This window comes from Dioscorea cayenensis, chromosome 2, assembly GCF_009730915.1.
Source record: "Dioscorea cayenensis subsp. rotundata cultivar TDr96_F1 chromosome 2, TDr96_F1_v2_PseudoChromosome.rev07_lg8_w22 25.fasta, whole genome shotgun sequence".
Classification (NCBI taxonomy): domain Eukaryota; kingdom Viridiplantae; phylum Streptophyta; class Magnoliopsida; order Dioscoreales; family Dioscoreaceae; genus Dioscorea; species Dioscorea cayenensis.
In genome coordinates, this window is record NC_052472.1 from 16,712,145 (window position 1) to 16,784,233 (window position 72,089).

At 34.6% G+C, this 72,089-nt stretch overlaps 3 protein-coding genes across 4 annotated transcripts; 1 reads left to right on the plus strand and 2 right to left on the minus strand.

Moving 5' to 3' along the window:
• Positions 1-4,487: 4,487 nt before the first annotated feature.
• On the minus strand, positions 4,488-9,394 carry LOC120276832. The gene is made up of 2 exons (XM_039283552.1): positions 9,215-9,394; positions 4,488-5,562 (listed from the first exon to the last, which is right to left on the minus strand). The coding sequence occupies exon 2, from the start codon at positions 5,480-5,482 to the stop codon at positions 4,700-4,702; it is 783 nt and encodes a 260-aa protein (XP_039139486.1). The 5' UTR covers positions 5,483-5,562; positions 9,215-9,394; the 3' UTR covers positions 4,488-4,699.
• A 22,366-nt stretch (positions 9,395-31,760) lies between these two features.
• On the minus strand, positions 31,761-51,292 carry LOC120273236. The gene is made up of 3 exons (XM_039279869.1): positions 51,149-51,292; positions 34,285-34,375; positions 31,761-32,833 (listed from the first exon to the last, which is right to left on the minus strand). Exons 1-3 carry the CDS (start codon positions 51,290-51,292, stop codon positions 31,980-31,982), a joined length of 1,089 nt encoding a protein of 362 aa, XP_039135803.1. The 3' UTR covers positions 31,761-31,979.
• LOC120280451 (ubiquitin carboxyl-terminal hydrolase 24-like) lies at positions 51,266-55,985 on the plus strand. 2 transcript variants are annotated; one of them, XM_039287309.1, is made up of 8 exons: positions 51,266-51,462; positions 52,752-53,426; positions 53,517-53,707; positions 54,337-54,584; positions 55,018-55,160; positions 55,260-55,436; positions 55,547-55,650; positions 55,726-55,985. In XM_039287309.1, exons 1-8 carry the CDS (start codon positions 51,448-51,450, stop codon positions 55,733-55,735), a joined length of 1,563 nt encoding a protein of 520 aa, XP_039143243.1. In that variant the 5' UTR covers positions 51,266-51,447; the 3' UTR covers positions 55,736-55,985. The 2 variants fall into 2 exon arrangements, with proteins under 2 accessions (XP_039143243.1, XP_039143233.1); XM_039287299.1 differs by having other exon boundaries at positions 55,547-55,985.
• Positions 55,986-72,089: the final 16,104 nt, after the last annotated feature.

Below are 72,089 nucleotides of genomic sequence, written 5' to 3' on the forward strand. Positions count from 1 at the left end.
CCCTACTCAAATTTTTACCCCATCAAAAACATAAGAGTGTTAGAACTTTGCTCAATGTTTATTCTTATATTCTTATATTTAATATTTGCTTCAGAAACATTAAGAGCAAACCAATGAATTTCCTGAAATTACTGCAGGTTAGTGGGGAAGTTTCATACAATGGCTTCAAATTAGAAGAGCTTGTTCCTGAGAAAACATGTGCTTATATCAGCCAGAATGACATGCACATTCCTGAAATGACAGTGAGGGAGATACTAGACTTTTCGGCTCAATTTCAAGGTGTTGGTAGCAGGGCAGGTAACTATATGTTTTCTATAACTATGTATATATGTATATTCACAAGTATGAATATTTGTAGTGATAATTCAGCTTCTTTGGAGTGTATATATAGAGAGGAACTGAGTAATTAGTATGTGAATTGCATGTTAAGTTTGTTATGTTGGTTGGTAACGTGCCATGTTTTACTAGAAAACAGGCGAAGGAACAGGGAGGATGCTTCCTTGCTGGTTACTTGTTCATCCATTTCGATTTACAAAAGAAGGCTGGTGGATGTTGTGGATTAGTACTGTTTCATCTTTCTTCCATATTCCAGGACATGCCTGTGAAGTTCTATTTTATAGGTAGGCTGCAGTTGATCATTAAAAGTTTGTTTGTTAGTTTGGGATATGTAATTCTTTTAATTGTTTCAGTTTGAGAGTACTGGATGGCCATCTTTTCAAGAAAAACTCAGTTTGAGAGTATTGTTTTATCATGTTTGTTGCAGGGAGAGTTCTACTGATCTGAGAGTAGTTATCAGGTCGATGTACGTAGCTTCACTATTCATTGGTGTCAACAATTGTTTCACAGTGCAGCTCATTGTTAAATTGATGAACTAATTCAGCATAGAATCTATTGAAACTATTCTTCAGTTGACTAACTAGTTATTGGGAAAATTGTTCTCTAACAATGTCGATAAACTTCGTTAGTTGTATTTATATATATATTTGTGTTTTTCATCAATAAATGAATTTTGTCAGGTTTTCATTATGTCCTATTCGGTGATATTTGATTGTTGTAGTCTTCATCATTAATATAAAAATTATTATCCTGAAAAATAATCCTTGCTCTCATTTTATCAAATTCATTTTTGACATTTTTACGTTGTAACATTGGCATGTTGTATTCTCTTAAGTGACATAATACTTAAATATCTATTTACATCATCTTATTGATCTAAGGTGAGCATTCCATTTTGGAAGTCTATGCATGAGAGTTGTTTTGGTCTCAAGAAATTTGCTATTCTTAATTCCTTGGATTTAAAATTATTTTGGCTGCACAAGGAAAAAGGAGGCTAGTTACTAGTTAAACCCTAAATTCTAGAGCAACATGCAAAGATACTTATTTCATGGGTAAATTACTTTATTTCCTTCATTTCCTGCTGTTTATTCCAATATTCCATCTGTAAGAACATGGCAAGCACTGAAAGCTTATGTATATGGATTTTCTCGTTGTTGATACAGAGATGTGTTAGCTTTTAGTATTTATGTACTTCCACCCAAAACTTGTCACATAACTCCTAGTTGTTTGATTTGAAGAGCTATAGCGTGTATATTTTCAAATTAAATTGTTTATTGAAGCTTACAACAATCATAAGATCACAAGATTAATATTTTGATAGGTCACTCAAGTTTGAACTTATTTCTTTTAGGTTACCAAGTTTTAATTTGTATCTATCTTTTCACTGGCAGGTCACCCGCAAGTAACCACATCCATAGATCTGACGTGGTTGCCGGAAAAGACACAATCAGTGCTCCTTGCCATGTCTTCAGTCTCAGGTGGAGCCTCCATGTCAGCATTAAATAAAACCCTAACTCAAAGTTGGGTATCTTTTTTGACACAAAATGAAAATTAGTGACCGAAATGAAATAACTCCAAAAGTGGGTGACCGACAAAAAAATTTAATCCCATATCAAATTGGAGATTTCTATAATGCAGCATTATGCTTGCAGGTTAATCAAATTTGCATGATTCCAATAAAACCTGTGTTGATCTGACTATAGATTTCACAATTTTAAACATTCTATAATGAAAGAACCCTAGCAACCATCTATCATCCATATGTTGGAATACATTATATATATATAACAATACAACTATATCAATTCATTCAAATAATTTCATTCAAGCAGGCACAATAGTTGAATGATTTACAAAATTTCATTCAAGTCTAACATTATATTTACACCAGTAACTGTTAAAACTACATACATATTCAATTGTAAATAATATAGTCATACAAAACAACACAATCACAAGCACACTGAAGATCACAACAAGCACATCCAAAATTACAAAAAATGATAACAAACCCCAAAACCATAAGCAATGCTAGGAGGCCCACAAGATGGTCTTCCTTGTGTGACACCACCAACTGTAGGAGCCCCAAATCCTGGGGGAAGCCACACCCTTCTTCTTTTGCCAGTTTCTTCCTCTTTTGTCTTCTCATCAATCTTTTTATCTTTTCCTCCAGGTTTCATCGCATGCTACCTTCCATCGGCAGATGTGCTTTTATCTGCTTCTTGTGAGGTGGTATTATTAGTCCCCTCCTAATGTCTAGCTTTTTCCTCCTCATCAAATTCCCACCTTCAAGAATAGTATTAGTAGAGATACTTTCTTTAAACGTGGAAATTACCTGCCATGTGTGAAAGAAAGTAAGAACAGGTGTAAGGGTATAAGTGAAAGTGAAATCTGCAGCATTAAGAGATACTAACTTGTGATACAGGTTCCTGGGCGAACTCTTCATGCCTGTGCCTTCCTCTAACTCTTTGCCTTGCCTTGCATAATGCACCTAGAGCACACCCAATAATAATAATCCAGTGAGTCGTAATAACTATCACAAAATCTAGATAACTATCATAGAATCTAGATGTGGCTTATCTTAACTACGGGTTTATAAGATTTGGTGTTTTTATAACATAGAGATAAGTTGGTAATTATTTTAAAAAATTATTTTTTTTTAAATCACTATAAATTGAAACAAAAAAATTCAATCCGCGTATGTGAGATTATCTTTTAAGCTTTCATATGATAACCCTAGGAAAGTGCAATATTCGAATATAACAACATTAAAATCATCGCACATGCCACTAAAGTGTTAAATCATTACTGTTTTATTATTACATAAGTTTATATTATGTTATAGTGAAATTGTAGAAAAATAATGATGAAAAATAATATGTTTAAATCATATATTGGTGTTTGTGGAATTTGTGCAACATATGTAAGTTACCTTAATATCATTTTCATTTTTAAATTTTTTTATATTATGTTATTTCCAACAATTAGATTAGAGGGAAGCTTGTAGGCTAAATTGCCTAACTTCTTTTTTAAAATATGTATGCAAATTCTTGCAACATGGAACGTTTATATAGGATTAGACTTTGCCTTTTTTTTTGTGGCAAAGATGATAAATACCATTAAAAAGGTAGATATTACGGAGGTGCAATACAACTAATAAAAGGGAGGAAACATTGTTCCTTCCACATGAAATCTGCACCAAAACCAATAAATATCACCGATGAACAATTCTAACTAAGTAAATAATATTAATAAATAGTATTAAGGAAGTAAGATTTTGACCTCTCCCCCTTGCACTTGATTTATTCTTCAGTACAAATGTTATATAACAAAACAAGTGTTTCTATAGAATAATAATTGCAACTTTGAACTCTAATGAGTGCCTCCAATATGAGTTCAGCCATAGTAATTGGAAAAATCAGTTATATTCAAACCTATGTTTGCTGCAACAGAATAAACCAATATATAAATACATATATTTATAAACGTAAGTATGTATTTTTCAGAGTATTTAAAGTTGCAATTTTCTTTATTTTCAAATTTTGATAATTTTTATTCTATTTAATATCATAGGATTTTCAACACGCCTCGTTTGCATGCCTTCCCAGATGACTGGCAAACGTGTTACACTATAATAAATATCAGGGGGCCTATGGCTAAAAGTTAGTTCATTTTTCCATATATATATATATATATAACTCCAAATTCTGGGATCCATTTCTATAGACTTTTGAGACAATAGCAACAACATAAACAGAAAGAATCCTAAGAAAATGAAATAGATTTTTTTTAAAAGGATCATTTTCAATCAATGATATGAATTCAAGAAATATTGTCAGTTTAATTTGTATTAGCCTCTTTCATAATCCTCTTCTTATATTTCAAATATCATCAATTACCCAAATTCCTCAGCAAGTCTAGTTAGCTGTAACAAAACACACATGCACTACTATTCATAGACTACTGTGAACCATGATCATCTACCAAATTCATAACATCATTATGTATTGCTCTATTTCTCTTTGATTACAAAGTCTTTACTATCACATTCAATTATAACAATCCTTAATCTATCCAATCAGATACACAAACATAGTTTTAATTATTTGCATGCACTCACCTTTGATTGCAAACATGTAATTCATCAGAAATAGTATAAACAATAGTCTATTTCATTACCACAAAGTTGTAAATTATCTTCGATTCTGCAAATACATAAATATCTCACAATAGGAACACACTAAAAATTAAACTTGATCAAATTAGCAAACATAAATATAAGCAAAAGTACAAGACAACCCTGCAAACATTGTCTCCTGGGCCTAATTGATGCTCAAGATAATATTTTGAGACAAAGGTCAATTCACAGAGATACTGATTTCTCACGCTGCAATGTAGCACCAGAGTCATTTGGTGCTTGATCTTTCCCTGGCACACAAGATTTAGGTCTCCACTGCAGAGTTGTCCGCCTTCCCGGATAAATTGTCTTCTCATTATGATCAAATCTGCTTTGCTTCCCTCTGAAATTTTTCTGACCACTGTTTAATAGGTAGTGATCAGTCTTGAACACCGAGGTCATCTTTCTCGAATCAAAGCAACCCCTGCCATACTTTCCACCTGCTTGATTGTTACTGTTTCCATGACACCCTGATGTTTCATGCAAACCAGTGTTCCAGGCATTATCTCGCTCATTCCCCTGCCAACTATTCTTCACGCATGCATCACCCCGAGCATTACTTGTTCTCCATCTACTGCCGTAAGCACCATTCCTGCCCCTACTTGCAGAATTCCAAGAATTGGAAGACTTACCTTTCACATCGTAGCCATAACTACTTTCTGCAACATTCAATCCCCTTGGTTTGATTGTATTACCTATATCAAGAACATCAGATTTTGCATATAGTTGTTGATTGGTAAGACCTCTTCTGGCTGCAGCTTGTTTTTGCTCACAATAATCCAAATCTGCCACCAACTCTGGATCAATAAATAGATCATAGTCAACATCATCAATGTACGTATCCGGATCTGGTAAAGGAATATCGCATTGGTAGTTGTTAATCTTTGCCCACTGGCAGAAATTTGCATTCTGAAAAGCCTCTAATCCAGCTGAATCATCCCATTCTTGAACTTTTTTGTATGACGACATAAATCGATTGTCATGAGTTAGTTGCCACCATGTAATGGGGCATTCATAATTGAAGAACTGCTTCTCCCAAGGATAAACATCTGCACCACAAAAGCATGAAAAACAAAGTAGCCATGGCATTAAGAAGTACACATGGCTATCTAACTGTGTGCTTGGCCTATAGAGTGAAGCATATTAAACAAGAAATAATGCAATGCATAGCATTGAACTTGAAAGGAAAAGGAAGGGAACTTTCTCAAAATTATTGTCATTATTTGAGCTAGAAAAAGAAAAAAAACCAACATGTTAATTATAACACAAGAAAACAACTTTCTTTATAGTTCTCATTTGTTTTCCTCTTGAACCCCGCAATGTGTGCACGACTTAGTATGGATGCATTTCAAATGGCAAAAAATAACACAACAGAGAACAAACAAAGAGTAGATCACCAAACAAGACAAGATAATTTAAGGCATACACTAAAAAACTCTTAATTTTGCCACTCTGAAATGACAAATACTTCAAACTAATAAAAACTACCATCTATCATCACAAGGCAATAGTAGCAACCTAGTATGAAACAACCTCAAATAAGATAACACCTAAAGAGACAAAAGTTAACCTAGTATGCCACAAACTTCAAATAATAATTATATCATCCTGTGGCATGACCCTTAACTCCATGCAAGAGGCCTCACAGAGGAAACCTACAAGTCAGTGCACAGAGGCATAAAGTTTTTCATCCATACTTTCACCATATCTAGATAGCCAACATCTCTGATATGAAAAAAGCACCGTTCAACAGTTAACAACCAAGTCCATAGCCAAGACTTGAGAACAAACTTATAGAGACAGTTTGACAAATGTTAGAAAGCATCCATATAGTAAAACATAGATAAGCAAATAGAACATGTCAAAGACAGAAAAAAATCGGATGATCATCGATCGCAGACAATTAAACATAGAATTCACAGATCTCACCACTCTGAAAAATCTAAAAAACCTTCATAGTTTAGCCAAATAGATCTTAATCCCAGTATGCTTTCACATGTTCACAGTGCGTAATTGATGCCAACTTTGACTCATGGAGTACATTATGCGTTGTCCATAACAACTAAGTAACTCATCAATAAATCATATACCAAAAATCACACCCACACCATATTATAGAGATTTCTCAAACACCACAAACATAATAAATCAATGTTTTACATCTGCAAACCAAGTTCTTCCACACCTCATCCTGGATCTTTCTAATGCATATATGCAAAACAATCCTGAAGTAAACCCACCAAAATCAAAACAACAATCATTCACACTCCATCATCAACTCCATCAAACAACAACATAATCAAAACCCCAAATTTAGAATCAATAAAAACCAAATCAATATAAAAGAGGCAACTTCAACCAATTGAAATGTTCAAAATGATGAATATCAAGACTCATACACTACCATCAACTCCATCAACTCCATCAATCACCTATATAATTCCTAGTGATCACACAACAGTAAATCCTAAAAAACCATCAATTTGCTATGTAGATCAAATCTTCCAATCAAGAGAACAAAAGAGGTGATATATTGAAAGGTTTACCAAGATAAGGCGGTTCACTAAAATACTTGGGTGGTCTGGAGGATCCACTGGAAAACCCCCTAGACAAACCTCCTCCCCACTGTGCCATGCAAAAATGCTAGAGATAGAAAGCTCTTCGATTTCAGTGACACTGGAAAATGGATGAATTTTGGGAAAGGATAACGGGTATTTCAAGAATAGGAAAGTTAATGCATTTTCAACCCTATCTATATACATCACCGAAAATGCAATAACTTTCCTATTCCTGAAATACCCCATCTTTCCGGAATAAGAAAGCTATTGCATTTTCGGTGATGTATATATCTAGGGTTTTTGACTTGCCACCGCCTTATTAGAAATACCCCTTGTTTTAATTTTATTTTACTTGTCGCTGCTTGAGTTAGTTCTCCCAATGCAAGGTTGAGAATAGTATTTTTTGAACAAAAGACAAAAATATCTCTAAAAAGTACCATCAATGCATATAACATCTCATGAAATGTAGCATTATAAAGTAGACACTCATAAAAATGAGTCAAAAGAAATTCATTATAAAGGAAAGAGTTCAAAAGAGAGGAAGAGTATCACAATGAAATGAATTTTATTTCTTATAGTTTTATTCTAAGGGTATTATATAAAAAAGGTGGTTAAAAAAAAAGTAATCTTAAGTATAATGTAACCAATGGTTATACAACAAACCTAGGTCGCAACATCAAAAGTAGCAAGTAAACTAAAATTAAAGGAGGGAACCACAGGGTATCACTAGAAGATAATGGGATCAAGCAATTTCTTTTGAGGGTGGTAAGTTAAAGAACTATATAAAAATTATTCAAGTTTCCTTTGTTTTTAATTTGGGAAACTTACTTCTAAATTAAACCCCACCTTCCATTTAAAATGGCATAAATTTGGATTTAATTGGGTGTAGACAGTTTTAGTAGGTCACCTTTGCTCTTTATTAATGTTAAATAGTTCCAAATATTGCTGAGAGGAAATATGTGCAGGTATAAAGGATATAGCAAGTTATATATTACGATAAGAGGGGTGTATGAATTAATGCACATTACCAAGAACCTTTTCATTTAGTTGTGACCCTTCGAGAGAAGGGTGAATATGAATCGATGCATATTTACATTTTTCATCACGACTCTTTTGTGAATAGTTACGATGAGTCAAAATTTCCATTTTCAAACAACCATCCACTATCTAAGATTACATAGGTGTAGAATGTCAAAAGTCATATTGCTTTTTTTACATTTGTTGTATCAATTATCGCAAGTATTTTCAGCTACACAAAAGGATCCTTGAGGTTGTTGCATGTAGATCTCATGGCTTTGTTGTATCATGGTAGTAGTTTGCTGTAAACCCTTAAGTAAATTGTTCATAGTGAGAACAATTAACACCTTAAAGGCAATTAATTGCAAATCACAAAGTTGGCACATTTTATTTATTCCCAAAGATCTCTTTTGTTACTTAAAAAATTAATGCATCCTAAAATGAACAAGGTTTAATTTGATAATAAGGATACCTAAATTACTGAAAAATGAAAACAATTTTGTCATTATTGATTTTTTTTTTAATCCTTATACCAATAATTTCTTTTCGAATGAATATAAGAGAATAGTTTAGAAACCAAAAAGTACATTTATGCCTGAAGTAAATATTTGGCCAAGACAAGAACTATGTATTCATATGAATTCTGTAATTTTCTAGTTTTCTAAATTTAATTGTAAAACTAGTGCATATCACTGAAGTCCTACGCTTTCTTCAACATGACATGTTTTCCAAGTTAAATCAATATTCAATTTTCAAAGAATCATTTTGTTGATAAGCATACAAAAGACTCTTTGATACTTAGCAAATTGCTCTAGAGTCACATGAACAGAATTTTTTTTTCCTCACATCAAAGCAGAATTGAAGATTCGCATGTTAATTCTCAATAATTTGTCAATTAATTCACAAATGGTTAAAAATCCTAAAAATTTACATATTCAAAGAAAAAAATATACACTAAATAGATATAAAATCCCCAAACACAATCACCATAAAAAACAAAACTTTTTTATAATTTAAATAACAAAAATTCATCAATATCTCCAAACCCCTCACCACCAACAAAAATTTCAGATTAAAGTAGAAAATACAATGCGATTAAACATAACTAGGGTTTCAAAACACTTGCCTTTAGATCAGTTATCTTTCACACAGCGCCAGACAAAACCGAGAGAATCCAAAGCGGCGGCGGGGGTGTAATCGGGGATTATAATGGAGTAAGAGTAGTGCTTTATAGAATCTCGGGCCAGCGAGCAAGAACAATAAAGAGAAGAAGAGGAGGTCATTGGAAGACATGGATGTGTGGGAAGCGGAGGTGCCGACAGAAAGAAGGTGCCAAGGCTTTTTTTATAGAAATCTTTTGCCGTCCATTCTTGCCTCGGGATCAGTTTCACAATATATATATATATATATATATATATATATATATATTTATATGTATTTAACGGTTTTTTTTAAAACACCCGCATTTTTGTAAATAATTACAGAAATACATATTTCAGTAATTAATTAAAAAATACAATATTTTTAAAAAAGCCGTATTTAGCATGGATAAGTTATGTCGGTGAACAATGTGTATGTGAGTAAATTAAATTGCTATATATAATTTTTCCCAAAATTTTTATGAATATATTTTTTTATTTCAATATTTTTTAATTGGACACGTCATGTTAAAAACGTACACAAATATAAATAAAATTTTCAACATATCTATGCCCTCATCTTGTGTAAAATGAGGTTTGAATCCATCTCCTCCACAAAAGACAAACATTCTACTGAGGGAATCTTGTGCTTTGGACCAATAAGTTGTTGGTATTTTTTTAAGTAGAATACCCTATTTTGGTCCCCTGTAATTTATTCAATCTCACCCATTTAGTCCCTCTATTATAATTTGGCCTGAAAAAATCCCTCTATTATTTAAATTGGCCCAATGTAGTCCCTCACCCCAATGCCTGTCTCATTTTCCATTCATCCTTGCTGACGTGGTGGCTGGTTTATCATTAAAATATTATTAAAAAAATGGTTTCTTTAATCTAATCATAAGTTTTTAAGAAGACGGGTTCGGTATGATCTTTGTAGGATCCAAACCCGGTAAGAGAACAAAGTCGGACCCAGACTCTCTCCAGACTGACATACCCCACCAGTGCCACCGTCTTCTCCGGTAAGCTACCTCACCAACCGCCGCCCGTCCATCACTGGCCACCGTCGGTTCTCTACTCCATCAACCACCGTCCACGTGTCGCTGGACAACATCTTAGTTTCGCCTCTACTCCACCTTTGCAACCATTAGAGTGTTGTTGCAGATCCTCCACCATGTCCATTCAAAGAACTGGAGTGCAAACTCGATCTAGCAACCTTTGGCCCCATAAGTAATTAATTAAGCTCAGTTTCATCTGATTCGAAGTCATCAACAAGATTTGTGAACATCCATTGTAGTTTGGTTTTTAATCCATGGATGTTTTGATTGAGCTCAAACATCTAATTGGTTTACAATATGTTATTAACATTTTGATCAGTAAAATTGAAAGTTTATGTAAAAAGAATTCAATTAGACATCAAAATTCAATTTCAATTATGACATATAATCTGCAGCATGATCTGCTACAAAATCACACTAAATTCTAGTAATTTTAAGCTGCCACAAAATCACACTATAATCTGCAACATGATCTTAATGAAGCAACAAAATCACAACAACAAAATCACACTAAATACAATCAATAAAATTGAAAGTTTATGTAAACAGAATTCAATTAGACATCAAAATTCAATTTTAATTATGACATATAATCTGCAGCAGGATATGTGCAGCATGATCTGCTACAAAATGACACTAAATTCAAATAATTTTAAGCTGCCACAAAAATCACACTAAATACAATTTTAAGATGGAACATATAATTGCACTCAATCAACATGGCAATGAGAGCAATATAACTCAGTCAAGAATTGGAAATATATAGTCCATTGAATTCTTCAAATTCAGTTAGGAACATTCAGCATTACATAACTGTTTGCATTCTGGTAGCATCTGCTACAATAGATATCAAAATTAGCAGCAATTCTGTTATGAATACTGCATAAACCCAAAAAACATGTAGCATCAGATACAACAGATATCAAAATTACATCAAGTTCACAATTATTTTAGTTAAGCTATCTCTTTTGTTGAAGCAGATGTCCTGCTCTGCTATGTTAACAATTATGGGATCTCCATTGATGTACTGGTTTGTTGGTTTCCTCCAACCTGATTTTACCCTACCCTAGACCTCCAATTCCTTCTATCCTGGCCATTACAAACACCAATTATATTAATAACCCTAGAAAAGATAAAATTAAAAAAATGACAATCTCAAAATGATTAACAAGATTACCATTAATTCAGATGCAGTAACAAATGAAGAGAAATTTGGGGGTTCCCTTCCAATAATCAGTCCACCATTGTATCTACTCTACATCATATGAAAAGTTTATTTTAGCCTTCTGAAACATCAGTTCATGATATGTAATCCAAAGATGATATTCATTCCTTACTCTTAAGATTGTTGTTGAAGCAAGACTTGCAGCATGTGTTTTTTTAGGCCTTTTGGTTGTGCCTCTTTTTTCCTGTAGTTTGTCCTGTTGTACCTGCCATGTCACTAGGTTTACCCTGTTTTAACATACAAGGTTAGAACATGGCCAGCAAATTAAATTGGAGTAAAGAAAAAATATTCCAGAACAGCTTACCAATGTGTTACATCTCTTTGGACATGTAGTCTTGTTATGGCCTTCAACATGGCAATAACCACATTTAAATACCCTGCCTTTCCTAGACACAATTGACTTGCCATTGCTTTTACCCTCAAGAGGCTCTCTTATCCTTTTCTTAGCTGGTCGACCAGGCATTCTTTTTACCAATGGAGGTTGGACTGGTCCTTCTTCACTTATAGGCCAATAATCTCTGCCCTTCAATGAATTAACAGCAAATCCATATGCCTTTAGGTAAGTCTCTTTTCTATACTAGTGAGACACATAATTAATGGGATCTGCCCCTTGGAAAGCAATAGTTGCTAGTGCATGTTGGCAGGGGATGCCTATTTTACCCCATTTACCACAAGAGCAAGTATTATCTGCTAACATGACAACATAAGCCTCCCTTTCATGCACCATCAGATTGTCCCAAAACACCTCATGTCTTTCATCCCCATTCCACTCCACCTGCCACTTAGCCACTTTTTTTCCTTTCATTTTCAATCTTAGCTACAATATTAGGCCCTAATTCTCTACCCCACTTGCTAGCATAGTCTCTTTTGACTACTATTCTTGTCATGACATATTGTCTTATATCTTCAAGCATAGAAATAATTGGTTTGCTCCTAGGATCCAATATTACTCCATTAAAGGTTTCAGACATGTTGTTGTCAATGACCTCACATTTAACTAAATCATTAAAGTAAGCCATGCACCAACCTTGAATAGGCCATTTCTCAAGTAATTTCTTCATAGCACTTTCTCCTCCTTTCATCTTACTCAATTGGTCTAAATTTTTCTTCACCTCAGCCTGGCTTGTAGACTGATTGCTTCCCCACAAGTGTACGGGATCGCCAAGTAATACCTTGTGTGAAGACACGAGGATCGTATTCCACGGGGCTAAAGATCTCCTATTACTCCTTTTGGAGCTATTATCTAGCCTAAAATCTCAAGTGAGGAAATTTACTCTACTAGGTGCAATTAAAACTAAAACAAGATTATCAACAAATTAGAGAGAACAAGCAATAAGCAAGCAAGAAACTCAATGTAATGCAAAGGCTTATGGATGAGGATCCCCTTGAGGGGTTATCATGAAACATGGATGATGAATAAAAGATGCAAGGATAAAATGGACCATGAGATTCTAAGATTAGAACAACCCCAATTTCTCGGTGATTGAACCCTAATCCCATACGACTATATATAGGAATTTCTTCCAAATCCACATTCCTACGATTGCATTAAATACGAGGAAATCTCACTTAGGAGTAAGCCTACTCTTCTTCATCTTAAACCTACATGGAGGGCTACCAAACACCCGATTTCTCGGCGTGATGATACAAGTATCCCCTTCTAATCCATTCATGATCTAATACATGCGAGCAAGTCACATCTACATGCATCACTCATAAAAGAGCTACGGATTTCTCCTTAGTGTAGCACTTAGCATGAAAACAATGGATTAAATCTCAAAATTACCCAATCATGGAATTAACAAGTAATCATCCAAAATACATGATAAAACCCCCAAGGTTCACTAACACCCGGTGGCCTTGGGGGTCTAGTGTGTCATCATCCCACAACAAGCAATATAATCAAGTGAAACACAAAAGAAAAGCATAAGTGACACTCCCTAGATGAAATGGTGGAGGAGGAGATAGAATATATGCTGAATGACACTTCCCCTGCCAAAGGAATGCCGAATGATGCTTCCTCTAGCCGTGGGTCTCCTTCCTTCAAATCGTGGTAGATCTCCCCTTGAATGGTGTTGCCTTTTTGCCTTGAGAGTCTTGGACCTTGTCCTTGAATGATCTCCTAGTTTCCTTGCCCTTCTTCTCCTTCCCAAGGTCGCCCAAAGCCTCTCAAGTGGTCTCCCAAAATAAGCCTAGCAAAAAGCCCCTTGTTCTGCCCTAAAAGTCAGTATTTATACCCCCTGACATACGGGTCGTATAGGGATTGTATGGGGGTCATATAACACTCAAAAACCCTAGATTCGCGTTTCATACGGGGTGCATACGGCCTCCATACGGCTCCGTATATTGGGTAGTGTGGAAATCTGGGCAGACAACTCCAAATCATTCCGCTGCTACGGTGCATACAACCCCCATACTGGGTAGTATGGGGGTGGTATGAAATTCCTGTTTTCTTGTCTTTTCGCCTAAATGATATCTTCTTGTTCTCCATGGCTTCCTTATGCCCTACAAAATAAATAGTAGATGATTAAATGCAAAACGGGCATCAAACCTCACAAAATACATGCAAAGTGAATATGATATATATATGAAAATACCTACATTTAGACACTTATCATAGACCTTGCAATATTCCAGAATTGAAGATGCAACTCCTTACCTTGAAATTTTTTTCCCCATCTTGCATAGATGTGTCTTGCACACATCCTATGCTCAATAAATGGAAGAAGATTATTCACTACATTTATTAGGCCCTGCAATGAAGAAATTAAACAAATTAAAATGTATCAGTCATCAAATAAATTAAGCTATGCTAGTGTGTGTTTTATACTTTCTGCATATCACTAATGATAGACCATCCCAAGCCTTCTCCCATACTTATATCTGACTTCAAGTTATTAATAAACCAGGACCAGGATTCACTTGTTTCCTTTTGTACAACTGCCCAAGCTATTGGGAATATTTGGTTGTTGCCATCCTTCCCCACAACCACTAGTAATTGACCCTTGAGTAAGCCTTTAAGGAAACATCCATCCAAACCAATAATCTGCCTACATCCACTTAAGAAACCTTCCCTGGCAGCCTTCAAACATATGCACATCTTTTGAAACACATGCAACTCATTTGTAACAACCCTTTCAACAACCACAACCACACTACTCCCGGGATTTGTAGACTTTAACTCAAGAGAATAATTATTTATCACCATGAAATCTTCTCTGAATTATGCCTCAATTTTTTTCAACACTATACTCTTGGCATTCCTGCAAACCTTGTAGGTGACAAAGACACCTAACTGTGCCCTCACCATTGCTCTAAGTTGCTTGGCCTTAACACAAAGCATAGAACTTATAACTTCCCCAAATTTTTTGGCAATTAACCTAGCTGTCACCCTTCTGTTTTTTGTAGTCTCAAGTAAGCATGTATGATTTGAGACATAATGCTTGATCACAAACATCTTCCTCCCGCTACTCCAAGAGCACAAGATTAACCATTTGCATTCTTTTGTTGCACACTTTGCCCTGACCCTCATTGAGTCATTTTTAATGAACTTAAATTCAAACCCTTTCGTTGTTGAGAATTCTATAAGCTCATTCTTGAATGATTTCAGATCTTCAAACCCAAGATCTAGGTTGAAATCAACTAAAGGGACTTCAGGGTTATACATGTGCTTATTTAACTTGTGGCGCCTTGTATCGTCTGCATCAGAACCATCACTGGTATCCTCATAACTGCAAGGATCATTTGACTCAAAGTAGTCACTATCATGTCCTCCAATGTTTGCATTTTCTGTCTGTCCCTCAACTATAAGTTCACCATCAGATCTGTTAGCATCATCTTCATCGGCACTATCAGCATCATCTTCACCAGAATTTCCTCCTATTTCATTCCTCTGTTGAAAATATTTCCAAATTTTATCCCTTGCATTTTCTGTTTCATCATTTGCATCTGAACAATAGTCAACAAATGGTACATCTACCAGCCTTTCTTCATAATCTACATCTGAGTTACTCTCATTGTCACTATCATTTCCATCCACATTGCCTTTGTCATTGTCTTGTTCCACATCTACTTCCACAATATTTTCCTGGCTCGCATCAAGCTTTGCAATGGAAACACGATCATCCAGCAACCCTGATGGCAATTTCTTCTCTTGCATAACACTCGATGACTCCACATATATATCTATTGTCCAAAATTTTCTTAATTGATTAGCCAAGCCGATCACCCCTCCATCATCGCAAATTAATTTTAATGATCCATCATTCTCCATGTAATACAAATCCCATGCCTTGTTGATGTCATATCCTAAATCCTTAAGATCACCTAATAAGTCCCAATGACACAATTTATCAGGGTCAACTGAGAACTCATTCATTTGTCCATTGAGGTACCTAACTTCCCCTGTTGTTATCAATGATCCTCCTTGGTGATATTTAATAGTGTATTATCCCACGATTGGCCATGCTAAGCTATGGCAAAGAAATCTAAATTAAGGTATACACACAAAAAAAATATCACTATAACTAATAACTGAATATATTTAACAATGTAATTAAGTATGGAAAACAATGACCATCACATAGGTATGAAAAATAATCTACTATACATAGAGTATTCAATTAGTGTAACATATGTGTGACTACTACCTTGAAATGATAAGAATATAATTACACATCAAGTACAGGTCATTGATTAATTTATATCTACCAGTTTAGAAGGAATCAGATTAATTTACACATCAAGTACAGGTCATCAAGTCCAGAACCTTAGATTTTTTTGTTAAAACAAAAGACCACTTCAACTATTGATTGAATATACTTACACATAGAAGGAATCAGAGGCTGCAGGAATTATTACACAAAAAATAGAGTTCTATGTAACAATTAAAAAAATATATGAAATGCAGAAATGATCTATCTACTATTTATGCAATTATTATAACAGAGGTGGTCCTTCATATCTATGTAAAGACCATTTCTTTTTCCCCTTAAAGTATATACCTAAATCTTATGGTGGTCCATTATGTCTATATAAAGTCCTTAGTGTTGTTGTGCTTATAAAGATAAACAACGTCCCTATACAATCAGTTGATTATATATTCAGCCAGAATATATCATGTACAGCACATGTGACTACTACCTTGAAATGAGAACTTCAAGTACAGGTCATTCATTAAATTTTTCATACCTACTTTTATCATGTCTATATTAATTTCTCCATCACATTACATAGGGGAATAAGACGAAATATATGAAAGGTATAACAATCGAATGTTCTAAATTAGTTGCTTCCACTAACAGAACACGAATAAAGTCAATTTCAAACTTAAACATCAAAAGTATAATGCTCAATACTGGGTTGAAAACAGAAATATTAGACCATGCTCAAAATCAAAATCAAATTTAAAAATCACATATGTAATGTTAAATAAATGGGTCAAGCAAGTGAAAATAGACATAATAATCTACTAATTGAAATCAAATTCAAATATAAAGGATAGAAAAATCGTCCAAAATAATTAAATTCAAACCTAGTGAAATGCCCTAATTACTAGGGGTGAGAGGAGAACTGGAAGTCTGCACTCTAATTGGCCTGAGCAGCGATGGATCATCAAATGGAGAGGGGTCGTGGTGCTGGTTCTTCAAACCTAATGGAGATGGGATGGCTGGGGCACAGAGCTGAGGTAGAAGTGACACTGGAGGAGGCACGATGTCTTGTTGGTTGGAGACAAGATCGACAGTAGAGTAGATGTAGATGCCGACGCAGATGGCCGGCGGTTGGTGGGTTAGGGTGCCGGAGAAAACGATGGATAGTGGGGTAGGTCAGGCTGGTGGGGTAGGTTAGTTTGGGCCCGACTTTGTTCTCTTATCGGGTTTGGATCCTACAAGGATCGGACCGGACCCGTCTTCTTAAAAACTTATGACTAGATTAAAGAAACTATTTTTTAATAATATTTTAATGATAAACCAGCCACATCAGCAGGGATGGATGGAAAATGAGACGGACGTTGGGTGAGGGACTACATTGGGCCAATTTAAATAATAGAGGGATCTTTTTAGGCCAAATTATAATAGAGGGACTAAAGGGTGAGATTGAATAAATTATAGGGACCAAATAGAGTATTCTACCTATTTTTTAATAGTTTTTGTTGTAGTCTGTTTAGGTTTATTGTTTTTAGTTCTTTGATAAAAATTTGTAAATTCAAAGTTGTTGAATGAATAATAATAAAAGCTAGGGGTATTGGGAACAATGATAAAAAGTTTTTAAAAATGTTTTAAAATCAGTAATATATGGTGATTTGTCCTTTTTTAAAAAAATTAATATTTTATAAATAAAGCTTTTAATTTGTCCTTTGGAGATATGATGAATAAATTGTTTGTATTAATAATCTATTTTAAGGTTGTTTAATTGGACAAATACTCAAAATTAGAACTTTAAAATTGAGATCAATACTTGTAATCTACTGCTGCAAGTTTATAGATAATTGATTAGAATTTTTTTTTCTTTTTTACTTTAGCTGTTATTTATAGTAATTTTTCTTATACATCAGTTGGTACAATACTATAAATGTGCCAATTGTATAATCATTGTGGACAGGACTCTTTTTGAATTTTGTTGAGCCTCTTTCATAATTCTATTTTTTTTTATTTTTATTTTTTAAAACGTAAATAAGGCACTACACACATACCTTATTTACACCTTAACCATACATTAGAAGGGGTTGAACCTTTCACCACCAACATAAAGTCAAATATTTTAACGGCTCGATCATTGAGACAGTGATAAAAAAATGTGGACAAACCATCACTAAGCACTTCCATCCATAGACTACTATAAACCATGATCATCTACTAAATTCATAAGATCATTATGTACTATTCTCTTCTTTTATCACTAAGCCTTGACTCTCATGCCCGAATTATAACCACCCTTAATCCATCCAATCAGATAATAAGATAGACTTTCAATTATCCACATGCATTCACCTTTGATTGCAAACATGCACTTCATTAGAAATAATATAAAACATCAGTCTATATCATGACCACAAAGTTGCAAATTATTTTTTATTATGCTATTAAATACATATCTCACCAGAGGAAAACACAAGAAATAAAAAACACATCACATAATGACCCAATCAAATAAGCATATAACCCTCCAAACATTTCCCTCCTGAGCCTAATTTAAGTTTAGGATATGTTTTTGGTAACAAAAGGTTAATTCACTGAGACATATTGCTCACAGTGCAATGTAACACCACACTCATTTGGTGCTAAGATATAGGTCTACACTGCAGACTTGTCCATCTTCCTGCATACATTGCCTTCTTATTTATGATTAATCCTACTTTTGCTTCCCTCTGAAATTTTCAGAGACAATATTTGACAAGTAGTGATCAAGTCTTGAATGCCAAGGTTGTGTTTCTAGAATCAAAGCAACCAAACTCCATCTTTATCCCTATCATAGTTTCCACCCACTTCATGAACATTGTCTCCATGGCATCATGATGTTTTGTCCAAACCAAGGTTCTAGGCATTATATATCTTCCTTACTCCACTACCAAACTATTCTTCACACATGCAATGACCCAACAATCATCTGTTCTCCATCTACTGTCGCAAGCATCATTCCTGCCCCAACTTGTAGAATTCCAAGAATTGGAAGACTTACCTTTCACATCCCAGCCATAATTATTTTCTGCGACATTCCATCCACTTGGTTTGATTGTGTTACTTATAACAAGAACATCAGATTTTGCAGATAGATGTTGACTAGTGAGACCACTTGTAGTAAATGGAACTTGTGTATCAAACCAATTCATTGGCTCTTATTGATTCATTTATGTAGGAGACAGAGCTGTTCATTGGGACAGCTTGTTCAGGCTCACAATAATGCAAATTTGCAAATAACTCTGGAACAATAAATGCATCATAGTCAACATCATCAATGTACATATTCAAATCCGACAAACAAATGTTGTTTGGCGGCTATTAATCTTTACACACTGGTAGATCTTTGCATCCCGAAAAACCTCTAACCTAGGTGAATCATCCCATTCTTGAACTTTTTTGTATGATGACATAAATTGGTTATCATGACTCAATTGTCTCCATATAATAGGGCATTCAAAGGGAAATAAATACTATTTCGGTGAACAAACAAAGAACAAACAAAGAGTAGATCATCAAACAAAACAAGTAAATTTAAGGCATATGAGACAACCACTAAAAAAACTCTTAATTTTATCGCTCATAAACGACAAGATGCTTCAAACTAATAAAAATTACCAACTGCCATCACAAGGCGACAGTAGATAACCAGTATGAAACAACCATCAATAAGAGAACAACCAAAGCGATGAAAGTTGACCTAGTATGGCACAAAAAAATTCAACAATAAAATAATTATATCATATTGTTGCATGACCATGAACTCCATGCAAGAGGCCTCACAGAGGAATCCTAAAGTTAGTGCACAAAGGCATGAAGTTTTTTTATCCATACTTTCACCATGTCTAGATAGTCAATATCTCTTATATGGCAAAAATAAAAAACATCATAACCATTAACAATCAACTCTAGAAACCAGGACTTGAGAACAAACTTCTAGAGGCAGATTGACAAATGTCATATTGATAAACTATAAAAGAGATAAGCAAATTAAACATGTCACAGACATAAATAATTGGATGATCATTGACTACAGATAATTAAATATAGAATTCACAGATCTCATCGATTTGAAAAATATAAAAACCATCACACTCCAATAAAATAGATCTTAGCCCCTTAATGCTTTCCACTAGATCATAGAGCATAATTGATGCCAACCTTGACTCATAGAGCACATTATGCTTCACCAATAACAAACCAAATAACACATCAATCCATCATAAACTAATAATCGCACCCACATCATATTATAAAGATTTCTCAAACACCATGAACATAATAAATATATGTTTTAGATCTGCAAACCACGTTCTTCAAAGGAACATCCTGATATCTTTCTAATGCATACATTCTAAACACTCTTGGAGTAAACCTACCAAAATCAAAACATCGATCACTCAAGTTCCATCATCAACTCTTATCAAACTGCAAACAGTATCAAAAACCTCAAATTTAGAATCAGTAAAAACCAAATTAGTTTTCAACTAATTGAAATGTTCAAAATGATAAATCTCAAGACTCATACACTACCATCAAGTCTATGAACAACAAAATGGATCAAAATCTGAAAAATCAGAATCCATAACAACTATTAAAAAAAGAAAAAGAGAAAAAAACGAAAGAATCCACTACCAGAAACTTCATCAACAACAAAAAGGACCAAAATGCCAACTTCAAATGCATAATAACTCAGAACATTAAAAAAAGAAAAGAAAGAAAAAGAGGGAAAAACACCTAAAAAATGCAATCAACTAAATAATTCCATGTGATCACACAACAATAAATCCTAAAAAGCCATCAAATCACTCTGACGATCAGATCTTCCAATCAAGAGAATAAAAGAGTTTATGTTTTGGAAGGGATCTACCGAAATAAGGCGGTGGACTAGAGCGTTTTTTTTTTGTGTGTACCATAGTAGGTCAATTTTCGTTGCTTTGTCTGTTCTCTTATTTAACGTTGTTTCATACTAGATTAGCTACTATTGCAAAAATGGCAACCGATAATTTTTATTAGTTTGAGGCATCTTATCATTTCTAAGTGACACAATTAAAAACCATTTAGCAGTCATGTCTTGTATACCTTAAATTATCTTATTTTGTTTGGTAATCTACTCTTTGTTTGTTCTTTGAAATGGTATTTCTTGCCATTTAAAATGCATCCATATTAGGTTATCCATACATTGAGGGGTCCAAGAGGAAAAGAAATGAGAACTATAACGAAAGTTGTTTCTTGTGTTACAATTAACATGTATATTTGTCTCTTTTTCTAGTTCAAATGATGACAATAATTTGAGAAAATTCCCCTTCCTTTTCCTTTCAAGTTCAACACTGTGTATTTCCTTGTTTCTTATTCTATATGCTTCACTCTGTGGGCTATGCACAGTGTCAGATTGTCATGTTTTCTTCTTAATACTATAAATACTTTGTTTGCCAGACTTTTGGGGTGCAAATGTTTATCCTTGGGAGAAGTAGTTCTTCAAGTATAAATGTCCCGCTACATGGGGCAACTAAGTCATAGCAACCGATTTGTCATACAAAAAAGTTCGAGAATGGGAATGATTCAACCAGATTAGAGGCTTTTTGGGATTCAAAGATCTACTAATGGACAAAGATTAATTATCAATACAACATTCCTTTGCCAAATCCGGATATGTATATCAATGATATTGACTATAATGCATTTATTAATCCAAAGTTATTAGCAGATTTACATTAGTGTGAGCTAGAACAAGATGCACCATTTGATAGCTCTGTCTCCTATATGAATGAATCAATGAGAACCACTGAATAGGTTGATACACAAGTTCTACTTCTCAACAAGTGGTCTCCTTGGTTGACAACTATCTGCAAAATCTGATGTTCTTGTTATCGGTAACACAATCAAACCAACTGGATGGAATGTTTGTAGAAAAATAGTTATGGTTAGGATGTGAAAGGTATATCATCCCATGCTTAGAATTTTGCAAGTTAGAGCAAGAATGGTGCTTACGGCGATAGATGGAGAACAAGTGATCGTTGGACCACTGCATGTGTGAAGAATAGTTGGCAAAGGAATGAGCGAATTAATGCCTGAAACACTGGTATGCACAAAAACATCAAGACCGTCATGGAAACACTAACAATGAAGCAGGTGAATAGTATGGTAGGGATAAAGATAGAATCGATTGCTTTGATTCTAGAAAGACAACCTTGGCGTTCAAGATTGATCATCGCCCAATATGCAAACCCAATGTAGCCCAATGTAGCCCAATGATCATGATGAGATTGTGTGTATACCTATTCAAAAATAAAAGCACCCAATAATTTGTGCAAAATTAGATTAAACAATAGAATTATCTCTATTTTTCTTTAATTGAGTGTTAACATCATAAAAGGTACCCATTTGTGTGACATTGAATGTTTTTCTTTAAAATTTTCTCAACATAATGTTTTTGAGATAACATTGTCTAATCCTATCATTCTATCATATTATTTTAACATCAATTTCATTATACTTGCTTCACCAATGTATTATATATATAATGTATGTTTATTGTATTATATCACAAATACTAACAAAGACATACATGAAGGTTAATGGAACAGGGCTTGCTATTTAGTACTACATATTGAGATATGATCCATGGCTTGTATTGTGGCATAAAGTTTGAACCGTTTGAGGAAATTGATGCCTTATCTCATGCTTAAAATAATTTAAGTTCAAAAAATAGAGTGAAGGAGAAAGAGAATATAGGGGAGACACAATTATAATGGTTGAGAGGAATATGGAAATATAAATTATATTCTAAAAACATACCAAAAGGGGCAGTAGAAAAAGATTAGAAAGGTCCTTGTCATGGGTTCTTTCTTTAAGATATACTCCCTCCGGTCCTTTTTATCTGATCACAAATCCGTGTTCCTTTTTATCTGTCATTTTCTAAAATCAAAAAGCATTTATTATTTGTTTTCCAAAATTACCCTTAACACTTTATATTCAATTCTTTTCTTGAAATTAAATATAAGAGATAAATATAAAGATATAAATTAAGGGGGTACTTTGAGAAAGATAACTAATTTTTTATAAAATTTTATGAAATAACCAAATTTCTTTGGTATGTGAGATTCGGTTAACCACTACAGATAAAAAGGAATGGAGGAAGTATGTAATAAAAACTCGTTTAATATCATAATGAGTATTTGTGTACGTAATTCATATTAATTCTTTTTCGTTTATGAAATAAATTATATAAACAAAGATCCATAATTAATTAAGGATTTTTCAAGCCATAAAGCTTGAGTTGTAGTAAACCAAATAGAATAAATTTCCAATATAAAGATATCTGTATTTGAGAGCTGTTGATAGCAGAAATAGCCATAATAAACATTGTTAGTTATAATATGTGTCACGCCCCGAACCTGGAGCATTGACAAACGGCCGCGTACCTACAAGATCGTGACCAAGTAGGCACGCAAGGCCTCAAAACCTGTCTCACACTAGATAAACAACCTCTAACAAAGACATTAATTTTCAAGACAACATAGAGGCACAATGCCCGAAATATGATAAAAACAAATAACAAGTGTCTCATATGACATTAAACGTAAGACAAAAGTTCTAAGTCCATAACAAAGGAAGATTATTAACTTGAAATATAACTAGGCAGCGACTTGCTCAACGACCCCGCTAAGCTGTCCACCACCCAACCCTACTCCTGATCTGAAAGAGAGAGATAACAACTTAATGAGCTTGAGAGCCTAGTAAGCAACCACTAAAAATATCGGGATCATAAAAAATGTTCAATAATTTCTAAAAGTATATATAACGTAACAAAGCGGAATAAACAACAAAGTGAAATTCAGAAATCGAAAATAAATCATAACAGATTTCCTTTTATCAAAAATAACAAAGCATATATGTCCCCCAACAACTAATGCCAAAAACAAAAATATCATAACTCATTTTATTTAAACTCAGTGACCCGAGTCGGATTTTGAAACTCATAGGTTTACCCTCGGTGACCCGAGACCGAATATCAGAAGCCGTTATTCTTCACCGACGGAACGGTGCGAAACTATAGTTTCTATGTCGGAAGTACGTGTTGACACGGTCAGTGTTTAACCCCCAGTGACAGGGTTATTGCATTGTTAATTGGGGACTACGAGTTTCTATAACAAAAATATGTCGGTATGTCCAAAATTATTGTCCACATAAAAATACTGAAATTCGATGATCCCGTTTCTAAGGAAAATAATTCCAATTATTTTAAAATAAGATAATGCTAATGTCTCACCTCAATATTTAGAAATTTAATCAATTATGCGACAACAATAATTAATACTTAACAAGTATATTAAAATAATCCATTAATTTCTATAATAGAAGAAAATATGGTAATTGGAGTTTCTGAGAAAAGATTTAAATAAATAAATAAATAAATAATCCTAAATGCTCACATAAATCAGATATGTGATTGTAAATCTTAAATAAAAACAAATAAATAAATAAATAACAGTAAACCTTTTCACACATGCTCACGAAAGTCAGAAGAATGAGCAGTCAAAACTTTAATATATATTGAATAAAATTTAATTGAATGAATAACAGTAATGATAATACACCATTACCAAAAATAAATAAGTGAACAAATCAAAATAACAATTTATCAAAAAAAAAAATGATGTACTGATATTTATATGTGGTATACTTACCTGAAAAAAATCCCCAAGCTATATAATCCACTTAGCACTAAAATCAGAACTCGAGCAAATTCCCTAAACATAAACATTACAGTTTGGCTTAGATTCCAAAGCTTAATTAAAAACAATAACCATTAACCAAATCAAGCTGGCTACTTAGATACTAAATCCGACACACACCATGCACTTAATCTTGGACAACTAAAGACAATAATGCCGATGGTTGAAAGACACAAATGCGAGACACAACAATATGATTAGACCACAAGATTATCATCAAGAAGATAAAAGGCCATCGATTCATCGACCCCTACAATCATCATTCATAACTAAAAATTAAATATTCACAAGAAAGTGTTTGGACGTTGATGGGATAGATGTCTCATCAATATACTAATATTGTGAAGATTAAGGTTGGAAAAGTCAGGTGGTGTATGGTTATGGAATTAGGATAGTGGTTTAAAGTCTGAATTAAAATCATCTTGTAGAACTACAATAATGGAACTAACCAAATTTTGACAAAACTTATACAAATCACAATAAAAGCATCAATACAAAAAAAAATTGCTTTCTGAACTAATGCATTTTTCATTAATATTAATATCATTATCTTTAGAATTTATTATTAAATTATTTATTAAATAATTAATTCTTGTACAAAAGGCTGGTAAGGTAACCCATGATATTAGGTTAGGATTTAGATTAATCGCACAGCTAAAACATAGATTATCAAAATAATAATAATAATAATAATTACACCATAATTGGCTAAAAGGCTAATTCATGCTTGGACTATAAATCTGATGGTTTTCATAAGAATCACAAAGAATAAATATATTCAATTAAAGAAAACTATGTACTGACATAGACAACTAAAAAAAAAACTCAATTTCTAAATAGACAACTCTTTAATCTAAACAATAAACAATATCAAATCAAGATCTAAAAGAGGATAGAGACGATTCTACACTCGGTAAAAGATCCAATGAAGGGAATGCTTACCTCACAATGATGACAACACAACCCTTGACGAAGAGGCCTATCTCCGTCCCTCCTCGCAGCACCACACACCAAAAAGAAAAAGAGAAGAGGAAAGAGGCAAGATCTCTCCCTCTTTCTTGGTCCAAACGAAAATCTAAATCGGGAGAAACAAGAGGTGGCGGCTAGGGTTTGAAAACCTAATAAAATATGAAGATTAAGAAAAATAAAATTTTAAAAAAAGGAAGGTTTCTATTCCTCTTCCGTAACAGCCATGCATGCAAAAATTAAATGAATTAAATTAAAAACATGTGGGGCCCACAATATGAGAAAACAACTTTCTTTACCGTTCTCATTTCTTTTCCTCTAGAGCCCCTCAATGTATGCATGATCAAATATGGTTGCATTTCAAATGGAAAGAAATAACATTTCAGAGGACAAACAAAGAGTAGATCACCAAACAAAACCAAATAATTTAAAGCATATGAGCCACGACCACTATATAGCTCTTAATTTTGTTACCTAGAAATGGCAAGACGCTCTAAACTAATAAAAATTACTAGCTGCCATCACAAGATGATAATAGCTAATACAATATGAAATAACCTTAAATAAGAGAACAGGAAAAGCAACAAAAGTTGACCTAGTAATAAAATAATTGTCACGCTCCGAACCCAGCCTTATGAACCCGGGACGCCGACAAATGGCCGTACACCTACAAGGCCGAAACCAAGTAGGCATACAAGGCCTCAAAACCTGATCCAAAACAGAACAAAAAATCAAACTCAGTGGATTGCAAAAAACAATATAAACTTATTCAAATAAAACATAGGCCCACAAAAAACGGGACTTATTACATGCTAATACTCGACGATTGCCTAACGATCCTCACTAAGCTATCCACCACTCAACTCTACTCTTGATCTGAAAAGATATTAAACAACAAATTATGAGCTTGACAGCCCAGTAAGCACCCGGTAAAAATATTGGGATCATTTATAAAAAATCATAATTTATCAAAATGAGAAAATCAGAAATCAGAATTATTTCAAGTAAACACAAATGTCAAAACTTAGCATATAGGTCCATCAAACAACTATTGTCAAAACAAAATCACAGAATTCATATATTTACCCTTGGTGACCCGAGACAATTTATCAGAAATCATGTTTTTACCCTCGGTGAGCCGGAGCCAAAATTATCAAAGGCCGATATTCTTCACCGACGACAAGCGGTGGAAAATTATAGTTTCTAGATGAAAATATGTGTCGACACGGTCAATGTTTAACCCTAAGTAAAAGGGTTATTGCATAGTTAATTGGGGCCTAATTTCTATGTCAAAAATACTGCATGTTCACAAACAATAAACTAACAAAATTCGCATTGGGCAAAATACGAATAATTTGCCAAACAAAATTTTTAGCAGTCGCATGATCCCATTTTATCATAGCAAAATAAACCAATTACTTGAATCCAAACATGAACAGACAATTTAAAAAATATTAATAATAATTAATCAAAAATTAACTAAAAACATATCTGAAATTCATAATTGAAATAATACATATTTAGATAAGCTGTCTAAAACTTTAGAAATTAAATAATCTAAATTTAAATAAATATTTAAACCTATCAAATAATTCTAGTCCAAAATAAAATATCACTAACTCAAAATTTCAAATAATTTAAAGTAATTATGAAAATAATAATAAATAATTAAATAATTCAAAATATAAATTAAAATAATCAGTATCTTTCTAAAAAATTACAGAAATTCAGAAAACTTGAATTTTTCAATATATACTATAATAGTATTTATATGTGGGATACTTACCTGATTAACGCCTAAAAATACTCCCAAACCTTACACATTTGGCATGTCCAATATTTTGGAAGAGATCCTATTACCTTTCAATAACGAAATCGAGACTAACAAGCAATAGTATAAAAAAAAGATTTTTAAAAGGGTACAAATGCAAAAAGTTCAAACAATTATTCTACACTCCCAAATATTGATTATTGTGAGGGTACAATAGCAATTACCCACTCTAAAATCCATATCAATAATTCCAATATGATCAATGAGTACTAAAACCCTCATAATTTCACTTACACTTTTCCAAATCACAAATTTCAAAATTCTGGGAATAATAGACACCTAACACTATGACATATCCAAAATTCACATAATTTAGAATACTACTCAATTTATAACATTCAATTGAACCTCCAATTATTTCTGCAAACTTATAATTCAGACATATACTTTTAAAATATGCATATCTCTTAACCTACAACTCCAAAAGTAATTCAATTGTACTGACAATCAGACAACTCAAAAATGAACGACTTTCTTATTTTTCACCTTATATAATTTAATCTCCCTGATTATCAAAATTGACCATGATTCTTCAAGTTTCTGCATAGAAATATCATCCGAGACAATTATACTGATAAGGCTATATCTCACAAACTACAGATGCATAAAATCTAAAATTTTGCAAGTATTTAGGTAACATCAAAATCTACAACTTTCATATTTTATTCTCCTCCAAGTTCTTCTTCTAGGATCCCTAAAATCGGAGAGGGATTTCTGCTATTGTCAAAAATGAAAATCTGAAACCTATCAAACTAAAACAGCTAGCAATTCCTTTCACATGGAGAAAGATTGTATCTCAATCAACTATACTTCACATTATATCAAACATATCCTGCAAGATCTCATCCTTGAGACGTGATTTAATCCATAAAAACATCATGATCAAGATCCTAAGAGTATGCTTAGGTGCACACATAAAAAGAGAAACAAAACTCCTTCAAACTACAAATTGGGAACAAACTCTAGAAACTCAAGGGCTAAATCTAAGGTTTAAAGGTGAATGACAAATAGGAACAAATTTTAGGATTTCAGAAAGAAAGAAATCTAGAGCCAACCGGCATCAATAATAATCATTAATATTATGCACAAAGCTCAAAGATCTTAATTTGAAAGAAGCAAAACAACTCTCGATAAGAAGATCCACTCGTCATTGCCGCCGGCACCACCATGAAGTAAAGGAAAGGAGGGCTAGGGTTTTTTTTCCTACAACAATAGGAGATCGTGGGCGGTGGAGCTGCAGTCAGATTATGATATTTGGTAACCGCAAGGATAAGAACAAGGTTTTTAAAATCTTATAAATCAATGGCTTTGATTGAAAAAGTTTGCATTGACGGCTATGATTTAATTTAAGGGGTGGGGCTCACAATAATTAATATGTCATCCTATGGCATAACCATCAACTCTATGCAAGAGGCCCCACTGAGAAAACTTACAAGTCAGTGCACAAAGGCATGAAGTTTTTTCATCCACGTTTTCACCATGTCTAGATAGTTGACATCTCTGATATACTCAGGCAAGGATGATAAAAAAACATACGTGTCAAACATAATTGTTGGAAAAGACCAAGCTAAGTAAAAATGCACAACATAAATGGTGCACAAGGGCAATAGGGTTGGGAAAGGAAATCCGCATTGCAAGGAGTTTATTCTAACAAACAAGGCTATAAAGACAGGGAAGAAGAGAGAGTAAAAGGGATCATTATTATGAACCTTTTTATTGGCTTGATCTCCTGTGAGAAACTGAGATTTATTTGTGATATTTTCTATTTTGTTGTTTTCATGAAAAGATTGTGAGATTAAGAACACTTCTTGGAATTATTTTCATCACTTTCTATCAAATTATATTTTTCAATCTATTATCATTAGTATTCACTTACAAAAGGCTAGCGTTTGAAAGGAATTTACCAAGATGAGACAGGGCCTAGAATGTTAGGGCAGTCTAGAAGACCATCTGGAACCGCAACCCAGCAAACCTCTTCCTACCTTGTTATCTAAAAAAGGCAACGAGAGAAAACACTTTGGTTACAGTGACACAAAAAAAGGTGGTTTATAGGAAATGAGAATAGGAATTTCAGTAAAAGGAAAAGTAGTATTTAATGAGATATAGATATATACATAACCAAGCCATAAATTTGGATATAATTGCTTGTGAACATTTTTGGTTAAGTCAACTATACTCTTCAGTAATGTTAAGTCGCTTCTAACATCGGGCAGAGGAAGAGAGTGTGTGTGTGTGCGCGTGTGTAAAAATATGTGGCAATTTCTATATTAATAAGAAGAGATATATGAATTAACTTACATTAGCAAAAACCTTTTAGTTGTGAGCCTTCAAAAAAAAGGTGCATATGATTCATATGAATACATGCCTTTCTTTTTGGCAATGATTCTTACTAAAATAGTTGGGATGAATCAAAAGTAGCATTTTGAAACAACCATCCAATATCTACAACATGTACAAGGTTGAAGTGAAGAATATCTAAAATCATTCTGCTTTTCTTACATCCACCCTATCAATCATCTTGAGTCTTATAACTTCACAAAGAGATGTTTGAAGTTGTATGCAGATCTCAATGTTTTGAAAAGCTGTTTGTCAAAAACACCTCAATAAAATGTTCATAGTGAGGTTAAATAACAGAGATAATTTACTACATGCAGTGAAATGGCACATTTTTATTTATTCCAAAATATTTCTATTGCTAACTCAATAATTAATGCTCCCTAAAATCAAAAGAGGTTCAGTTGGGTAAGAAGGATAGTGCAAGAGAGCTCATAGATTGCAGAAAAAAACATGAGCCCTTGTTGTCACTGTTCATTTCTATTAATCGCTATACCAAAACTTTTCTTTCTTTGCTTTCGAATACAACAATGTATTTAACATGATAATTTAGAACCAAAAGTCCATTTATACCCCAACTAAATGATTAATTAAGACAAGAATTATGTATTTGACATGATAATTTAGAAATAAAAGGCCATTTATACCTCAACTAAATGATTAACTAAGACAAGAATTATGTATTTACACGGATCCTAATCGATAACTTTCTTGTCTCCCAAATCAAATTATAAAATTAGTGCACAGGATTAATTCGTATGTTTTATTAGCCTTCTGTATGTTTTTTGGTTAATCAAAATCAACATTTGACATTGAGAGGTTAATTTCTTTATTTGAACTATGTGATAACATTAATAACTACTGATAAAACCATACTCTCTCCCCTTCATTCTACAACAGAGCTACATAAAATCAGGCAAAAATAATCATAAACATATAAAAGACTCTTTGGTACTCAAGAAATTGCTCTAGACTCGCATGAACAGGAATTTTTATCTCACATCGCAGCAGAACTGAAGATTCAAACCACAAGTTCTCAATAAATTTTCAACTAATTAACAAATTCTTTGTAATCCTAAATTGATTAATCCAAACAAAAATATATAACATATACACCAATTAGCAGCAGAAACCTCTATTCTGTGCACCAAAATCAGCATAAAACCATTTTTTACATACTTTAAATACCTAAATCACATGAATTCCTCCAAATCCCTCACCATCAACTCAAATTCAATAGAAACTTCATATTGAATTAGAGAAAACAATGTAATTAAAAATAAACAGGGTTAAAAAGCTTGCCTTTTGATCACTCATCTTGTAGTCAGAGACAAACAGAACCAAGATAAAATTAGAGTAAAAGAAAGGCCATGTAGAATGAAGGGCCTGCGAGTAAGAGAGGCGAAGGGTAGGGGATGCATTACCGTCTGATATTGCCTCGGGGTCAGCACTGTGATGATAAATGGAATCACCATTCAGGAAGAACTATCTCTGTTTCTAGTAAGTTTATATAATTAATGAAATTTTCATTTCAGAATTATTTCCACTCTCATATTCAATAACTCTTATTAATCCATTCAATTAGATGCTAAACAGAGTTTTGATCATTTGCAAGTCGTCATATGTGAATACAAATATAAAAGCTGAAACCAAAATAGTTCATCAAGAACAATGTAAAAGATAAGAAATTTCATAACAAGATTGCATATAAATCATAAACTCGAATTATACGTAGATTATATGTTTTAGAAGAATCGAACATTCCTCTTATAAATACATAGTCAAAACGAGCATATATCTATATATACATATATAAACAAAAATTGGATGCAACACTCGGCAAAGATTCTTTCCCGGGCCTAATGGAATCACAGGATGTTTTTTGTCACTAGATATAGATTTCTCCTTTCGACACACGGCACAAGAATCAATTCACTGGTCCACAAGGAGTAGATTTCCTCAGCAAATTTGTCGGCCTTCCAGCATAAACTGTCAGCTCACTGTCATCAATTGATTCAATTCTGCTTTGCTTCCCTCTGAAATTTCTCCAGCCCCTGTTTGTCAGGTTGTTATCAGTCTTGAACCTCGAGGCTGTCTTTCTCGAACCAAACCAGCCACCGCCATCTCTATTCCTACCAAACTTTCCCATGTCATTGTTACTATTTCCATGAGGCTCGAACTTCCACTCATTCTCCCATCTCCTATTGTTCACATTCGCATCTCCCCAACAATCACCTGTGTTCCGTTTACTGCTGTAATCGTAGGTCACTTCCTGACTAGTAGCATTCCAGGCATTGAAAGGCTTCGCATCCTGACCAGAATCATTTTTGGCTTCATCCCATCCGGTACTGATAATACCAATTCGAGATAGATGTTCAGCGGTCAGCCCGTTTGTGGGAAGTGGAACTCCTGTATCATCCCATCCAGTGGGTACAATTGGTACATTCATATAGTCGAAAGAGCTTTCTGCTGGTGTCAGTTGTTCTGGCTCAATATACAAATCAGCCACTATTTCTGGATCAATAACCACGTCGTAGTTGACCTTGTCAATGTATATGTCTGGATCTGGCAATGGGATGTTGGATTGGCAATTGTTAATAGTTGCCCAATAACGGAATTTTGCATTCTGAAAAGCCTCTGATGCCGCTGAATCATCCCAATTTTGAACATTTTTGTAAAGTGACATAGATTGCTTGACATAACTCAGTTGTTCCCATGTAACTGGACACTCATTAATGAAGAATTGTTTCTCCCAAGAAGGAACATCGACATTCCAAAAGCCTGGACACAAAATTAAAAAGAGTCAATATTAAGAAGTATTTGACGGAATGTTGGGAGTGAAACATGTAGAACAAAAAAAGAAATAAACAAATTATGCAAAGTGATGAAAGGAAAAGAAAAAGGAAATTTTCTCAATATATCGTATCATCTGCTCACTCAAACTGCTTTCTTTCTATTTCTCATTCCTTTCCAATTTAGTTCCCCTCAATGCATGAACAACCTCAAATGACTTCCAAATGGTAAGAAATACATTCTCGGAGACCATCACTGAACAAATCCCAAAATTTTAAGGAATTAAGGCACCACACTACATAGTTTTCTTGTTGAGAAACAACAAGATGCTTTAAACTAATATAAAATACTATCTGTCAACACAAAGTGACAAAAGATAATCTAGTACCAAAAACTTTACTAAGAAACCAACTATATAATTCTGTCATGATCAACTGTATCGTGACAACACAAAGCGACAAATGTTAACCTAGTATGGCACAAGCTTCAATCCCAGACTAGTTAACAGTTACCTAGTTGTTTATCTCTTTACTCATTATATGTTATTATATACCAATAAACAACATCTCTGATATGAAAAGAGAACTATTTCACCATTAAAAATCAAACACCAAAACCAAGGCTCTGGAACAAAATTTAGAAACAGAGATTGATAATAATTATCACATCTAGAAACCGTAAAACAGAGACCAGCAAATAAAATACCATAAAGATCAAACAACTTTGATGATCAGAGGCATTTAAACATAGAATTCACAAACGTCCCCAATTTGAAGATTCTAAAAGCTTTCATAGTTAAGCATAACAACTCATAACTGCATGCTTTCCAGTAGATCATACAACACAATGAAAAAGTTACATTCTGAACCCATGACAATACAAACAGCACAAACAATGTTCACATAATAAACGCACAATAAAATCTAGATTTACATTATACAAAACCAAAAACATACCAAATAACTCACCAATTCATGATGATATTGCAAAGATCTCTGAAATACAATACAATTAAAACAATGTTTTTGATCCACAAACTAAGTCCTAATAATGCTCCTCCTGAATCTTTCTAACGCATACAACACTTAAGCAAATCACTCCTCAAATAAACCCACCATCAAATCCATCAAGCAAAAAGCAGGATCAAAATCCCAAATTTTGAATCAAAAGAAACCAAATCAGCGAAGAAAAAGTAGGCAATTTCAACAAAGCAAGGTTTCTAAGTGATCCAGCAACAGTGAATCCCAAAACTCATATCAATCAAAACCCTAAACTTAGAATCAAATAACAACCAAATAAAAAAGAACATGCACAAAACTTCAATCAATCAAAAAGTTTTTCGGTGATTACGGTGAATACCAAAAAACCATCAAATTGCTCCAAAAATCAATTCTTTCGATCAAGGAAACAAAAAAGGAATGATTTTGAAAGGGATTTACCGAGCTGAGGCGGTGGCCTGGAGTTCTTGGGCGGTCTGGTGTACCCGCCGGAACTCCTTCGGGGCAAACCTACTCTTCTCCACTCCGCCATCTGCAAACAGCACACAGACAAAACCGGAAATTGCTAATTTATAGGAAATAATGAGGGGTATTTTCTGAAAATAAAAAGTTAATATTTCTTTTTGGAATATATTTATATAAAGTTTAGAGGAGTTTCCATATTTTAATTTAAAAAATCTTTCATTTAAATATTTGTCAAAAACATATCATAGTCCAATGGTAAAGCATTAGAGTCCCATATTAAATGTTGAAAGATCAAATTCCTCTCCCATGTATATATGGTAAATAATATGAATAATAATTTATTTACTTTTTAAGAAAAAAATTTATAAAAAAAGATGTTTTACTTGACAATAATTCCCCGTGCAAGAGAGTTGTCTTGATACCCAAAAAAAAAATAGTCATTAATTAATGTGATTTTTTTAACATATAAAGTTTATTTAAAATAAATTTTTAGAACGCAATGTGATTTTTTTAAGGTATAACACCTTGGATAGTCCATGTATTATACCCAAAGTGCCCCTTTAATCTCTCTAATATTTTTTGTCAGTATAGGATTCCAGTATTTTTCATTTCATGTCAAACGAGTTCCTCCCCCTAACAACAGTCTGATTTTTCCGTTTGCGATGCTGACGTAGCATTTTTCATGAGTAAAAAATATTATAATACCCAGTTTAGTTAATCTATTATTGAAAAATGGCCATTTAGGCCCTTTATTATTTTTCGCCCTTAGAAAGTCCCTCGAATATGGGACTAAAAGGCCATTTTGCAATAATAGATAGACTAAACTGGGTATTATACCTAAAAATTAATAAAAAAGAATTTACTAAGGGCAAAAATAATAAAAGGACTAAATGGTCATTTCAAAATAATAAAGGGACTAAACTAGATATTATACCTTAATTTTTTAATCATGAAAAATGCCACATCAGCCTCACAAACGAAAAATCAAACGACCGTTAGGGGGAGGGACTTGTTTGACACGAAATGAAAAATACATGGATCCTACACGGACAAAAAATATTAGAGGGACTAAAGGGGCACTTGGGTATAATACAGGGACTATCTAGGGTATTATACATTTTTTTAACATATAAATCTTATTTAACATAAAATTTTAGATCGCAAGTGTTTATTTAGGTTTTTATAAGCCTAATTCTATTAAAATTCTATTATTCTATTTCAAATCCACATAAGAAGAAAAGTAGATAGGTTATATATATATATATATATATATGTATACCATCATACTTTGATTGGAAGTAATGCTGTTTGAAATGAGTGGCCGGCGAGAGAAAGAAAAGTAAAACGAGGGTTTTGGAGGGTCAAAGTTGGCCATTCTCTCGTTTGGATAGATGTTTTTAATTTCACGAGGAGAAAGGAAAAGTTAACTCTAGCCCTCAAAGTTAACTCTAGCCCTCCAAAACCCCACTTTTTTCTGGCCCCCTGTTTTGGAGTGCCTTGGGAGAGAAAACTTCTTAAAAATTTTATTTTTTTTTAAAAGACCTTAATACCCTTCATTTTTTAAATTAATTACATAATGTCACTTCATAAGTTTCTTCTTTTACTTTTTTTCAATTTAATTTTATTTTAATCAAACATTCACATGACACTCATCACTAGTGGTGTCAATCGGGCCATGCCGGCCCAGGCTCGACACTGCTCGGCATGATTTGGGCCGTGCCCAACCCAGGCTGGTGCTACAGTGTTGTGCCCGTCTGGGTACGGCCTGCAACGGTCATTAGAGGCCAAATGGCCCAAATTTTTGAATTTTTTTTTTCCTTTGTAGCCTATGGGGATTAAAATTTTGAATTTATTTATTTTTTATTTTTTTGCTTTCTCCTGAAGATACCCCTATGATGTCTTTGGGAACAAGGAGTCTTGCATAGAATAATTCTAATACTCCCTTTCGGCTAGAATTACCCTAATACTTGCAGGGAGCTACCAATACTGAGAACCTCCGCTGTATTAGTACAATGAATCCCCCTTCAGTCATCATGTGACTTAATATAAGCTAGCATACCGCAAACAAGTATTATTCAAAATCAATTCTACAGATTCCATCTATTGTAGAACGAACAAGAAAAAGATTGAATGAAACTAACAACACAAGCCAAGAATTCAATTACAAAATAAAAGTGTCATCCATACAAAGTCTTCTCCCAAGTTTACTGGGAGCCCGGTGGCCTTGGGAGTCTAGTTCGACATGGCAAAATGAAAGAGCTCAAAATACATATAAAGCATAACAAGAATGATCAATGAACTCCTTCAAAATATCAGCTAGAAGATGGTGATGAGAACTCGTCAGATCCGCACGCGTCAAGTTCGTTGATGCTTTCCTTGATCCTCTCCTTCTCTCCTTCAAATGCTCTCCAAAATTGCCTCCTTTGATGAGAACATCATCTAGAGTTACTTGGAGCTGGATAGTGATCAAGCTCTCCTCAAAACCCTACGATGTGTATATAAACTCGGGCAAGTATACAGGCAAAACAGAGGCCGCACAAGCCTCACTGTTTTTAAGGGCCTGTTTAGATAGGCCAAAATTATGGCATAATCCGTAAAATATGCCATAATTTAACATTTTTTGAGAATTATACCATATTGGCTGTTTGGATACTAATTGTAGAGTATAAAATTATGGCATTATATAGGTATTATGGCATAAAAAAATATTTTACTAAGAGTGGAATATTTTTTCATTGTAGAAAGGCTCTCTCTCTTTTTTTATTCAACCACTGGTCCATCGGTGGTTTGGCTGGCCTCTGGCGATCGGCCAATGTTCCAGCCAGCCTCCGATATGTTGGGATCTTATCACTCTAAAAAGGAATTATCATGCGAAAAATACATGCCAAAACGCAGCGGATAACAAAATTTTTAACGGCAAGTTAACATGATAAAACCTAAGTGCATGCCAGAACTAGGGTTAAATTCTAAATAAATAGATAATTAAAAGTTATACATTTCTTTTGATGACGATTCTAAATGTAACCTTGTTTCCCTAAAATCAAAAGGGACTGCAAATCGTGACTCTCCTCTACTATCACGTACACACAAACGCCTTTGGGAATCAAGCAGGTATGCTAGTACCTCAAGCAATGACACTTGTTTCTTGGTTCGAATAGCAAGCACCCAAGATTTAAGAGAAAAGGGGTTGTAGGCGCGACGGCGGTGGGTTCCAACAACGGGATTTGACGGCGGCGGCCAAGGGAGAAGAGTGGATGGCAACTAGGGTTTCTTAAGAAACAATCTCTCAATCACTCTAATTTTCTCTCTATTTCATATTAGGGTTAGACCATCTATTTATATTGGAAACCCAAAATCCCTAATTTATGAAAAATCCCTTCACTCCTAATCAAATTAGGAATCTCTTCTTTACTTGATTAATTAAACCATTTTAATTAACCAAATCGATTAGATTGGATCAACACTTAATAAAACCCAACCCGAATAAGCTATTCGCTCTACCGAATTTAGGCTTTTTACCAAAACCCTAAATAGGTGGTCCAATAAGTAACAAATACTAAACCTTGATCCCGATATTCTTAGTGTACGATCTTGTAGGTCCATTAACATTGGCAATGAGCTTAAACCATTTTAACCCTCATAAATCATAATTATTCTCTAGCAAGATAATAAGATTACCCAATATTAAATGAAGGTCAATTTCGAGAATTAATGGAACCTATCGTAACCTCATACAATCCTTTGCCACTGCATATCTTAATTAGCATAAAGCATGAAGCGAGTCACCCTTATTTTAATGCTAATTAATTTCTTGATCTCTTAGTGAACTGACTAGGTCAAGTAAATGATAACTCTTATCATTTCCCTTGGGCATGAGCACGCACTACTCAATCTCACTAATCAAGTGGCCGGTGATATTCACTCTCTCTATAGAGAGGGACAATCCCTTCACTTCACTCATGTCTCTCAGCATAAACCGCGACATGCCCAAACATACCCGTACTTGCCACTTAGTTACGAATGACGTTAGGCGTAAGTTAAAGCATGTAAGGATTCATCCGAGATCTATAGTGATTTCAGGTCGAAGGATTCGAGTACAAGAATTGCTTGAGAAAAACACTTATAACTTTACAACCATGTAGTGTTCTCAAGAGCGGATCGATCTAAGTATATTGTTCCCTAACAAGCATCTATGTCCTTTGATTGATATCCCATATCCTATGACCCGTAAAACAATGTCATCTCACGAAAGACATACTAGTCTTAATTTATTTTCATTCCCATAAAAGTAATCGACTAGGGACATTTAGAGTATTGTTCTAGTTTATGTTTCAAGGTTTTGCTATCCAAATCACGCATTTGATAACTTGAGTAGAACCAATATTCAAGGATATTTTATTTTATTAACTATGCACAGAAATAATAATAGATAAACGATGCCTCATAATAATTATCCAAATAATAAGAGTTCATACAATGTATTACGGCTAGCGCTTACACTAACACAGTGACTGGCCATCGGTCAGCCGGCCTTCTATGACATGTCGGCGGTCCACCAATGGTCCGACCGGTTTCGGATGACCAACCACCGATCCACCGATGACCCACCGGTGGTCCGATCAGCTTCCGGTGATTGGCCACCGTTCCACCGGCGGTCTAGTGGCCTACCAACTGGGCTCCGGTGACCGGTCACTGGTCCACTGGTGGTTCGAGATCGGTTGGTTGGCCTCTGGTGACATGCCGGTGGTCCGGCCAGCCTCTAACGACTTGGTATCGATCTACCAGCGTTCTGGTCGCCAACCGGCCGGTCTCCGAAATTTTTTTTTTATTTTGTTAAACAAACTCTCATTCTGTAAAAATAAAATATGCTATAATTTTTGTAATAATCACTTGCACTTCTTACATAATAAAATTGTGCCATATTTTTTATTTTGCAGCCAAACAGGGCCTAAAATGGCTCATCCCGAGCCTGTACAGGCTGGTGTACAGCCACACATGAGCCCACACAGCCTTCTGGCTGCCTTGTGTGGGTTGATGTGCGGGCCACACACCAGGCCACAGCCCATTGGCTAGGTTGTACGGGCTCTGTATGGCCTGCACAGGGCCTGCTTTGGCTTGCAACTTGGTGAGGTTTGTCTGGTTTGCGTCCGGAGCTCGTGCAAACTCTGTTTCTTTATCAATTTTCTCCGAAATGACTCAAATACAACTCATCCTCGCATACATGACCTCTCGATGTCCTAAGATGAAATAAATACATAAAGTGCGTAAAAGGATATCGATATTAATCAAACATGCATGAAAATGCAAAGAGTTTATAAGTAAAACATGATGTATTTAGACACATATCAAATATCCCCCACTTAAGCATTTGTTTGTCCCTAAGAAAACAAATGTGAGGAACAAGAGAGATTGATAAGTGGCTAAATACACAACCTCAGGCTTAGATGCAAGCATACAATAGAAACGACAAAAGTCAAGACACCAACCGACAACTACTTAAGATGCGTGTGTGCAACCTCCTAATTTGAAACCTTGTAGTCCAAGTCAGGTAAGCAAAACCTTGAGTGCCATATCTCGAAGCAAGTCACACTACTTAGTGAAGTTCGGCCTTGAATGAAATGGTAGGAAACTCTCTAGTAGACTTCCAAGGTTCTTTTCTTCTTTTTGTTCAAACAATTCTCACCTTTTTTTGAACTAACCTGAAATGCAAATCCACTTTACTTGGAACTTTCCAAGTTCATATAGACAAGATCATGCTTTATAGCTTTTGGATGGAGGCACACTCTTGTTAGGAGCAATAACCCTAAGTTACTTCACTAGTAGAGCGGAAAGAGCACTATTCCTCTCATTTATGCTAAAAAATTTGTACATATCACTCTCTTTTTAAACAACATTCCCTTTTTGGACTGAGTTGGAAACTAAAGAATAAAGCCCTTGAAAGTCCATTAGAGGAGGCATCTAACATGTCAAGGCTCGAAACCACTAAAAATGGGTTAGCAACTAAGAGGGTCATGAAGGTTATCGCCTTTCCTAACCTAGGTGTCCAAGGTTCCACATAGCGGGTATGTGATAGAATGCCGAGAGTGACACCAAAATCTTAAGATTGCAAGTTATGAGTAGCTTAGCATTTGTCATGGTTCTACACTATCATACACCTACTACAATCATTAATGTCATTCTTAGTTCACTGTTATGCCAAAATTTCAAAAATATTCAAAGTTCACAAAAGTTCACAAAAGTTACAAAAGTTCACCCCCTACATAAAGCAGTACATTGTCTCCAATGTACCTAAATCATCAGTATGCAAGAATATACAAAAAAGATAATGAAAGGAGGTTTCGTGTACTTCCTCGAGTCTCAAGATATGGTTCACGTTGTTCATGAGCCCGGGGTGGCATCGCACAATCCTAAAAGAGGGTGGAGAGAAGAGGTAAGCATGACATCCAATTCAACCTGCAAGGAAGAATAGGCGTCATATCAAGGCATCCATCACTCCCAAAAAAAATGAAAACTAACAAAAAGCACACTACAAAATAAAAGGATACGAGTTTGGTAGCTATAAGATATTTCCAGCTCAACTACAAAAGCAAAAACAAGAAATGAAAAGACAACATGTGGACTCCCAGTCCCAGTCAAACAGAGCCTTGGATTAAACAACATTATTAGCACAAAGAGATTATCATGCAATTCAAGGTAACAACACTTTTCTACTATTCTTCCATCAAAATTCTTAGAACTAAAAGTATTCATACCAACAAGATCAAAAGAGATAAGGAAGTTAAACTTATCCAAGAGTGGTGGAGAAAGATGGAGGAAATCGGAAAAAACTCAAATAATGGTGGAAGATCGACATTTTCAAGTTTCAAAAATGAGAAAACACCTTGGAAAATATTTGAAAATAAAGGCTCAATCATGGAGTTTGAGAGCTTAGAATGAAGTTTTCAATGAAGAGATGAGGTTTTGGAAGAATAAGGGTTTTAAAAAGGTGTTTAAAAGGTGTCTTTCCCCTTCTGTGTGCGGGTTGCGTACAGCCCACACATGATTGTGTGGCTATTGTGTGGGCCACACAGTGGCCACACAACTCTCTGGTTGATGTGTACAGGCTGTTGTGCGGCCCACACACCAGCTAGGCATGGGTGTGCGGGCTGCGTACAACCCGCACACCATCCAAGTGTGCTCAAAAACTCCCAGAAATACAGAACTTCAACTCCAAGCAAGGATTTTCGATGAAAAACATGGATACAATCAAACATTCATCAAAACACAACAAAATTTTGCCGAATAAAACAAGAAATCAAGACACCAAGCATAAAGAAAATTTGACAAAAAAGGGAATCCACAATTTAAAAAGTAAAAAACAAAGCTCACACAAAAAATAACTAATAGCAAATAAATAGACTCAAAATAACAAGAATGAAAATACAAAAATGTAAGCATTTAGACTACCTCCTAAGAGCACTTGTTTAGCATCCTGAGCCTGACATTCAATTATTTAGAAATCCAGGGTAGTTCAAAGGAAGTGATTTTACCTGAATCATCTGGAGGTATTGAAATCTTACCAAAATTTGGTTTGAGGCGATGGCCATTGACTTTAAACTGACCTTTCTCCGAATGATGGATTTCAATTAACCCCTTGAAGTAAGACATGAGTGATTGTGTATGGCCCCGACGATTGTGATTTAAGTTTCCCTAGAAATAGATGAAGACAATCATTGTATAACAAAATTTGATCTTCTTCCTCAAACTTCTTATTCTGCTTCACATTTTGATCATGATACCATTTCACCTTGTTCGTATATATTCTCAAATTTTCATAGGCCACCGTTTTCCATTCATCAAGTTCATTCAATTGCATTTTTCTCTTTTCCCCAACTAAGTTGAAATCAAAGTTTAAAAATTTGGTTGCCTAATATCCTTGTGTTTTGAGCTCCACTGGAATATGGCACGCCTTGCCATAGACTAAGTGATATGGGCTACTTCTAGTAGGTGTTTTGTATGCTATTTAATAAGCCTAAAGTGCATCTTCTAATTAGTCAGCCCAAACCTTGCGATGATGAGCAATAGTTTTCTCAAGGATTCTCTTAAGTTCTATGTTCGAAACTTCAGCTTGCCCACTAGTCTATGGATGGTAAGCGGTTGATGTGTGATAAGAAACACCATACATTTCTAGAATCTTCGCAAATTGTGAGTTGCAAAAGTGTGCTCCTCTGTCACTAATAATGGTATGTGGTGCTCCGGATCTTAAGAATAGTTTTTTCAAAAATTGCACAATAGCTCAAGCATCAGTTGATGGTAAAGATTGAGCTTCCACCCAATGACATGACTAGTCCACTGCAACCAAAATAAATTTGTGCCCCTAGGAGTTCGGGGATGGTCTCATGAAATTAATCCCCCAAACGTCGAAGACTTCGCAAAATTGAATAGTATTTTGAGGCATTTCATCTAGGCATGATATGTTTTCTATTCTTTGACAACGATCACATGTTCGTATGTGCTTCTGTGTGTCCTAAAAAATAGTGCCCTAGAAAAATCCAGTAGCAAAGATTTTTCTAGCTATTCGATTGGTGCTGTAGTGACCCCCAATCAACCCTTCATGACAATGTTTTATGATATCCAACCCTTTTAAATGTGATACACATCATCATACTTCCTGATCAGTGCAAACATGAAACAAGTAAGGTTCCTCCCAAATATGATGTTTGAGATCAGAGAAGAATTTCTTCTTTCATTGGTAGCTGAACCACTTTGGGAGAATGCCTGCGCTAAGTATGTTGCAATGTCAGTGAACCTGGGTTGTTCTTCTTCCTACACTACATGAACTCGGTAAGGTTGTTCCTTTGGTAAAGAATCATTAATTTCCATCTCTTACGAGGAAAGTGGTTCATTGTTCTCTAACTAAGATAAAGGATCTGCAGCCAAATTTTCAGCTCCTTGTTTGCCCTTGATTTCCAAATCAAACTCTTGAAGCAATAAAACCCAACAGATTAAATGTGGTTTAGCATCAGTCTTGCTCAGGAGGCACCGAATGATAGAATAACTTGTGTAGACAATAACTTTAGACAACACCAAGTATGGTCTAAACTTATCAAAAGTAAATACCACTGCGAGGAGTTCTTTTTCATTGATACTGTAATTTTCTTGAGCTCTTGTGAGGGTTTTGCTTGCAAAATAAATCGGATGAAAATGGTTGTCTTTCCTCTGCCCCAACATTGCTCCTACTGCATAGTCACTTGCGTCACACATTAATTAGAATGGTAGATCCCAATCTGGAGCAACCATTATAGGCACTTGAATGAGCTTATTTTTCAAAGTAGTAAAGGCTGACAAGCATTCCGAAGTGAAATTGTATGGAACATCTTTCTCAAGGAGCTTGCTCAACAGCTTCACTACTTTGAGAAATCCTGTATGAATCACCTATAAAATCCTGCCTAACCCAGGAAATTAAACTTCGTATGACTCTCACAGACATGGGAGGGGGGAGCTTCTCGACAGTAGCTATTTTTTCCTTGTCTACCTCAATCCCATCTTTAGGAAATTTTATATCCCAAAACTATTCCTTCCTTGACCATGAAGTGACATTTTTCCCAATTCAAAACTAAGTTGGTTTCTTCACACTATCTCAAAACTTGCTCAAGATTTCTCAGACACAAATTAAAAGAATTTCTGCATACTAAGAAATCATCCATGAAGACTTACATGGTGTTTTTGACCATATCTTCGAAGATAGAAAGCATACATCTTTCAAATGTGGCAGGGGCATTGCATAATCCAAAATTCATGTAGTGGTATGTGAATGTGCCATAAGGACATGTGAAAGTCATCTTCTCTTGGTCTTCAAGGGAAATGGGGATCTAAAAGTATCTAGAGAAACCATCTAGGAAACAATAGTAATCATGATTGGCCAATCTTTCAAGCATTTGATCGATGAATGGCAGAGGAAAATAATCTTTATGAGTAGCATCATTGAGTTTCCTGTAATCAATGCACACTCGCCAGCCCGTGACTATCCTAGTGGGGATGAGCTCGTTATTTTCATTAGTCACTACTGGCATCCCCCTTTTTTTGGAACCACCTGAGTTGGGCTGACCCATGCACTATCATAGATTAGGTATATTATACCATCATCTAGTAATTTGACGACCTTGACTTTTACTACCTTTTTCATATTCGGATTTAACCTCCTTTGGGGTAGAATCGGAAGGTTTGTGGTTCATCAATGGAAAGCTTTAATCTATTCATGTTGTTGCGGTGAATTTTTTCAAAATTTTCCATTTCATTGGTAGAGCTTTCCTATTCAAATTCCCCCTAGATTTCATAGATAACCTCTTCAGATTTTGATGAATTTCCACTCTCACTAGCTTGGCTAGGTTGTTCATCTTGTGCCTCAATCCTCATAAAGTCAGTGTCATTACCTTCCTTCATGAACCATGCAAAAAGCTCATTGCTATTGAGCTCTCCTTTTTTTTGTTCCATAGTACTTAATTTTGAAATTTTCTCAGAATTTAGATGATAAGCTTCCCATTTATTTAAGTAATGAGGAGCAAATTCTTCTTGATAATACTCCATCAACAATGAATTGCAATAAAGTACCTAGCAAAATTTGTGAAGAAGTATCTGTTAGTTTGTACAAAAAGGAAAATAACAACAAGAAAGAAAAAATATTCACAAACAAAATAAAAAGACTAGATCATTGAGCTAAAAGTTTTCCTAGTATTCTCAGTGTTCCTCGACAACGGCGCCAAAAATTGATGGTAAGAGTGGGACATGCTAAAAAGCGAGCACGAGACTCCCCGACCGCAAGTGCAAGGGTCGTTAAGTAATAACCTCTTGTGCAAGTACAAGAGGGTCATATTCCCAAGGGCCCCAAGATCTACTATTACTTTCTTTTGGGAGATCACAATCTAATCGGTTGAAATAGAGATTTTGTTTGAGAAAATAAAAACCAAAATAAATAAAGCATGTAAATAAGTTACAAGAATTAATAACACAATCCTGAGCAAAAGCAAGGAGCAAAGAAGCCAATAATGATGAAAGGCCTCTGGTGAGGATTCCCCCTGGAGAAGACTAAGAACATATGACAATTGACACTTAAGTACAAAACTGGCTTGGTTTTGGTCCGCTAGTCTCGGATATCGACTACTCCGGAACCTCCGTGGTGTAGCCCTAATCCAATAGGGTTCCTCCATCCAGAAGATACCCCTATAATGTCTTTAGGAACAAGGATTCTTGCATAGAATAATTCTAATACTTGATTTTGGCTAGAATTACCCTAATGCTCGTGGGGAGCTACCAATACCCAGAACCTCTGGTGTATTGGTTCAATGAATCCCCCTTCAATCATCATGTGACCTAATACAAGCTAACATCTTGCCACACAAGTATTATTCAAAATCACTTCTACGGAATCCATCCATTATAGAACGAACAAGAAAATGATATAATGAAACCAACAACATAAGTCAAGAATTCAATTACAAAATAAAAGTGTCATCCGTACAAAGTCTTCTCCCAAGTTCACCGGGAGCCCGATGGCCTTAGGTGTCTAGTTCGAAATGGCAAAATGAAAGAGCTCAAAATACATATTAAGCATAACAAGAATGATCAATGAACTTCCTTGAAATGTCGGCTAGAAGGTGGTGATGAGAACTCGTCGGATTCACGCCGTCGAGTTCCTTGATGCTCTCCTCGATCCTTCCCTTATTTTCTCCTTCAAATACTCTCCAAAATTGCCTCCTTGGATGAGAAAATCATCTAGAGTTGCTTAGAGGTGGATAGTGATCAAGCTCTCCTTAAAACCCTACGGATGGGTATATAAACTTGGGTAAGTATGCGGGTAAAAGAAAGGTGGATAGTGATCATGCCTCATTTGTCTTTATAATGGCTTATCCCGAGCCTGTGGAGGCTAGTGTGCGGCCGCACATGAGCCCACATAGCCTTCTGGCTGCCTTGTGTAGGCTGGTGTTCGAGTCTCGCACCAAGCCACAACCCACGGCTAGGCTGTGTAGGCTCTGTACGATGGCACAGGGCCTGCTTTGGATTGTAACTTGGCAAAGTTTGTTTGGTTTTGCTTTCTAATCTCGTGCAGACTCCGTTTCTTCATCAATTTTCTCCGAAATGACTCAAATATGGCTCATCCTAGCATACATGGGCTCTCGATTTCCTGAGATGAAATAAATACATAAGGTGCGTAAAAGGACATTGACATTAATCAAATGTGCATGAAAGTGTAAAGAGCTTATAAGTAAATCATGGTGTATTTAGACACTTATCAAGAATTTTCCTGAGGAAAGGTTCGCGACTGATTAGCTAGTTGGTGAGGCAATAGCTTACTAAGGCGATGATCAGTAGCTAGTCCAAGAGGATGATGAACCACACTCAGACTGAGATATGACCTAGACTCCTACGAGAGGTAGCAATGGGGAATTTTTCTCAATGGCCTAATAGAGCAATATTGTGTAGAGGTAGAAAGCCCATGGGTCGTGAACTTCTTTTCTCGGAGAAGACAAAAATGGTGGTATCTGAGAAATAAGCATCCGCTAACTCTATGCCAGTAGTCCCGGTAAGGCAGCGGATGCAAATGTTATCTGGAATGATTGGGCATAAAGCATATGTAGGTGGCTTTTCAAGCTAGAGCTCAATCCTGGATAGGTGGTGGAAACTATAAAGCTGGAGTATAGTTAGGGTAGAGGGAATTTTCTGTGAAGCAATAAAATGCGTAGAGATAGAAAAGAACACCAACCACAAAAGCCCTATCCTGGGCAGATACTGACACTAATAGCTGAAAGCTAGGGAGCAAATGGGATTAGATACCCCAATTGTTCTAGCCATAAATGATGGATACTAGGCGCTATGCCTATCGATGGTGTAGTGCTGTAACTAATGTATTATTAATCCCGCTTGGGGAGTACTTTCACAAGAATGAAACTTAAAGGAATTGGCGGGGGCCTGCACAAGTCGTAGAGCATGTAGTTTAATTTGATGTAAAGAAAAGAACCTTACTAGGGATTGACATGCTGCTAATCCTCTTGAAAGAGAAAAGTGCCCTCGAGAACGTGGACATAGGAGGTGCATAGCTATCGTCAACTCGTGCCATAAGATGTTGGGTTAAGTCCCACAAAGAGCGCAACCCTCATGTTTAGTTGCCACCATTTAGTTTGGATCATGAACAAACTACAAGTGATAAGGCGGAGAAAGGTGAGAATGATGGCAAGTCATCATGCCCCTTATGCCTTGGGTAACACACATGCTACAATGGGCGGGGAAAAGGGCCACGATATCGCGATGATGAGCTAACTCCCAAAATCCATCCTTAGTTCGGATTGGAGGCTACAAATCGCCTGTATGAAGTTAGAATCACTAGTAATCGCCTATTATCCATATGGTGATGAATTCATTCCCGAGCCTTGTACATACCGCCCATCACACTATAGGGAGTGGCCATACCCGAAGTTGTTACCTTAACAGTCATACCAAGTCTCCTTTTTAGGGAGAGCTAATGTTTGATGGGTATTTTGTTTGACACTGCTTTACACCCAAATAAGAAATGAGATATTTCTAATCTATGCTTGGGTGTATTACCCTCTAACCATTAGTTATGAAAAAGACATCTAATACCACCATCATTAAGGAATTAATAGAAAGATTTAACAAAGAAAATACCACTACTCGTCTAGCACCATACCTTATGGTCCCTGTCCTCGGCTAGTTACTCCCTTAGGTTAGCATGCACCACTATGAGATTTACTGGCATAAGTTGGAACTCATATACTAAAATGTCTGAATTTGGCCAAAAGAGGGAGAGCCCTAGGCATAAATCCTTGGGTGTATTGCCCTCTAACCATCAGTTATGCCAAGAAAATGTGGAGTTATCATCTTTAATATTTGAAGCTAACCCTTGGTTGAAGGCATTAAGATAGTTATGTATTCCTCGCCAGAAGAAAGATTTCCTCTGAAGGAAAACAAGAGAATGTTGCCCTTTAGGTCTCGTATGGAGGTAGTTATAAGAAATCACTATGGACCAGCACCATGCTAGGTTCCTTGATAGCTTCCACCAAGGTTAGAGCTGCACCATGATAGGAGAGTGAGAGAGTACCTATGGAAATTGTTAAAGGTTAGAGCTGCACCAGGGTCTAGCGTATTATCCCATTTGGAAGAATATAGGCAGTTTTTATGGAAATTAATTGCAAGGCCACAAATTCCTTCAAACATGTATAAAATCAATTTGAAAATACACATGTCCTCCATCCCTCTTGCACACATAAGCAAGAGATCATCTGCATTATATAAGTGGCATATTTTTTCCCCAAGGCCCAAGATGGATCCCAAGGAAGATGTCAAAAGTGAGGGTGTGACTGAACATGGCACATCAATGATCAATACAAACAACATAGGAGAAAGATGGTCACCTTGTGTAAGTCCTTGTTTATAGTTGACAAAACATGAGAGTGATCCATCAATTAGAATATTAGCATTGGAAGTGATAAGTATGGAATCAATCCAATTGATCTAGTGACTTCCAAAGCCTATAGCCTTGATGATCTCCCTCATGAACTCCCAGTCTACCATATCAAAAGCTTTTGAAAAAACAACTTTGAGAATGTGATTTAAAGAATCACGCATTTGAAGGTTACTCAAAAGTTAATTCATTGCCATAATGTTATCAGTGATGCTTCTACCCTTCATGAAAAATTTAGTAAATTAAAGTAATAATAATAATAATAATAATAATAATAATAATAATAATAATAGAATTTTGACATGACTAAGCCACTTTTCTCTAATCTTGACCAGAAGACTCTAGATGAATTCTGGCCGGGAGCAGGCTAGAAGCAGATAGGCAAGAGCAGGTCAGACTGTGATCAAGAGACCATGTATATCCTGTTGCCTGCTTTCCAATAGTGACTGAGCCTGGAAGATATAGCTGGAGCCCAGAGTGATTCAAGATAAGACAGAACAAAGCTCCTCGGTTGGGAACTTTCTCCACTCATAAAGGGCAGTCTGGTAACTTCCACTACCATTTAACATCACATCTAATACCGTTTGGGGAATAAGAAAAGTAAATGCCCAATAAAGAAGGGACTAAAAAGAAATAAAAAAACTTGCAGGGATTTAAAGAAAGTGCAAACTTCTCATGGATGATTTAATACTTTCCTATTTTTAAAATTATAATTATAAAAATAAAATAATAAATAAAAAATTTAAATATAATTCTTAAAAAATAATTATAAGGCTCTAAAAAAATTTTGGCCCCTAGGCATAGGCCGCAACCACGGCCTATGCCTAGGGCCGTCATGTAACAATTTATTTTAATCTCATTAATATTTTTTTAAAAAAAGTAAATACAATATCTCTGCTATGCTTTATAAATGCTGACGAGGCATGCTCCACAAATTAAATGTGCCACACCACCAATTTTATCATTAAAAAAATAAATATTCATTTATTTTGAATTGCATAATGAATGCAAGTATGCAACAAGAAGTATGCTCAAACAATAAAAATAAATTGTATATATATATATAAAATTTAGAGATCCTATGCAAAAATATAGTCTAAACATTCTGTAGGGTCCAAAACAAATCAATACATTCCTTAAAAATTCACAAAGAAAAGGTCAACTCCACTTTGACCATGCTTCTCATGGCTCGGAAAGCCCCCGTGAGGACAGGGTGAGCTCAAACATGGCTCATTGGTCGAAATTAGGCAAGCATACCCCATCAAGATCACGTAAGCCCTAATCTGTACTGGCTTGCTAGAATTAGGGTGAGCTTTGGAACTTGAGCTTAGCTTGTAGTTAGCTCAATTCCTAACAACCCTCCATGCCAGCTCTCTAGTGCTCTGAGCATGGGTGAGTTCATGCAAATGCCATCAAAGTGAGAAGGTGGAACATGGATAACGGAGAAGGCAATATAGTAACTTAAAAAAAAAATTCTAATTAAATTTTCAAAAAATAGATAAATGGGTGAATTTGTTTCAATTTTTCCTAGGTATTGTTTATATATGCAGAAAGGGAAGCATTTTGTGGTCCTTCCTAACATAATCAAGGATCTCAACCGCCTCTTTTTCGTATTAATTATTTTAAAAAATTTATAAATAAAATTCAAGCAATATATATATATATAATGAATTTATTTTTCACATCATATATATACCAAAAATTTACCTAACACTATGAAAATAGCTTTTTTTTTCTTTTAATGTTTTGATAAAGTGAACAAATTATGCATCATGAGCTTATGCACATCAGGGAATTAATTATTGGACCATCCACTCTCATTCAACAAATGTGACTCCTACCCATTTACATCCAGTACATTTTCAAATATAAACAATGAAAGTCGTGCATAAAACATCTTTCGCAATACTGGGCACCAAATGCTATTGAACCAAAGAGGGTAAATTTTTTTAATATGCCTCTAAACTATAGCTTTTTTCTTCATTTTGAAATCCAAACTTTAATTTGAATCAAAATAGTTATTCAACTTTGATTTTATTTTCAATGGGTGGTCACCCGAGGGAATTTGGTCTATTTTTGATGTTCAAATATTTGAAAAATTCTCTATCAATAACTGAGATAGAATTCTCAACTATGTGGACAGTGTGTCATGTATGTCATGATAGGAAATTTTTGAAAAAAACAAGAATTTCTCATGTAACCACCCAATAAAACAGAAATTAAAGTTGAAGTCTCAACCAAAAAAATAAAAAAAGACCATAGTTTAGTACCGTATCAAAACTGGTTTGCAAAATATATATATATATATATACATGGAAATAATTCTAAGGCGAAATTTTCTTTAATTATATGATTTACTAAAAAAAGTGCCTCGTTCACACTGGCCTGTGATTCCATCCATCGTTTAAGCACAGATTCCGAGGAAGGATCAGACGGTGGAGCGTACCCGTATAAGAACCCTCCATTGCCTTTTCTTCTCTTCTCGTCTTCCTCTTTGGCACCTCCTCCGCCCCTTCTCGCCACTCTCATCTCTTCTTCTTATGGCTTCCGTTCCAAACCTTCTCCTCTTCGTCTCGCTGGTTCCTAGCCCTAGATTCTACACGGCTCTGCTTCCACTCTAATACTCAACTGTACCCTCTCTCTGGCTTTGGATTCACTCGTTTTTGTTTGGTTCTGTGAACAAGATGAGTGATCAGGAGGCAAGTGTTTTTAAACCCTAGTTGTGTTTAATTGCATTTTTGTCTCTATTATAATGTGAAGTTTTTGGTGAGGGTTTTGAGGGTTTTGTGAGTTTTAGGTTTGTAAAGCTTAAAAAAGTTGGTTCTTTTTAATGCTGATGTTGTTGCATTGAATAGATCCCTTTTTTTTTTACGAAAAAAAATTTATTGTCTTTGTATACATTTAGTTTTAAGAAAGAAATTTGGAATTTGCAAGCAATGTGTGAATTTGTTGACATTTATGTAGAACTGGTGTGTGAGGCTTCCATTCTGCTTTAATGTGGGATAGAAATTCTTTTTTCATGTGACTCTGGAACGATTTCTTGAGTATCACAGAGTCTTCTCTATTTTTATTATTTTTTTTCTGATTTAATTAAGGCTAATTATTTTCTTGTTGTGTTTGTATCTACTGCTAGTTCTGAATATGTGCATGAGGTAAATTTAGATTGATGGTCAGTGACAAAATAATTGAGTTTTTGCTTAGTATTGTCCAGATTTTTTGCTTGCTTTTGCTCCTGTCGCTTGTAATTTGAGGGTTGAAGTTAATTTTAAATAAATGTGTTCCTTGTTATAAGATGTTCGTTTAGATTGTGTTTATACTTTATGGTACTCATTTGAGATTGTACTCATGCTGTTATGTATTATGAATTGGTTCTCATATTAGCATGAAGGCCATTACATGGCATCCTTATGACTATGTACTTACCTGATCATGGATAATTTTGGGTTGTATATCAGTTGTATGACATAATGGTTTTAAGTTGAGTCTTTTGTTGGGACTCGGCCCGACCTCTAAGGTTATTGTCTGTGTAAGAATTAACAGAATCTTTTCCTTCCAAGTGAAGTTTCTGGTTTGGTTGATCGCTGAGAACATTTTCCTGCTAGTGCCTAATTGAAATTGAACCACTCCGTATTAATTATTTCCATTCCATCTTGGTCTTCTCATGTTTAATTTTTATACTCTTTGACTGACCATGTTTTTATGATAAAATGGTCTTTCAAGTCTTGAAAACTTCATTTCTTCTAATTCCTCATTAACTCGGCAACTCTCAGTAGTTCCTTTACATTGATTGCATGTTTCTTTCTATAAGTAGTTATCTTGTCCTTGACATTTATTCCTCAACTAGTACTATCCTGATTTACTTATGTTAGTTTTTCCGTGTATGCTAAAGCAGGCTTCTATCTTTGTTTTTTTTTTACATTGATATTTATTTCTCAACTGGTACGTTCCTGATTTACTTACATTAGTTTTTCTGTGCATGCTCAAGCAGGTTTTTATATTTGGTTCTTTTACCGAAGAGGAGTCAAGGTTCTTTCAGAACCAATCTGCTAAGACCAATGTCGACCAGACAGAAAAGATATGTTTGCGATTTGGTTCTTTGAACTTCGCGTTTGAAAACACAGTGAAAGGCCCTAGTGCTAAGGCGGATGATAAAGCTGACATTACCCAAGCATGTGAGCTGGTTGCAAAGAGTAGTGCCTCCAAGAATGGTACTGGGGCGATATCTAAAGCCTTACACAAAATTCCACAATCTAAAATAAATGAAAGTCCTAATGGTTCCTTATTCCATAATGATATTATTAAAAATGAGAAGAATACTTTTGATATTAGTTCATCGAGTATATCTGGATCTGAGAATAATACTACTAATTTGAGCTCATTCAGTGTTGCTGAGGGCCAAAGTGGTGATGGCGGCTTGTTAACAAGAAATGTGCAAAATGGTGATGAAAGATCATGCAATGGTAATATTTCTGTCAGTTCACCTGAAGGCATAAATAATGTGAAACTATTGAGCAAACCAGAAAAGCCATCTGAAATTTTAATGCCACGAGGCTTGATAAATTCCGGGAATCTCTGCTTTGTTAATGCAACATTGCAAGCACTCCTTTCATGCTCACAATTTGTTCATCTTCTGCATGATCTTAGAACTCGCAATCTTCCCAAGGTTCCGATCTTCTAGTAGTCCACAGGGTTATGTTTTTGCTCAGTTGGTTGCCGCTTAACTCATTATTTCTATATCTGGTTCTATTTGAAGGTTGCCTATCCAACACTTCATGCGTTTGTCGACTTCATCTCAAATTTTGACATGCCAAAAGATTGGAATGCTGAAAAAAGTAAGGCAGCAGTTCTTGAAAGTGGGAAACCTTTCCATGCAAGCATGTTTGAGCTTGTTTTGAAGAAATTTACTCCAGACGTGCCTTCAAATCTATCTGGGGGAAGACCTAGGTTTGTGCCTCTATTTTGGCCTTGCCTTATTCTTCATATTTATTTTTTGTTTTATTGTTAGGATATGTTAATGCTGAACACCTTCATCTTTAAAGGCCAACTTGTCCATGCTAATTATGAAAACTTATTATTTGTAGTTGATCATGTAAGAAAAATATATAATAGGCCATTTAAAAGGAAAGTTAAGATTAGAAGACGTTGGTGTTCTTAATTACGTTCATGCACATGGGGATAATGATGGATCATGAAATTGTAATTTTTTGTATTGTTTTTATTTTTGCATTTTTATGCACATCACTTTTCATTTTTGCCTTTTTCAACCATTATTCTTGTGAATTGTGGTTATTATTTGAATAAGTTGGATGTTAGAAAAATTTAAGCTAATGTAAGAATGGTTCACAAATAGTGTTTCATCTCCTAGAAAATTTAACTGTCAGGTGTAAATAACAAACTTCGTCGGCATCTTTACCCATTACAATGTTTTATTCAAATGCTGCTCCGAAAAAGCATATGAAAATTTCTTATGTTTAAATTGTTAGCATCAAGTGATATTATTTCCTCTGGAATCTGTAATTTGTCATCTTCTGTGTCTTATCTAAAGCTATCTTCTCAAAATATTTATTTCCTAGACAAGAAGATGCCCAAGAATTCTTGAGTTATGTCATGGACCAAATGCATGATGAATTGTTGAAACTTAAAGGCCCTTCATCACATCAAAATGGAGTTAACTGCTCTCTTGTATCTTCTGATGAAGAAGATGGTTGGGAAACTGTTGGACGAAAAAACCGATCTGCTGTCACCAGAACTCAGAAATTTCTGCCATCTGAGTTGAGTGCAATTTTTGGGGGGCAACTAAGAAGTGTTGTGAAGGCAAGAGGTATGCTAGTAAATTTGTTTTGTCAATATTGGCTGACAAGCAGCGTCTTTGTTATGTTTCTCCCCTTTTCAACTTTCTTAGATGTAGAGGAGTTACTCTTTGTTTTGGTTTCCATTGCTATGACTCTCTTTGGACTGAAGGAAAACGGCAACTGTGTTGTTATTGTCATAATTTACCTGAATTGGTTGTATAGTACTACCCAAAATATTACCAGAATTGCTATGACAGATTGTTTTTCTTCCATGGAATATGTGGATATGATATCTCACTTTTAGTTAACTAACAAAAACTAATTTTAACTTAGCTGAATTTAGACATTGTTTGTTTTATGGCCTTGTAAAACTAACATTTTTTTGGTTAGTCTTAAGATATTAGTGATTACTTAAGAAATTTACATATTCATCTCTTTGATTTCCAAGTCTCATACATGTAGGCAACAGAGCTTCAGCTACTGTTCAGCCATTCCTCCTGCTCCATCTTGACATTCATCCGGGAACTGTTCACACAATTGAAGATGCCTTACATTTGTTTTCTGCTTTGGAGACACTGGAAGGATACAGAATATCCACCGGGAAGGTAACAATTGTTTCCTTCAATGCAAACTTGATGCTTGATATCCAGGACTTATTTGTCATTCCTTTTTATCATCCTATAAATACTGATGTTCATGTGCAGGATGGTGAAGTAGCTGCTAGCAAGTCAGTGAAGATTCAAGAGCTCCCTCGAATTATGATACTGCATCTAATGCGGTTCAGCTATGGAAGCAACGGAATGACTAAACTGCATAAACCTGTCCAATTCCCACTCGAGCTTGTACTCGGTCACGAGTTGCTTGTACACCCATTATCAGAGGTGACCCTTTTTCCAATGGACATTCATTATATTACATTTTCATTTTCCCCGGAAATCTTTGCATCAGTTCATAAACACAGTTGAGACATCAGAGTCATGGTTACATGCAGGGACGAAGATATGAGCTTGTTGCAACGATCACACACCACGGCAGAGAACCGTCAAGAGGACATTACACAGCTGACACGAAGTATTCTGACGGGCAGTGGCTCCGGTATGATGATGCATCCATCAATGCTATTAGCACAAGCAAAGTTTTGCATGACGAGGCATATGTTCTTTTTTACAGACAAATATAGTGCTGCATCCACCTTACACTGCAGTTGAGTAACATGGTCATTGGATACATACATTCATTGATGTCTGGAGAAATCTGATACCTTTGTAATGATGCAGAGATTTTAGTGATTTTTGTTGGGATTTTTTGTTCGTCTGATTACATTTATTTTTGTTTTGTTTTTCTCTAATTTAGTTTTTTACGAGTTTATATACTGAAGAAAATTCATTGTGTATATATATTCGGACAAAGTTCATATTTGCTTGCATGCATGGACAATATGATCTATGTTTACTTGGGTTAGTTTATTTGTCAGACTGTCCTATTATTATTAATAATAAAACAAAAAAAATTAAAAAATTTTAAGGATAATTTCATATTTTTAAATAATGAGATTTTTATTTCGTTTTTTCACACTACTTGCAGGCTTTTATTTTAAATATTGTTTTATTTTAAATATTTTTTTTTATTAATTACCGAAATACGCATTTCTGTAATTATTAATGAAAGTATATATTTTTTTATTTTTAATATTTTTTAAAAGTTGCAGGTCCCAGTATTTTTTAAATATTAAATTTTTATTTATTTTAAAAATCATAGGTACCACAAGTTTTTTACTATTAAATTTTTATTTTATTTTTAAACCCACAGGATTTATTAGTATTTTAAATTAAAAAACAGTTTTACATTCAAGTCTTTATAATTTCATAATATTTTTCTATAACTTATTTTATTCCCACTTCTACTCTCTTGTTTTTTTAGCTTAAATAAATTTTTAAGAATTTTAAAGAAATAACATAATTTTATAAATAAAAAAATAAAAAAACTAAAATAACACAAGCTTTTGAGGAGAACTTCTCTTTATATTGATAATCTTTTTATTGTTGTATTTTTTTACAAAAGAGACTTGTTAACAATAGAAATAGAAATATATATATATGTTGAATTTTTGGGAATCATTAATGACACCTTAATCGTATACTGCTTCTAGATTGAATGCAATCACATATATCATAAAGCAAGTGTGTTCCAAAAGCCTTGTTAGTTATGAAAAATATGCAACAAGACTTCATTATTTTTCAACTAATTGGTGGTTGTTCCCCTTCTGCAGCTTGGAACAACTCCAACTCTTCCTAGCTGCTACTTTATGTTTCTTTGTGATGGGTTGTGAAAATATTGTTATTTTTTGTTATTTTCTTGGTTGTTTGCTTTAGTTGAGTATCGAGTACATCTAAAGTTTGTGAGAGTGAATTGCTATGATCTAAATGAGAAATTTTAATTGAGAACTTTTTATGTTTTAGAAGGTTTAAATTGGAGTTTCTACGATGTATATTAACTCAATAATTATTGCTCATTTTGTTTAATAAGAATTACAAAGATATGAGAACTCACTTGGACTCCAAAAAATTTGATCCAATGGATAGTTAGGATTAATTTGATCCAATGACTCTCGTGAATGGAGTAAATGCCACCTGCCACTAATAATTCATTTTATCATCCCCCAATAATACCCTCAATCTATCTAAATAGTTATAAGTTTGACTACTCTAATATTTAGATATAATTTTAATTTTTATTAATGTTTTCCACCTACCCTCATAGGTGCAAGTTTGACTATTCTAATATTTGAAGATAATTTTAATTTGAGGAATTGCTCAAAAAATCCAAGCAACTTTATCATTGGGCCAAAAAATCCTTTGATTTTTTCAAATCCCTCAAAAGTCCCTCCTTTTTTTTTTTCCAAAATTACTTTTAAATCCAATGGCTAGATAACCTTAGATTTACTAGTCTTACATCACATTCGAATTTTAGTTTTGCTCTTTAGTTTTGGTATTTCGTATTTATTATTTTTACATCATCTTCAGTTTTTAGTTTTGCTTTTTATTTTTTTTTGTGTATCCATTTACTATTTGACGAATATATATAAATTTATGTGTTATCGAACAGAATTTGAACTTCCAAAAGTGATGGGAGGATGGAATGAAACTGATTGTAAAAAAGAGAGACTGCAGAGAATAATATTTTGTCATAATGACTCATTGGAAAGAATAAAAAGTTCCAGGGACTGCAGAGTAATTTTCTCTTTTAATTTTTACCTATTAAAATTTTGACTACAGTAATTTTTATCTATTAAAATTTTGACCAAACATCAAGGAACGTTGGAGTGGAATAAAACAAGTTATAAGAAAATATTATGAAACTATAAAGGTTTGAGTGTAAAACTGTTTTTTAATTTAAAATAATAAATTAGTGGGACTGCGACTTAGAAAGAAACTTAAACAAAATAAAAAAAAATAGGGTTTTAGGTAAATAATTACAAAAATGCGTATTTCACTAATTAATTAAAAAACAACTTTAAAAAAAAACCCTAAAAATAGGCAGTATTGAAATTTTTTATTAAAAATAAATACCATGAAATTACAATAAATTTGTGTGTCAGAAAATCAGCAGGAACATCAGTATGACAACTCTGTAACACATTGGATTACACCCTAACTATTTTACTTTAAAGAAAATTAAGGCTGTTAACCTGCCAAAACATACTTTATTACGCAAACCCTCTTTATGTGACACTTCCTCTTGGCAACTTATCAATATTTTTTTATTTTAATTTTTAAAAAATATTATAATATGACAGCCAGCGATACATTTTTATGTTTTATAAACTATTTAATGATGTGAAGGTTGATATCTTTTAATAATTTATTAAAAATTTTGAAAAATAAAGAGCATAACAATGCCTTCATAAGAGCATTTTGCATAGCTTCTGATAATGCGAGCCAGAAATTATAGGGTAGTGGGGTGAATTATAATAAAAAACAATCAATAAATATCTATAAATTTTGTTTAAAATTTATTTATATGTTAATTTGTAGTTTAATTATAAAAACCAAGCCAAATAATAAATTTTTACAAAAACTTAGTAAAAAATATAATTTTATATTTTGTGTAAACTAATTTATAAAAAACTAAAAACTAAAACATAGATTTTTGAAATATAAATATATATAACACACAAAGTAATTTATAAATTATCAATAGATTAAATAATATGTTTTTGTAAATATTTTTTAAAACAATATTATGTTTAAGAAGATAAGTATAAAAAATATAAAAAAAATTTATATTTAAAAAAAAATCTAAAAATATATAGAGAAAGAGATATTTTTAAATAAAAAAACCTACGTACTAAAAGGGAGAGAGGATGAGGAAACTATAGAGAAAGTGAAAAAGTAAAAGTAAAAACTCAAATAAAAATAGAAAAAAAATTAAAAATTAAAATAAATTAAAAACCTAAATAGTTAAAGAGTAAAAATGACAAAGGAGGAGGGAAACGAAAGAGAAGTAAAAGATAGAAAGGAGGGGAAAGGAGAGAGAAGTAAAAGGGAGTAAGGAGGAGATATATATATATATATATATAGAGAGAGAGAGAGAGAGAGAGAGAGAGAGAGAGAGAGATGCATAAAAGTAGTATAAAGGAGAGAGGAGAAGGGGTGGCCTTTGGGGCGAGAGAGAAGAGAGAGGGGTGAAAGGAGGGGGTGGCGGAGGTTCACCTGTGACAAGGGGGGGTGGTCGCCCCCCTTGCCCCCTCTCTCTCCGCCCCTGATGCCTGCCTTTATTACAATAAGGAGAGAGCCCTTGTATAGTAAGCAAGATCTGTATCTTTGTCAAAGATTTAAGAAGATCTGTCTTATTCTGATGCATTGGAAACTGACTCCACAAACCTCAGCCGTTCATGGTTTGACTGCATCTTCTCGGAGAACATTTTTTAGAGAAGGCAACGGATAGGATATGAGTGAGATATATCAAAACTCTTACCCGTATCCTTAACCTCTAATCTATACACGTACCTTTACTCGTATCCTCCAGAGAAAAAAATAATCGTACGCTTACTTTTACTCGCAAGGTATAAGTATACCCGTAGGGCATCCGTTTACCTATTATTCAAATTACGGATTAAATTTAAATAATAATAATAATAATAATAATAATAATAATAATAAATTTATAATCTATTACAATATAATGTTTAAACACATGTCCATAAATTTAAAGTTATGTAACATATCACAAAAAGTAATCAAAATGATGTTAGAACGTCCTTGATATGGTTGATTATTCGAAGAAAGCAAGTACTTACAAAAACATAAAAAAATATATTAAATAATACGATCAAACTAATTATATGTGAAAAATCTTCAAGAACTAAATCCACCAATACTAACATCATTTGTTAATCTTAAATTATATAATTACATAAAAATTATAGGTAACAAATTGATTTATATAAAATAATAAGTTGATTGATTTTCATTGGCATCTATTTAGGACTCAACCATAACTATATATATATTTTTTTGTTTATGTTTAACTATCTTGGTTTTTGTTTTAAATTTTTTCATATATCTACTATTTATATTTTATATAGTTTCAACTTTTATAAATATATAGTGATATTTTGAATAGGAGTACAATTATAAATTAAGTAATTCTCATAAGTTTAGAAATTAATTAATTTATATAACTAGTTGATTTTTTTATTAGCATCTTATTTTCTAGATGTTCTTATAATTTATAAAATAAATTATACAACATGATTTTTTTATTTGCTTTATAATATATATTTTTATTTAATTATGAAAATATTATGCTTTATCAAATATAAATATAAAAGTTAAATAAAATAAAAAATATATATTAAGAAAAATTTTGGGTAAATTGTGGTTAAATGTTTAACTTAATATATATATATATATATATATATATATATATGAGGGTGAGAGTACAAGTAGAGATACGGGTTTTACCTATACGCTCTTCAATGGGTAAGTGTACGGGTAAAGATAAGAGCATACCCTTACCCAACCTGTACCTACTAAAAAAATAACAGTTAATGCCCTTACCTATACTATTACCTAGCCAAAGAGAGTAATACCCTCTTTGACTGAGTACGGGTATGAGAACGAGTATACCCATGGGTAGGGTACAGATTGTCATATCTAATATTATTCAATCAACAACAATTTCATTAATAGATGGCAATAAAATTATTCCATGATAAACAACATAAAAGTTTTTTTTTTAAAAAAAAATCATCATACATAAGAAAAGTTAGATTGAATAAAATTTGTTAGCTTTACTGTTGCAGGTTAGTATTTACTTGTATTTATTATGCAGGATTTACAAGCTGGTGTATTACATTTTTTTAAAAAAATTTGTAGGTTTCAACGGCTGTGAGTTAGATGTAAATTTGTAAAACTCATTGTTAATGCATATTCTTGCAAATTTTCAGTTCAACAAAGATGATTTACATTGTTTTACTTTTAATGCATATCATTCCAAATTAAAATCAAAATGCATTTTTGTTCCTACATTTTACTTTTAACAATGACTGTAACTTTACAATTATGATGCACTAATTGTGCTCACCTAACAGAGCCTTCAACAAAAAATTAAAATACATTTGTCTCCTAGCAAAATTCAGGCAAAAGAACTTCAAAGCATGCTCCTTTTCGGGGTACGGGGAATCCCCGATCCCCACGGGGACCCGACCCTACGGGGATGGGGATTCCCCGAATCCCTCACCCATGGGGGCGGGGATGGGGGCCAGTCCGTCCCCGTTTCTTAAATGGGGATGGGGACGGGGAATGCCCTCCCCGCTCGTGGGGATCCCCGACCCGATTAAAATTAGATAAACTATTTATTTTAAATTAATAACAATTAAAATTAGATATAAGAGTCCTATGTAAAGTAGTTTTGATCTTTATGTTGAGTTGTTTTTATGTTCCAATATGTAATAATATTTTTACTACTAGAGAATCCCCGTGGGGATCCCCGCGGGGATGGGGAATCCCTGTCCCAGTCATTGACGGGGACGGGGACGGGGACGGGCATCCCCGCTCCCGCCCCGCCCCCGCCCCACCCCGTTACCACCCCTAGCTCCTTTACTTCGCGAAAACTTTTACCCACAAATTGGTCATATTAGTTCTGGCGGGATAGTGTTGTGGTGTTTATCACTCAAGCTCTCATGCAATGTAATCACACACTCAGTCAAAATAAAATCAAACACATAAGAGAAATGAGGCACATGATACGGTTACCACGTTCATCTCAACATGCCAACGTCTAGGGGCAAAGCCCGGAGAGAACAATCCACTAAAAAAGGGGAACAAAGTAGGGTACAACTCTCACTCACTCATACAATGATAAATAAGCACCCTCACTAGATTGCCTGGTGTCCACTCTCACTTACCCTCACCAAAGGTCTCACTCATGGCACACCCTAAATCCTAGAGCAGGGTCTTCTTATAGATGTCTCCACATCCCAAAAATAGCGCATCACTCTTTTAGAATCTCCATGGCTTCCTAACTTGGACACCTTTCAAAGTTAGACATTGCATCTCCAGTTGCAATAGAACTTGGAACACTGCCCACACATGTTAATCCTGACTGAGTTCTAGCCCAGTTGCAACCAAACTTGCGACACCTTCAACCATCCTCCTTCCTTCAGTTCGCTTCATAGCAGTTGACTCGTCCCAAGCTCCTCCTGTCTGCAACTGCTTCATTCCGTACACCATCTCAACGAGTACCTCTCCCGAGGTCGAACCTACCAAAGTGTCAATCCATCTTACCAAAGATGGTATTAAAAAATCTCCCGATCTTCTTTCCAAACTTGATCCAAGTTTGGTCTTCACAAAATCATCAAAATTGATCTTCAATAACTTGTTAGTAAACTTGATCTCTTTTCATCCAAGTTTAGCCTTCAAGATCTTCCAAGCTTGATCTTCAATCATCCAAACTTGGGTCATCAATCTAACCACTTACCAAAGATAGCTTGCACCTTTCTTTAGAATGGTCCTTGAATACCTTGAGTCTATAATTAGCTTCGCCCATACTTAGCCTTGTGTCTTTAAGCAATTCTGTCCATAATTAGCTTTAGATTTTTCCTTCAAATTACATTGCTAATTATGGACTTGGGGATCTTCATAGCTTGGTGTTATCATTCTTAGTTTGTTGCTTCAATTAATCTTCACACCAAAACTAAAGATCTCCAAATCTTGTCCTCTAAGTAATAAATCTCTCATGAGAAATATAGTTACCAAAGATAGAATTTATCATCCCAGATTTTACGGCTAAATATCCTGTAAGGGTACCACACTATGGCCAACTATCAAAATGGATACCATACTTCAATTCGTATCTTTTTGGGTACCACACTTTAATTTCTTTTCGACGGGAGGGTACCCGCTCATATCCGATGAGAAATTTTTGACGTGGCCACCGGAATATCCACGTGGCATGCATTCTGACAACTCATATGCTGGTGTGGACGCGCCAGTGAGGATGTTTTAACCCTCGTCAACCAATTTGTGCCATGCCAGCTCAGCATCCCACCATTTCTTCCTCCTCGTCTTCTTCGCCTGCCCTCTTTTCTCACTGTCCATCCCCTGCTTTTCCCCTTCCCTATTCTCCTCCTTCTTCTTCTTTGATGCTCAGACCAAAAGGCATAATCACTACAACAGCTGAAGGATTGTTTGGAGGATTGTCTTCTTCGATTGCATAAGCGTCCTCCATCTCTCTGTCTATCTATCTCCCTTTCTCTATATCAGCACCAAGATATTTCCAGTTCTATGTGAATGTTGTAACAAGATTTTCCTTTCTATGTATTAACATAAAGATATTTCCAATTCTATGTGAATGTTGTAACAAGATATTTCCAATCCTATGTGAATGTTGTAACAACTGTTCATCCGTTGATTTAGGTTATTTTTAGAGTAGGGATTCATTTTGATGTTATAGGGGTTTATTGATTGTATAGTGTTGTAGTAAGGGTTGTCATTTTAATAAGATTTTATATCAATGTTGAATTTGTAAAGAAGACATCAATATTTATAAAACAAATTGTTTAAAAATATGCTTGAAATATGAATGCTAACATGATGCAACAATATGAAATTGTGTATGTGAACACTTGTATAATTTACAGTAATCTGAATACAAATAGAAAATGTGTATGTGAACACCTATAAATAATTTGCAACCATGAATGTGTATATGAAATTGAGTATATGGACACCTGTATAATTTGCAGAAATCTGAATGGCAACAAAAAATTTTGTATGCCATAAAAAATTGTATACTTTTCAAGCTTTACACAAACCCAGTAATTCTGTACAATCACAAAATTTGCACATTGAAGAAACAAAAAAAGAAAAAAAGAAAAAAGGGTTTTCAAACACTCCAAATGTTCTGCCACTAATACATTGCTGATAACATTCACAAAAATTGGCAACATACATTTGCCCAAGCTTCATTATGCTTATTGGGTACCACCAGAAACTGTAGACCCTCTAGCACCAGGTGGCACCCATATTCTTTTCTTCTTTGAAGGAGCCCCATCTTTAACATTCACATGAGGTCTTGGTACATTAATTCTTGAGGTTGATGAAGTTTTCTGCATCTGAGGCTGATTTACTTGACTTACTTTTTGCCTCCCCTGGTTGCCAATTTCATTTGAATTTGATGAAAAACCAGACCCTCTATCATTCATAGCTGCATTCCTTTTACCTCCCTTGGTTGGCAATTTAGTCCTCTTTGGCCTTCTATCACTCATACTTGTTTGCCCAATAGAAGCCTAGAATGACCAGATATAGTTTTGTTAATATATCCAATCCTAATAAATAAAATAGCATAAATGTTAAGCATTTAAACTAACTTGTGATGCAGCTTCTACTACAACCTGTTGTGGGAGGTCACTAGTTTAGATGTTTCTATTAAGGAGATCCACCTTATAATGGCCATAGCAAGTTAATTACTTTCATGACATACAAATGGATGTAATGAAAAAAAAATTACAAAAGAAAACTTGATGATAAACCTGAACAAAATGATCATGAAGAACCTGGGGGTCAATGGTTGCCATAGGATCATTGCTTGCACTCTAGTAAGCATCAAAAAATTAATTAATCTCCATAATTGCAAATGAACTGAGTTTATTTATTAGGAAAAAAAATCTCACATTGCTATCATTCACTGCCCCAGCTAAATGCCCACTAGTTTGTTCATTTGCCCCTTGGTCCCCCTTGAAAGCATGAAAAATATGTTCAAGTCATAGGGAAAAAGTAAATAATTTATAAGAATGTTAAAATTGAACACACCTACTCATAGTCACCAAATACAATAAGAAATCCATGCAAAAAACCAAACAAAACATAAGAAACACTCCCTCAAAGAAAGAAGGCCGGAGAAACTTCCAAAGACGCCACACAAGATGTGGCTTCCCTTGTCTTCAACCTCCTCTATACAAGCCCTAGGAATAGATCTCTCCCAAAATCGCGCTCTCCTCATAGAATCCTCCATGGAAATGCCCTCAAAACCTCTCTTCTAGCCCGGATGTGGAGTGGTGGTGGTGAGCTCCAAGAAGAAGGCTTCCTCCCCTCTCAAAAGAACCCTAACTTTCCTTATAAAGAGATGAACACGGGCAAGCTTGCGGGTGGCCTCATGGTCATAATACTAGCGGTGAGGTTGCTCAGAAAACAGGCCAAAAAAATCAGTAAGTTGCTATAGTACTACTATAGTAAAATTGCTACGGTAAACTGCTACAGTATTGCGTCACTCAAAATTCCTTACGTTTGACTTCACGGCTGTGAGGTTGCCCATGAGGATTCCCAAACTTAGCATTTCTTCCAAATCTTCGTTCTTCAGGCTACTACAGTTCATGTATAGTGCCCAAGACCCTAAAATGACGCATTCGGTGGCGATTTCTTCTCAAATTTCGTGGTTGAGCTCACCTAGGCTTCATTTGTACCTGAAACATGAAATAAAATGATTAAACCATAAAAAGGCATCGAATCCTCAATCAAATACATTAAACATGCACATGTATGTGTATAATATACGTACAATTAGGCGTTTATCACCTTCACACCATGGAATCTCTTGTTATGGCTAGGCTTTTTACAAGTACTGTATCTCATTGCAATACCTTTCTTGCATACTTTGCCATTGGGGAAGCCCACATTTTGCTCATCTGCCTCTCTCCTTCTAAGCAAGGGTCTCCTGCCTCTCTTCTTATTTATTGGCTCAGGTGGACATGGGGGGGTTAGATCACTTTTAGGCCAACAGTCTCTACCCTGTGTTAGGTGTAGAATATGTCTATATGTTTTAAGGTCAGTGACCACTTTGTAATATTCATCCAAGTAGTTCTCTGGCCTATCCCTATTATAGTAAATTGCTGAAATTGCATGAGTACAAGGAATTCCTGCTAGTTGCCATTTTCTACAAATACAATTTCTTTCTTTAATGTCAACCACAAATTGACCATCTTGCCTATAACTTGATATGCATCCCCTCTAGACCATATTGAATAATACACGTTACTCATTTCCTTCAATTTTTCCAACTTCCTTAGAATCCTAGGGCAGTGTATAGTTTTACATTTCTCCATTGCATCTCTTCTTTTTTGAACCCTAACCATTAGCTTTGTTCTAATCATTTCAATCATTGTGATTATGCCCTTTGTTCTAGCTTCCAATATTTGACTGTTAAAACACTCACATAAATTGTTCATCAGCATGTCACATTTGAATTGAGTTTGGAAATGAGACTTACTCTAATGTTTTGGGTCTATCTTTTTCATATATTCATATGCACCCGCAGACATCACTTTTAAATTTTCCATTGCCTTCTCAAAAGCTGGAATGTAGCTAGACCTAGCACATGCCCATAATTGATCCTTTAGCCCCTTTCCCTTAAAGTTTTTTTAAAATTTGTGTGTATATGCCTCTCACAAAATCTATGCTCACTTTCTAGGAATAAGTGTTCAATGGCAGGTATGAGGCCCTATGATAATTTTCCCAATTCATACACCATTTCCAATAAATAAAGGAGACCATGACAGACACCAAAACATACACAAAAAAATATATCAATTAGAACTCATACAGGATTTACCCAGACATACCAGGACAAAGAATGTAGTAGGACATACCATTAATGTATATTCATTGAACATATAAATATAATTGGCAGGACATACAATATAGCAGGTCATGAATAACCAATCATACACCATTGCCAATAAATAAAGGAGACCAGGACAGACACCAAAACATACACAAAAAAATATATATCAATTAGTAGTCATACATGACATAGAATATAGCAGGTCATGAATAACAAATCATTGAAGATATAGTACCCTTGACATGGCAGGACAATCATTTTTGTATTTAATTACCAGTTAACCATGGACTATCGATGAGTATAAAAGTAAGTATAAGTAGCTTTAGAAGTAAAATACACTTACTTTTTGTCTGTCTATCATGAATGCCCATTCACAGCTCTTATTTATCCCTATGTCATGAGCCAGCAACTCTAAAAACCATTGCCAGTTTTCATTATTCTCCTTGGATGCCACAGCCCATGCCACGGGATATGTGCTGTCATTGCCATCTATGCCCACAGCTGAAAGTAACTGGCCACCATATAAGCCCTTTAAGAAGCAACCATCCAAGGAAATTGTGCGCCTGCAACCCTCCAATAATCCAGCTATTAATGGGTCTAAACAAACATACATGCCTACAAAGTTGAACAACATAAACTCAAATTAGTCATAGTCAGTTCAATTTTAGAATATAACTATAATTAGTAACTAGTTACATACATACCTGAAAAAACTCCTTCATTACATTTGACTTTCACTGTTGAGTTGGGATGAGTTCTCAATAATTCCAAACTAAAGTCATGAACTCTAGTAATTTGGGATTGTTCATCACCATCCACCATCCTTGCATGTAGAAAAAAAAAGTACCAGGTCAAATCTCTTATGCTTAAGCAAGTATAAATAGAGATCATTATTATGACTTATAGTTAGATATGTATATTAAGATCAAGAAACATATAAACACAGACTAAAAAAAAAAAGCATTCACCTGAGAGCAATGTTCTTGGCCCTCCATACTTTAAGCTTACTTATTTCAGCTTGTTGGTTAAGCCTGACTGCTTGGATAATGCCCGCAACCTTCCAAGATGGATAAGCTCTAATTTTTCCAAGTAATTGCTTTGCTATCCACTTTGCACTTACATGTCTAATGTTATGATCACTTCTGCATTCATGTTTCAAGTTGCCAGACTTAATTTGAATAGTGTTTTTATCTTTATACATGGGTGAACACCACAAATACCGAGGGCATCTTCGTTTGCAAAAAGCTTTGCACTTATAACTGTTGTTTTGTTTGAACTTCATTACATACCTGTTTTTTATCCCATAGTTCATGATAGCTTCCTTGAATTGTTTAAAGTTTCTACATTTCATACAAATTTTGAATTCAGGTTCCTTCATATCTGATTCCACATTGAACTCAGCATACTTGGGCCTTACAGGATCCAAATCTTTCTCATCAGTGCTAGAGCAAGATTTCAAATTTTCTGAGTCAGCAATATCCGAATCCTCATGATCAGAATTAGTGGTAACCTTCTTTCCTATTGTTTTTGTTGTACCATCCTCAACAACAGTTGTTAAATTGTCCTCCTCTACAGGATCTTCCTCTTCAGGATCTTCATTATCAGGGTCTTTAAATTCATCACTTTCAAAGCTGTAATCAAAATCATGAAATTCACTTCCCTCTGAGTTACTTTTTTCCTCTGTTTCTGTTCTTTTATCATTTGGCCCAAATTCAACTTGTAATACACCATCATTCTCCAAATATCAAAATGGATACCAAACATATCACAACAAACATGCTAATCATCAAATTGGCTAAATTCATAATGGGTATAACAAAGAAATGTATATTATAAGGATGGTGGTGCATACCAAAAAATATTATCACAACAAAGATGCTAACTTTATAAAAAGATAAAATATTCATTACATGATCATCTCTATAATGAATAAAAACCTCATTACAAAGATGATCAACCTGGAAAACATGAAAAACCTCATTACAAAGATGATCAACCTGGAAAACCTGAAAAACCTCATTACAGAGATGAATAAAAAAGTCATTATAGAGATCATCAACCTAGAAAACATGAAAACCCTCATTACAAAGATGAACAAAACATCATTATAGAGATGGTTTTCCACAATAAAAATTATGCAAAATCTGGAAAACATCATTTTAGAGATGCTAAATTAATTAATGGAAACCCTAGAAAACCCTAATTATGGATGGCATAAATCGAAGCAAAATAATCACAAAACCTCACAAATCAACTACATTTCCAAGATAAACACTTACACAAGGGCGATTGTCAACACAAAATACATTAGAACCAATTTTTCAAATGAAACTTATATTTCCTCAATATATCACCATCCACATACAAGCATGCTTGCTTTCCTAGCTCTTTAAAGTAGTGGAGGAGGTAGACTTACGGTATTCAGGTTCTCCTTGGTCTACATGCCTAATGACCCAATCAATCTCCATGTTGTGCAGCCTAGACCTCGCAAGTACTACAATTCGTCTCCAAGTGTTGTAGGGGTTGCAGTGATTATGCCTTTCGGTTTGAGCATCAAAGAAGAAGTCCAAGAAGAAGAAGAATGAGGAGAATATGGAAGGGGAAAAGCAAAAGATGGATAGTGCGAAAAGAGGGCAGGCGAAGAAAATGAGGGGAAAGAGAGGGAAGAATGCTGAGCTGGCATGTAAATTGGGCTAGTGTGGCACAAATCGGTTGATGAGGGTTAAAACATCCTTGCTGGTGCGTCGACACCAGCATATAAGCTGTCAGAATGCATGCCACGTGGATATTCCGGCAGCCACGTCAATAGTTTCTCATCGGATATGAGTGAGTACCCTCCCGTCGAAAAGATATTAAAGTGTGGTTCCCAAAAAGATATGAACTGAACTGTGGTATCCATTTTGATAGTTGGCCATAGTGTGGTACCCTTACAGATATTTACCCCAGATTTTACCAAAGATAGATTAAATCATAACTTTAGAAACTCCTCATAGCTTGCACTCCAAGAGAGATCCTTCTCTTTGATGCTCCTTGCCAAAGATAGATGTCACTCCAAATAGCTTTGTTCTCACATGTCTTCAAGAGATCTACCAAGATATGCTTCTAGACTTCATTTCTTCCCATGTTTTTGGCACATCATCATAAGTCTAGTCACCTTGCCATGTCATCACCTTTGCCACTTCACCATGCCATGTCATCTTTACACATGTCCAATAATGCCAAGTTGAGCTCCCAGCTCTAACAAGCCACAAGTTGCTCCACTTCCGAGCATAATAGTCATTTGCCCTTACTATGAGAACTGATAACTTAAAAGAAGAGATAAGAAAATTGCACATTTTATTCATACTGAAACCTTTATAAAGGTAAAATTCTGAAAAGATAATCTCTTCATAAGATGAGATAACTATAAAAACTAATTTGAATTTTAATAAACAAACAACTAATTTAAATATTTAAATCTAAAATATCATAGTCAAATTAAAAAAAAAAATCATTATCTCAACACCCTCCCTTAAACTTATGTTTATCTCATATGTTTAAATATTTTAAAGTTGTCTCCCTTGCATGAATGTTTTCATGCTAGAAACACCAATCAATTCCCTGAGCTTTTGAAAAGTAGCTTTTTAGAGAGGTTTTGTAAGTAAATCAGCAATCTGATCTTTGCTTCTGCAGTATATGAGATCAATAATTTTTCCCCTTCGTAAGATCATGCAAGAAATGATATCTTACGTCAATATGTTTGCTTTTTCCATGAAAAATTGAATTCTTAGATAGCTTGATAGTTGAGCTGTTGTCACAAAATATTGGAGTCAAACCTTCATACTTCAATTGAAGTTCTTCAAGAATATTTTTTAACCACATTGCTTGAAAGCACATGTTGTTGCTGCTACAAATCAGCCTTAGTAGTTAAAAGAGTAATAATATGTTGCTTCTTTGATGACCATGAATAGCTCCAAAACCCATCATAAATACATAATCGGATGTGCTCTTCTGATCATCTACATCTCCTACATAATCACTATCTGTAAATCCAATCAGATCTGATATCTCTCATTTCTTGTATAATATATCATAATCCATTATTCCTTATAAGTATTGCTGGTCTTCTTCCACTCCATGCTTCTTCTAGTGTTTTGTTTTGAACAACAACAGTAGGACTTCTATTCAAGATATGAATGCTCCAATTCAATGCTTCTGGCCAAAAATTCTTAGGAATTCTGCCCTTTATTAACAAGGTTGGCACCATATTGAGGATGGTTCGATTTTTTCTTTCTGATGCACCATTCTATTGTGGGGAATAGGAAGCTATGAGCTCTCTTTGGATACCATGATCATTACAAAAACTTTCAATGTCTTTTAAGCAGTACTCTCCTCCAGGATTAGTGCTGAATTGTTTTAATAGGTTTCCCAGTTTCACTTTCAACATATGCCTTTAAGCTTTTAAATGCACTAAAAGCTTCTGATTTCTCCTGTAAAAAATAAACCCAAGTTTTTCAAGAATAGTCATCAGTAAAAGTAATAAAATATCTTTTACCTCAATTAGAAGTAGCATTTATTGATCCATAAATATCAGAGTGAATAAGTTCTAGAACATCTTTTTCTCTCCAGGGCTTTCATTGAGGGAAAGGAGTACGATGTTGTTTGACAACAACACACTCTTTACAAACTTGGGAAGGAATAGTAATCTTAGGAAGCCCTATCACCATATCTTTTTCTTGGAGTGTCTTCAATCCACCAAAGCTCATGTGACTATACCGATAATGCCATAGCCATGAAGAGTCTTTTGTTTTAGCCATCAAACAAGGTTGAGTATATTCAATCTTTATAAGTAACAACATGTTTGAACTCATGGACACAATTGCACATCTACAAGGATCATATTTCACAAGTTCCTTTTTACATAGTAATTATATATCCCTTTTTCTTATAACTAATCAGCACTCAACAAGTTACTTTTCAAGTCAGGAACATAAAAAACGTTAGAAATTGTTTGGTATAATGCCCGAATTGGTCCCCTACTTTTCTCTCTTTTCCCTTTTAGTCCTCTACTCAGAAATACTCCCGACTAGTCCCTCTACTTTTTGAAAATGTGCCCACTTATGGAGAAATGCTCCCAACTAGTCCCTCTACTTTTGAAAATGGGACTAAGTGGAGGGGCTAAGTGGGCCCATTTTCAAAAGTAGAGTGACTATTTGGGAGCATTTCTCCCTAAGTGGGCACATTTTCAAAAGTAAAGGGACTAGTCGGGAGCGTTTCTGAGTAGAGGGACCAAAAGGGAAGAGAGAGAAAAGTCGAGGGACCAATTAAGGTATTATACCAAATTTTTTCTATAAAAATATTCTTGGTTTTTATATTAATGTCATCCTTTCCCAGCACATTCATCGTAGAGTAATCTGCAAAGCTAACAGAAG

What these genes read in the sequence shown, in the direction of transcription:
- LOC120273236 (XM_039279869.1), bottom strand. Translation starts at nt 51,292, where the DNA reads ATGAGAGTGGCGAGAAGGGGCGGAGGAGGTGCCAAAGAGGAAGACGAG. An exon ending in AACGATGGATGGAATCACAG is followed by an intron (nt 34,376 to 51,148) that starts GCCAGTGTGAAC and finishes TGCTGTTTGCAG; the next exon opens with ATGGCGGAGTGGAGAAGAGT. An exon ending in CAGGCCACCGCCTCAGCTCG is followed by an intron (nt 32,834 to 34,284) that starts GTAAATCCCTTT and finishes TTTTGTGTCCAG; the next exon opens with GCTTTTGGAATGTCGATGTT.
- LOC120280451 (XM_039287299.1), top strand. An exon ending in CTATCTGGGGGAAGACCTAG is followed by an intron (nt 53,708 to 54,336) that starts GTTTGTGCCTCT and finishes TTTATTTCCTAG; the next exon opens with ACAAGAAGATGCCCAAGAAT. An exon ending in TTGTACACCCATTATCAGAG is followed by an intron (nt 55,437 to 55,546) that starts GTGACCCTTTTT and finishes GGTTACATGCAG; the next exon opens with GGACGAAGATATGAGCTTGT.
- LOC120276832 (XM_039283552.1), bottom strand. Translation starts at nt 5,482, where the DNA reads ATGTCGTCATACAAAAAAGTTCAAGAATGGGATGATTCAGCTGGATTA.